Source organism: Pelmatolapia mariae, linkage group LG10_11 (assembly GCF_036321145.2).
Source record: "Pelmatolapia mariae isolate MD_Pm_ZW linkage group LG10_11, Pm_UMD_F_2, whole genome shotgun sequence".
Classification (NCBI taxonomy): Eukaryota; Metazoa; Chordata; class Actinopteri; order Cichliformes; family Cichlidae; genus Pelmatolapia; species Pelmatolapia mariae.
The window spans coordinates 25238254-25310105 of NC_086236.1; the positions used below are offsets into that span (position 1 = coordinate 25238254).

Here is a 71852-nt window from a genome sequence, read left to right on the forward strand (position 1 = left end):
TGGGTCAATATCTATTTGCGCTGTCCAATCAGTTTTGCAACATTTGGCTCGTTGTGAGTAGAGAGTATATAGCCCTGTTCATCCTGCTAGGTCTATCAACAGTCTGTGGTCCTCTTTCCTGTTTCAGAGTGAGAGATAATGACTATTGTGTGATATCATGGTACTTCTGTGTCCTTGGCTTGAGGAAGTAATCTGCTTAAATGCACATTGAGTCACCTGTTAATGAATTAATGTATAAACCACAAGATTTTACATGTTCAGGGTTTTTATTCAGCTGTGTTTCTTATGATTTTTAGGACTCATTTCAGCTGTGCTATTGAGGAGTTGAGGAGTGGAAGTGCACAATATTCTCTTTTTGAAAATATTGTCCTCTTTTTTCATTTGAGTGCACAGCAGAGGAGAGTCTGTTCAACTGCTGACTGCAATGTTATAGCATTTTTTTCTATATAAAGCTTCTTTGATTTCATGTTATGAGAGCGACAAATGCATTAAAAACATTTTTTTGGGTTGCTCCTTTGTTTCTCAAAAAAGTGGACTGCTGTCTGTTGCGGTAGATGGTTCTGTATATTTGAACTTTTAAACCAGATGCAATTCCTGACACAATGCTCCCCAGAGGCTAGGATTGTGTTTCAGCCCAGTCACATACCCCAGAGATAGAAGCATTACAACAGCTGAATACATGTTATAGTAGTTTTTTTTTTCTAAATAAGTCTTTTGCTAATTTCACGTTCTCATGAACACAAATGAATAAAAAAGACGTTCAGCTGAAGGGAGCAGTCGAATGGGGGTGTATAACACGGTGTCCGGTGTCTGAAATCTACACCTACTGCTTTAACTTCAGTTAACTGTGTTAAACTGTTTGGAGTGAGCTGTGAAAACAAGCAGTTTAAGAAGAGTGGTAAGCACTACGTTGGTAAAAGCTTGACTGCAGTGCCAAGATCGATTTTAGTCAGTTCATTCAGCTAATCAGCGTTTTGTTTGTTTGCTTGCTTTTTGGTATTGGAGATTAATTTTTTTTTAAAGTATAGCCAAAGGTCTGAAGGCCATCGACACTGTAATTCATAGAATTCAGTGTGTAGAGCAAATACAGATTAAAAGACATGAACCTATTATTTCTTTCATCCGTTCAATTTTGTGTTTTTAACATGCTCGACACTGAGCTTTTGTGAAATGTTCCATAGAAATAAAATCAGTTTGATTCAGATGAAGTTCCCTTGCATAGTTTTGCTTTCGTTTTTGAGTATGTGTGGTTTTTGTTTTTTAAATCTTGTAAGAGCATCGTAGGCAAATGATGTGTGATACTGGGATATATAAAAACTAGCTGCTTCCACTGACTTGACAGATTGCTTGTCTGGTTGGTGCAATTTGCTAATAATTACCAAACTCATTATATATAGTCCCTCAGCTGTTGTTATGTACTCACTTTTCCGCTTTAAAAAAACAGTACCTATTTGAATCTTTTAAAGCAACACACCCTCCCTTTGCTTGTTTTTCTTTTATTAGCTAACCTGTTCAAACCCCTGGCTTCCATCCAGCTTCTCCTTTTCAAATCTTCCAACGACAGGAGGAAATGGCCTGTTGTTTAGGCTCGACCAACTAACAATTTGAGATGGAGTTGTGGGGGAGGGGAGCTTGTCAGGTGATGGCTTTAATCATGTAGCCCCCCCCCCCCGATAACGTAGTTCACAGTCACAGAACGTGGGGCACGTGGCTACGTTTAAAACGGGTTAACTAAAATTTAATGGATAAATTGAAAGTTTAATATACCTGTCCAACAACAGATAAGAGATCTACCGGCAATCCTCCCGAAACCTTCGATGAAAAGACACGCCCTGTGAAGCAAAATAAAAACATTTTAGTTGTTCCGTTTGCTGCCATCCGTGTCGAATGAGTCATGTGACTGACCAAAACTCTAGAGACAAGTCAAAAATATTTATCGTTTACTTTCTGTATGATGACTCACAGTGGTGACATCAGATTTAAAGTGAAAAGTCTCGGTTTCATAGTAGAACACCTCTGCTCTACAATTTACTTTTTTGTTAAGATGTTACACACCGGCGCAAAAGTAGGACTAAGAAGTCCACGTGCCTAGGCTTATCAGATTTACTTGTATGTGGAAACTGCCTTTGAATGTACAATTTTATGCTTTCCACCAACTCTAGCAGATCCTTAACAAAACCTGCTTGACTGCTGATTGAGTTGGCGCCCACTGTAAGCACACTGTTGGCAAACAGAAAAAAGTCAAAAGAGAAAGAAAGCCCTATTTTTTATTCTTTCTATGTGTAATCAAAATTCAGATTTCTCAGTAAGGTACATATTTAAATAATATGAAAATCCAGTTATTGAAAAAAAAAGAAGATGACACAAATGAAAGTACTGGATGTCTATAGACTTTCTGACTTAAAACTCACATTAAAATCTCCAGCATTTCCTCATCTACACTCATGTTGTTGTTGTGAGTTGGTAAAGGCACACGGTCGGTGTTACTCACCCTCAGGGTGGGTGTTACTCAGGGTGAGTAACACTCTCAGTCTAAGCTTCCTGAATTACTCCCAGATCTTCACTTTTTTTCAGTCTATAATTCCAGCAGTAAGACATGTGCTTGTTAAAGGAATCTAGGAAAATACTTACGTGACAGAGATGGTGGCAATGGTTTTGGCAATATTCATATGTAGTGAATATAAATACACAAAGACAGAATGTACAAAATTAAATAATTATTTACAGGAAAAACTGAAAATGAATGTTTACAGGTAATAAACAGTAAGAAGTAAGATGATGTAAGATGTTCCAAATGATCTATTGATCAGGGGGGAATCTGATCATACTTACATGCTAATGCAATGTTTTGTCATAAAACTATCCATCAGTGCACATCACTCATATAGCTGCTGTTGTAGTCTAATCACATGGGCACACATTTAACCACTACTAGATTTCTCTGCTGACTTACAATAAATAAGCCACATGTAATGTATAATAAGCAATTTCACATTTGCTGTAATTCGAGCATATTATGCCCAACTAAGCAGTCACACATACTGGATATAAAGATTTAAAACCCTTTAACAACCCAAACAGTAATATAAAGTATATTGCTATAACAAGGTCTGACTATTGTATAGACTCACAGGTTGGCATTTGCATTAAATATGTGAATATTGAGACTAAATATAACATTCCAAGGTACAAGTATGATTTTTTTTAGACTCACGCTAAATATTATAGTACTGAGGTAAGTTCATAGTCTTGAAGGTAAATTTTAACATGGCTTGTGATCATACTGTTTTACCCATGTGTCTAAAAAAAAAAAAAACCAAACAAAAACACTCACACACAAAACTTATAAACTTTTTATTATTGTTACTGTGGTATTTGTATGAAACTTCATTTCCCACATTACTTCCAGGTATGTTACTGTCACTTTCCACTTTGGAAATTTATTTTGGCTAATAAAAAAAAAGAAAGTTTGTATTCTTATAATATTATTTATACAGCAAAGAGTAATATGAATGCTTAACAGAATGGCCCCGTTATAGAAGGCCGAAGCTGCAGACTCTTTCTCGTCAGAAAAATCTGTCTTCAACAGATGCTGTCTGTACAGCTCAGTGGATAGCAATATTTTAATACTGGTTCACAAATGTACAACTGAAAGTGCTGCAAAATGTTGTGGTTGTTACTGTTGATTGGTTTCATGTGCTCAGCGTCTTTCTGTGGTAAGAATTGCGGCACTGTGTTGTTTATCACATTCTCACCATGTCAAGGTTTCTTAAAAATATCTTAATATATATATATATATAGATGAACATAAAATTATGTTTTTATTATTATTTTTATTATTTGTTAATTTATGATTGTTAATTTATTATAAATAATACAAAACTATTTATCCAGAATCTTCATTTTGACTGTCGAAACAGTTCAATTTAAAAGACCTCACTATTTTACAGCAGTAAAAAAATTCCCTGTCTGTCTTTCTTTATTTCTTATCATTGTGTCACAAGCAGGACAGGAAGTTGTAATATACATATATGTAATGTGTACAGTTTGTTATAAACTATTTATGGGCATATGCGTGGCATCGCAGTGGTCTGGTTCAGGAAACACTTACATCATGAAACTTCAGGTGTCCGCTGCTACGGCAGACGAAACTACGTGCGCGTCCCCGCCCACCTGTGAAACCGCCTAAAAAAGCTCGCTCCCGCTATTCCCTCTCCATTCAAGGTGCGGCAGCCAAGCAGGTGCGCGAGGAATCGTCGAGAAATCATATAGCTGTTGTTTGCTAACTTTATTTTTTAAAGCTAAGGAAAACGTTCCTAGATAGCAAAAGAGGAGCCAGGTTTTTTTCCTCGCAAGGAAGCAGACTTGTTTTTTTTAAAAGAAGAGAGAAGTCTGTGTCTTGAGGAGTACCTGAACAGGTGAACAGCGTCCTTTGTTTTTTCAAAGTCAAGTCGGAGAAGAAGAAGTAGTAGAAATGGCTAACTCGGGTCTTCAGATTCTGGGATTCGCCCTGGCTCTTCTGGGCGTGATTGGACTCATAGTTGGTACAATTATGCCCCAGTGGAAGATGTCTGCCTACGTCGGGGACAACATCATCACTGCGATCTCCATGTACGAAGGACTGTGGATGTCCTGTGCGTTCCAGAGCACAGGTCAAATGCAGTGTAAAGTGTACGACTCCATCCTGCAGCTCAACAGTAAGTAACACAGTTGATGGCTTTTAAATAAGTACGAGCGTCCACATAATTTCTCTCTGTAATGGGCCAAATAGTTGAAAAGTTTAACGGCAGGCTCCGGCTTACTGTGAATACTACGGTAACTTGTTGTACTGTCATTGTTCTTAAGATTGAAGAGGAAATTTTAATGTCTGGTAGGAAGTGACTTGCAGATTGTGCCTACTTTAAATCTTTCTGTTAACTTTTTGGCGCAGTCTGTAGCTTGGTTCTTGGTTTCCTAGAACTGGTCTAACCGGTTTAATCACTCGTTCTTTAATTTTCCTGTTTAAACCACCGAGGAAGGCTACACCTGCGCAGAGCAGCTCAGGTTCATAAAGGCTTTTAACGGGCCAAATGTTTAAACTCATCTTCTATTTTACACACGGGAATGTCTGTGCACACCTTGGCAATGATTACCTATGAACCATTGTATGATAGATTACCCCCACCCACCCACATGTGGAGCTCACCTTTCCGTGTGGGAGTTTATTTGACACCATTTACTCATCTATGTCTGAAGGCCATATGCAAAACCATTCTCTATAGAGCAGAGCAACAAATGTTTCTAACAAACACCCAATGGCAGCTCCTTTTCGACTATATTCCAGGGGAAAACAAAAAAAATGTAGTTGCATCATGGAGCTGTAAAGTCTAGGTCATTCTTGTTGACCAAAGTGTTCTTCCTGTTGTATTCCAATCATCTTTATGACTCTTATCTCTTATAAATCAGTGGCAAAAGTAGGTTAATAGTAGCACGGCAGCTTTATTTTATTTTCAGCTTCATATTCAGCTGATCGAAGCTGTGCCCTGGGGTCAAACTGCCTGAAAGTCACTGTGGGACAGATCACATAACTTGTAGTTGTGAATAGCTAATTCACTTGATGGTTCATAGACCGTTTCTTTCAATGAACAAACACAAACCCATCTGTATCAGTTTATTTTTTTTGTGTTATTTGTCAAAACATTTGATTAAAATATCTGCAGCAGTGCCGTATCACCTCTTCAAACATGAACCCAATCCAACTCTGATAAACACTGTGTGATTAAACCTGGTGGTTAGATATGGAGCAAGTGAGTAAATAATGGCCTGTCGTTCAGAAATGGATGCTTAAAATTTCTTTACCAACAATGGATACCAAAACTGGGGAAGGAAAAACACGAATTCAGAAGTGCGAACAAATCGTTTCTGAGCTTGTCTGATTTTTAGTGACACCCAGATTCTGTCAGATGGGGTTTTTTTTTTTTTTGTTTTGTTTTTTTTTGTTTTTATTTTTAAAACAAAGTGTGCACCTGCTTAAAAAGCGATCTGTTAGTGCCTGAGGTTGGGAGCGTCTTCCGGAGAATGAAACCTGAAACCTGGTTAGACCTGTTTCAGACTTTCACGCATGTACTGCCAGGCTCCCAACCCCCCAACCCCCAACCCCTCCCCCTCGAGCTTTGTTAGACTTCCGGGTAGAGCCAGTTTCTGTGTGTCGTTGTTATAGGGAGTGGCAGTGAGACACAAGAGACAGGTCTCTCTGTTGTGTGTTTGTGTCTGTGTTTCCACAACCTTCTTCCACATAGAAAATCTAAACACATAAGTCTGCAAATATAAGTGACAGCTTATTATAGTTACCAATAAATTGCTGCAGGAAAATGCTGCTGTTTTGCTTACTGTTTTCTTTTTACCTCCTTTTAGATTCACGGTAGTAAATCCTACAGCCTGTCACCACACCCTTGTATTCCATGTAACATATTACAGAGTGCTTCATGTTTGTCACATTAACTGATGGTTTGACCCTGGCCCTGTTTGTTTGTTTTTTTTTTTTTAAACCAGGTGCCCTTCAGGCAACCCGCGCCCTCATGATTGTGAGCATTATTGTAACGCTGGCTGGTCTGGGTGTCGCTTGCATGGGAATGAAGTGTACCAACTGTGGCGGAGATGACAAAGTGCGCAAGTCCCGCACTGCAATGGGTGGTGGAATTATTATCTTGATTGGAGGTAAAGAGCGATCTGACTTGGTTGTCTTTAATTTTTTTTTTAAAAGGTTAACAGTTTGAATAATGTTGTTGTTTATTCTGCCACAGCTTTGTGTGCCATTGTTGCCTGCTCTTGGTATGCGAATGACATCATCCGGGCCTTCTACAACCCCTTCACCCCTGTCAACACTAAGTATGTACATTACGATCTCAAACTGACCTTTGTGTACTCTGAATATCGAGTCATCTTGGCATAGTTCATCTGTTTGACTGACTAACTTTTTTTTCTAGGTATGAGTTCGGTTCTGCCATATTCATTGCCTGGGCCGGTGCGTTCCTGACCGTTGTGGGAGGCTGCATTCTGGCAGCAAGCTGTCCAAAAAGCAAAGGGCGTCAAAGTGGACCAAAGTATCCCATCTCCAACCCCAGATCCAGTGGTAGCAACAAGGATTACGTATGAACAGGAACGTTCCTGGTTTGAGGCTGAAGGAACACTTTAACATTTACACTTGTCCAACTCAGAGATTGAAGCATTGCAAAGATGTATCGCAGGAGGTGGAGACCTCACTTTTTATTTTGTATTTTAGTTTCACCAGTACTAACCTGTGATGTTACTCTATTTTATTAAATCCAGTAAAATATTTTAAATGATGGCTGTTTACTCCTGAGACGAAGATTATTGGCTTTGTTTTGTCTGGATCTGTACCTCATGCTTGCGTGCTTACATAATGTACACCACACCACCACCCACGTTGTCAGTCCTCCCTCATTCTGCCAAAATGCAGTACTGTGACATTGGCAGTAGACCCTTTAGATCAGTTACGGGTTTGGTTCAGTGAACCTCTGCAATGTGCTTTGGTGTCTGAAGAGCTTTGGGGCGCGCCAGTTGTAAGCAAATCTTTTTTCTTTTTCTTTTTTTCCCCCCTCCAAACTAAATTCTTCTCATTGGCATGTGGCAGCTGTGTTATCTTGCTGCTGCCATCAGAGAGTGCCATAACACATGAGGGAGCATAGTGGGTCAAGTTGCCAACAATTGGACAACAAATCCCCCCCCCCCCCCCCCCCTCCTGTTTTTTCAACAAAAAAAAAAAACCATTTGTAAGGACTGAATGCATAATATTTAATCTGCCATCCAAGATGAGAAGCTCTGCTACCAATATTACACATTTTGTTTCCCCTGTGAAATCATACAACCACAAACTATTATAGTTGTTTTTTTTTTTTTTTGTTTGTTTGTGTTTTGTTTTTTTTGTTGTTTTTGTTTTTTTTTTTAAATCATTTGCAGGAGTGAATTTGGAACTACAAATACAAATCTTTCTAAATTTCTAGTGTTTTGCTGAGAAATGTTGTGACCTTGTTTTTGACTTTTTCTGTCTTGATTACTGTTTGTTTTGTCACAATATCTGTTGCATACAATAAATTTTCAGTTTTTAAAAAAGACTTTTTTTTAATTGTAAATTTGTGTTGTACATTAAAAATTGAAAGAATTTCTGGCTTTTAGATTTGTGCCATCTCAAAATGAAGACAATGAAAATACATGGGGGGAGAGAAAAGAGCTGTGTTAGTGTGGAAAGGTTTATATTTGATTAGAATGCACATGCGTTGTACTTCATGTAATGGTGCGCAGAAGCCAGCTTGTGCTGTAAGATATCTGAACCCCTTTGCATTACACATGCATGGTTCTAGCATTTAGCAGTATTGCAGTGCAGACATATCAGACTCCAGTTGCAGATAAATTTCCTATTGAGGAGGCTGAAATTATGAAGGCCACACAGTTCTCCCTCTAAAGGGAAGCCATCTTCCTTCAGCTGGATGAGTTTTGCTGGCTGCTTTGCTTTGCCTTTAATGCCACCTAGTGGTGTGTGTGTGTGTATGTGTGTATGTATATATATATATATATATATATATATACATATATATATAAAGCTGCCTGTAGTTGGAAAGAAGCTGCACATATTGGTGTGTAGGCTATAGATGAATACAGCATTCTGTCAATTTAAATACCTAAAGTTTGTGTGTGCCTGACTGCTTAATGATAGATTTTAAACTGTAACACTATGTCCCCCACCCCGATACCCTTATAACTACAGCAGAGAATTCCCTGTTTCTTGTACTTTTACTCTCCCCATCCCTCGCTTTGTCATTATGCCTTCAGAGGTTGAGATCCTCGCCGTTTATGAGGCTGTAATGTCTTGCTCTAGATCTACTTTTCTCATTCTGCCTGCCATTTTGTAATCATTACTCTTTCCTCCCTCCAGGCCAGATCATAAACCTACTTATGATACTGGTTTTGCTTAGAAGGGTCAAACCTTCTAACGCCTCTGCCAGTGTCCCACAACCTCAAAAAAAGAAACATCTGTTGTATTGTCCCATAAGATGTTTCAATTGCTTTTGTTTTATTGTTATATATAATAGTGGCGTTCATGTGGAATCCATTTTGTTTTTAAAGTTGGAAAACATTTGTCTAAATTCTGAACACAATACATCCCCTACTCTAGTCAGCCAGATAGCACTGATAATCAGAAACGTACCTTGCCGAATTGAAGGAACTTTTACTATACACGTAAAAGAAAGCCACATTGATACATACTTATTAAATAAACAGGGTCTCTTGCACAAGGCTTCTTGTCTTATAGGAACAGTTCACCTCACAGAGCTATTTATCCACCTGCATTGTTTAGGCATAGCGATGTGTACCTTTTCTTTAATACATCGGGATCAACCTTGTGGGACTCAAAATGTAAAAAAAATAAAACCCCCATAAACCTTGTTATAAAGTTTTATATATTAACCATACTTCTACTGAACTACATCCACACACCAGAAGAGAGGGAAGCCATCAGTGTTAAAGCATGACCACGAGCCCATTGTCACACTTCCCTCTGCAGTGTGAGTTGGCAGGTGTGGTTCAGCAGAGGTACTTACTGCATGAAACTGCATTTTTTTTTCCTCTAAAAACACACATCCTGTACCAATTATTTCCATTATAATCAAAGGAAGGCAGATGCTTAACATCTCCCATAAGAGGCAGCTCATACGAAGAATCTAGATAACCAGTAAAATATGTAAACTTAATGTGGGGGTAAATGTTCCCTTTCAAGCTGCACAATCATTCACATGGTAAGCCATTTGCAGGTTGCTGCAGCACGTCTGAATATTTGAGTAAAATGTGCTGACACCGGAGGGGTTCTTTATAGTGGCTTGATAAAACAAAATCAGAAAGATCTTGCTTAGAAACGTGGCCACTGTACACTAAAGTGGCCTTGGCATTTAACAGCATTACAAAGAACTTTATAGCCCATCTGCATTTCTGTAAAATGGTTCCTTTGTCAGATGACAAAACGCCTATAAAAAGTTATTTGTTCAAAGGTCACATGCAGTCTCATCCCTTCTGTCCATAAAACACCAAGAGGAATGTTGTATTAACTCAGAAAATGTGTTAGCACAACCTAATTTTAAATAAAGAATAATAACAGAAAGATACACATTTATTATTTTATTTTATCAATTGAGGGACAGTCTGTTGAAAAGTTGTAAAAACTTGACAGCATGGAATGGTCTTGTGTTTTAACAGGCCTCATGCACCGAGAACAGAATAACCACAGTTGGTCAAACTGCAACTTCTTCAAACTTGATACCAGTAGAAACTTCTATGAAACATTACACAACTCATTTGCAAATTAACTCAGGCATACAGTTACTGAGCATGTAACCTTTGGCCTCCTGGCTGTCAGTAGGCATGGCAACACAGAGCAAACAGTTTCACAGAGCTGAAATGTGTTGTTACGCCACTTCTAGGTTCATTGCCCACCCCGATTGGCTGAATCGTTTTCCCCTTGGACGGTAAAAATACATCTCCAACACGTTTTGAAAGGAGAGAAATCGCTGTCACAGGATTATGATGCAACAAATCTAAAATTATAATAAACAAACGACAATGTTCTAGAAAGAGTGACAAGTGTTCCTGTTCTTAATTATACTAAACCAAACAAACTTCACTGAGTATTGTCAGTATTAGATCCCTGTTGAAAATGGATTAAGTAAAGTTGAGCTTGCATTCATTTTTAATTGTGTATTTTAACTGTTTCTTAATAAGAGCATATCAAACTTACCAAAGTGGGGAGAGAAAAAAAAAAATAAGATAATGAAATAACATGACATCCTCCACTATCTGGTGCCAAGAAGCACAAGTTTATAACAATGCAAAGATTTATTTAAAAACCAAAAAAAATTAAAAAAAAAAACCCACAAAAACAAGAGAAAAAACCAAACAAAAATAAAAAAATCCTAAGCCCTGTGCTCTTACAAAAGGGTGATGGAGGTGGACCATGCACCAGCACTGCACAGCCACCGCCCATCACTACCTCTCCAATCTCTTTATCCAGGAGGGCAAATTGAAGTGGACTATACGTAAAGAGCGATTTAAGGACAAGTGTGAGGCACTCAGTTTGGCTTCAGAGGGTTTAAGAGATGCTATGGGCATAAACAAGTTATAAAAAAATAGATAAAACTGCAACGTCTGTTATTCCTTCAATGCCTGCCTCCACTTCCACAGCTCTGCAATGACCTGAGGAGAAAAAAATAAAATAAACAGCTGACTTAAATTGTTGTCAAAAACAGCAGGTTCATGCAACATGGTCTCTCATTTACTGCAACAACTTCCTCCTTACTTATGATTGGAATATTTGGACTTTGATGCCCCCTAGTGGCATGACAAATAAATGTCAGTACACTGCCTCCATTTAAATCAAATTTACGGCCAGTAGCTACATTTCCACAATAATCTAAGAAAGTAAGAATGTTATAATAGTAGGCAATAGAAATTTGTTGTATACCTTGGGATCTGTGACCTTGTGACCATGCTTCACAAAGTTCTCAAACTTGGGCTGGGCTTTAGGCAATGTTACTCCCTATAAGGAAAAAATATAAACAAATGTAATCAATTTGCAACTTTAATCATGCCAAACAGAATAATGGCAATAAACCAGATTCAAAGGACATCCAAGAACAAACCTTTTTCACTGCCTCCATCATCTTGGCTTTGATCTCCGGCACACTTAAAGGTCCTTTGGGAGTTGGTGGGGTTTTGGGAGACTTGTCACCTTTTCCTTTAGGTGTCTTTTCCTACATTGGGCAAAAAAGAAATAAAGTCTGGACATTAGAAGTGTTGAATTTAATTTTTAAATATTATATTTGCCTTTGCTCGACATTCTGTTCAGTCAGCATTAAGAAATCTTGCTCATGTAAACCATTGTTACCTGGTTTTTGGCTGGAGTGTTCGGTTTTGAACTCTTGCCATTCTGTGCAGGTGCTTTGGATGGCGTCTGTTTGGATGGTGCAGGTTTGGCTGGAGTTGCCTTGGCCTGTAACAAATGGGCAGCTGTCAGCTGCAGAGTGAGCATGTGTAAATTAAGCTTCAATTTAAAACTCCGCGATAAAGATATCTGCTTGCCTTAATGGGCGATTCTTCTTCCATACTCTCCTCATCGTCCTCGTCGTCATCAGCCTCATCATCATCCCTGAAGATATAAGATTAAAGCAACAGTAGTTTAACTTTTTTTTTCTCCTTTAAATTGACCTCATGCCTGCAGCAAGGTCAAAGCTTGATTAAAAGCAACAGTGCTCCAAACTGTTGTCCTCACCATTCCAGTGGAGAAATGCAACTTAAAGAATCACACAAGTCATAAGGCACTGTTGCCATTTACTGGAGGGAGGAGTGAGGGAGTAGGGCTGTTCGATATAACGATATATAGCGGATGATGATATGAAAACGTCTATCGTTTCATATTACGCAATCGTGTGTTTGTTTAATTTCTTAAAGTTCTTTCTGTTATATTTAAAATAACCACACTATGGACGGACAAGCAACTGCTTTTATGCGTTGTCGTTAGCAACAATGACAGTAAACCCATCGCTCCACCGTCCGCTTGTTTATTTTCCCACATAAACCTTTCACAATAAAGGTGAAGATCCTGTTGAGATTTTTCAAAATAAACAGAATCCCGTGAAATAGTATGCAGAGTGTTTACGGACGAGAAGCTAAAAAGAGCCGTCAGGTGCTAAAAACACAAACCTTAGAACAGGTTTTTCCCCGTAGCACGATGTGTAAGAAATACTCAAGGAAAATTTCAACTGATGTAACACTCAACTCCAAGTATACGACACCCAGCTGAAAACATTTCTTGCAAGTCAAGTTGCCCGAGAATCACAGAATTTACAGAAAATGTAGAATTTTTGTGATATCGTTGTCAGGACGATCAGTGTCTTATATCAGGATATGAGATTTTGGTCATATCACACAGCCTTACGAAGGGCTGCCTCTGTAGCATGGACATGGTTTGGTTATGAAAAGTCTGACATGGACCAGAAACCTTTTTCCCTAGTTTCAAAATAACAGTAACTATTAACTGTACACTGTCATGGCTACAAATATAACCAGTTTTTAGATTGTTTCCGACAAGTTCTTTTATCATGTTATGAAGCAAGCTCCATTAAGTATCATTTCCACGCTATTAGCAAGTAACAAATGAGCTCTTATAAAACATGACAGAACAGGTGTTCAAAAGCCATCTGACCTTTGCTATGAATTTCATTTTCACAATTTGAGTTGGTGGGGAAAAAAAAGGGGCCATTTTCAACAAAAGCCTGCTACACATGCTGGCGGCAAGATGAACAGAGGTACGTTCTTTTCCCAGCCATGCAGTGACCCAAATATGAAATAACGCTTTGCCCAGAGCTGGCCATCTTTAACAACTGATCTCCCTACAGTCATCGGCTCTCCAAAAGGCAGGAGGAGGAACGATGCAAAGCTACCATCTGTTCGCATGAGGACGGCAACTTAAGGACTTCACAGCATTTGTGTGGTCAGACACTCACTCATCCTCTTCTTCATCGTCCTCGTCTTCATCATCATCGTCATCTTCATCATCATCATCATCATCATCATCCTCCTCCTCCACTTTCATCTTTTTCTGTGTAGGAGATTAAAAGTCAGTCATGCGATTTACAGCGACAAGTATACACTTTATACTGAAACCGATTTAAAAAACCAAACAAACCTGAGGCTTTGCAGCAGGGGAAGTCGCAGGCCTTTTCTTTGATGTTTTGACATCTTCCTCCTCCTCTTCATCGTCATCCTCATCGTCTTCATCAAAAGACTGATCTGCATCCATCACTGAAGGGGAAATTTAAAAGGAATTTATAATCAAAAAACTACTCAGTCTGCTGTGCTATGAGGAGTCTTGATTGTGTGAGGGTTATCGCCACATTCTCGGAATTATGAATACTCACTGACAAGGTGCTGTCCACTGATATGGATGGGACCAGAACCTGCCTTCAGGCGAAAAACTGCTGGGGGTGTGATCGCGTAGCCGCCAAGACATGCCTGCAACAAAACACACAAATAAGCCAGCTGCTGCAAAACTATACAGAGCAGTTTTTCCTGAGGCAGTACAGAAGACCCTACATGTGAGGCTAAGGAAGACTAAAGCATAAAATAATTTGGTGGCCAAGGTGTGTTTTCAAGCAGAAAGTTTACTTACACTTGGCAAGGTAGAGGGCTTAAGTGAAACCAGAACTGCCTTGACCTTTTGACCCTCTGCGTCCTGCCCTTCTACCTCCACCATATGAAGTTCATCTTTTGTGGTGGGGTCCACACACGCCTAAAGACAACAGAAAATTTGATATTTTGGTGGTGGGAAATTTCAAACTGAAAATGTTAACCAACGATTTGGTATTCACAGTACCACTTGGCAGAATCATTCTCCTCACACAACCACAAGCAATGTGCTCCGTGTGTGGGACACAATGACATTTTATGCAAGTTTTGCACTACATTTTCTACACTCTGTGTGCCCGATGGTAAGAACAAACTGCATGAAAGACACGCACCATCCTCAGATCCAGCTGATGCTCCAAGTCATCGTCGTCAGGATTGAAGACCACTTCCTTTCCAGCTTCCAGCACACACCCTGATGAAGAGATTAAAATAAAAATTTATTATTTTAATGTTGCAAATTCTGAGGTGATTCTTAAAAGAGCAAGAGCTAAACATTTTTTTTTCCCCCCACACACAGAAACCAAGCCAAATCCTTCCAAATCGTCCTAATCTGATAATAGACTGTCTCCAGATTGGTGATGGTTATCCAAAGCTCTGCAATTGGCTTTTAACCCAGGTTAATTGAAATGCCATACCTGTAGAGGATGCATATTGGAATATTAACATGGCACGTGTCTTTGCTAGGTGTTTCAGAACTTTAGCATAAGTTTTGATGAAGTGATTTTCAGTTCTCCCCTTCATTTGAGGGGAATTCCGGCTGTTGCCATGTGGCAATGTTCACCCCTTGTTCTGTAGGGCTCCCTCTTGTGTGCAGCTTAAATGTAGCGCTTTACACTTAAGTGATTGGTTGTACTCATTTTCTACATTTGTATTCTTTTAAAACAGTACACTGTGACCGTATCTGCTGTTTAAACGGTGTCTGAAGTATCCACCTTAAAAGAAGAGGTTAAATTTTAGTGAGTAAGGGGAGCAGAACGACAGATGAAGAATAGAAACACTCTTTAAGATCTCGGGTGGCTTAAAATGCAGTCACAGGAGGAGGAGGGGGGAGGTCAACGCGGTCCGCATGTGTTTGAAGCCACGTTGAGACCAATTTCCCCGGCCAGCACAAAATGTCAGCTCGAAGAAGAGCTTCAACGGGATAGTTAATCTACAAAAAAGCAGGTGCTTCAATAGAACAGCAGCGCTAACTCTTTGTTTAAAGAAACTGATCAGATATCAACTCTGTTAATAAATCACGGGGGCCGCCATGTTGATAATCAAGCACGTGTGTGGCAAAGTGGTCTGAAGCACAGCAGCTCAGCAAGACTCATTCAACCTCCTGTCACGACTGATAACAACCAACACCACAAGACATTTTAAATGTTTTAAATGCAAACAGGTTCACTGTCTTCGTCTGGAAGAAGGCACGTGCAGCTAAGCATGCTACATGTAATGTATCTGTTGCTAACGCCAAAAAACACAGAATATAAAACAACCTCAAGTCACACATAAAACAAAGTCGTGCTCTCACCGTAAAGGAACGTTTGTGGTGCCATTGGTTCATCTAGCCCGTTCATGTCTGAGACGAGGACGCTGACAAACTCCTTATAAGCTGTAGAAGAATAACCAAATGGTACCAGCAGCCACTAACTAACGTGCTACAGCGCTCCCGCTCTTCTTCGTTTCTCAATGAGACACGGAGTGAAAAAATCAGCCCACACTGCCACCTACAGGACCGCTGGACAGAGCGTCTTAAAGCTAGCTCCATGGTTTGTATTGGAAAAGTGCAAACGCGCATTGACTGTTAGGAATTACGGTCATTTTGAGATACGGCCCATCATTATAGTCCTTCATTTCTTTCCCCATGCATACTACAGTCATTTAAGATGTTTTCTTTACATAAACATTTAATTTTACAATCGCATCAAACCTATTATGTTCTTCTGTAGCTGAAAATCTGTCTGTAGGTGTCAGCAATGTGAAAAATTCTTGAGCCCTTCCTTATTTCTTTATAGTTTACTTCCAAGTAGCCAGCCTTTCTTGTATTCTAGCCAGAAGGGATGAGACTGTGCATGTGACCTTTTTCTTGTTATCTTCTTCTGGAGAAGTTTCATTCTGGACATTGACTTGTTTTCAATTTTATTTTTATAATGCCAAATTGCAGCAACAACAAGGTGTTTTATACTATAATGGAAAGACCCTACAATAATAAAGTATTAAAAAGTAATTTTTTATTTGTTAAGCCACTCGACACTGATCTATCAGTCATTCAAGAATGATTGAGTTAGGACGCATAACTCAAAGGATGAATCTTGAACCAATTTAAAAAACCAATTTTAAATTGCCTCTTTAAACACTTTACTAGTAGCCCAATCACATCACTTGTTTCCCTTTTTTGGGTCAATCTATGAGAAATACCAAAGATAACACAGTTTGATAGGCATAAAACAATATTTTTGCATCACAAGGTAATCCCTAAAGAGCTATTAGCCAAAAACTTGGCATATTGTGGTATGGTGTGCAGTGTGTCCTTAAAGACATAAAGTGAAGGACAAAAGAAGTGGCAGGTCTAAAAAAATAATCTCCTGCACATCGACACTATTTGAAAGTAAAAAGTAGAAAAAGAAATCCAACAAAGGCCTGACACAGGACCTGAGCGATGCATCTAACCCTTTAGTTGATCTAACTGCTGTTTGTTGATGCTTCATCACTCTCAGGGAAGTGAAACAGGGATAGCAGTCTCAGGTGTGCCAAGTTACAGAAGAACTGGACTGAAAATCAGTGGCAACAGGTCTTATGGAGTGATTGATACAAACCTGAAATTTCACGTGTGGAGACCCAACAGTGACTCTCTACAGCCATATGTAAAACATGGTGACGGCTTTGCCATGTTTTGGGCTCAATGTTGGGATCTTGTCAAAATTGATGAAATTAGGAATGCAGAAAAGTACTGTAAGAATCTGATCACCATGAAGAAAGATTAAGAATTCAAATTTTGCGCAGAACTGTACTCATAATATAAATGCCAAGAAGTTAGCAGCAAATAGTTGATAGATGGGCAATTTCTTCATCAAAAATCTTTTTTCCGGATTTTTTCCCCCAGTTTGAATAGTTGAGCTAAATGAATATAGATGGGTAAGAAGAGGAAAAAAAAGCTAATTAACTTAACATGACCAAAACAGGTTCAAGTCTGAGGACCTGCAAATGTCATGGCATATGATTCACACAGTTTTGATACTCATTAAATTTTTCAGTGACTCCTTAGAGCCTGCCCTGTGTTTTTGTGTTCTTCACTCATCTATTTAGGTTTCTGCTCTAATGATCATTACATTTTTTTAATAGCATACAAAAATATAGGCACACCAGTATAAAGTAGCACACCACTCAAATTTAAGAATGGACACATTTATTCATATGGCTTAGAATGAACCTATTGGTGAGATTTAATAATCTGATTCCAAAATAAGATCTCCAAGACCTGAGGCTGCGATGTCACACGGTCGCACGGTGCAGCAAAAGAGCCTCTCTAATGACTGCAAAAAAGAACAGCAATGAATATTTTAGTGCCTAAACTACGATAGTCTTGCGAGTTTTCTATTATGGTGGCGCATTTAAACATACCACAAGTCACAGGAAACCTTCAGCGGGCTACTGCTGCAGAAAAAACCCTATTTTCTGTGTACCATGTACATCAGTGTGACATCATTGTCCTCTTTTGAATGGAGGACACAGTGCCAAATGTTCATTATTACAAATGGAGCTGTCCTCAGTGTCATATCACATTCCAAAGCTGACATTCAGCGGTTTTCCCTGCAAGATTATCAGAAGCTTTCTCAGTTCTTTGCTGGAATGGACCAGCAGCAAAATCTCGCTTTTTCTGACACAGTGATGTCTTTTGGACAAAACTTCTTCTGTGGCATCGCTGTCTCCATCTGAGAGTCACATCTCGATTACTTGTCATCTGTGCAAATGAACATCTAATAAGCCTCTTCTTCAACATCTTTGATTTGCGGGCATTTCATAATTATGTCTAAAATGTATTCCTGTTCGTTTTTCAATCTTTTTTTAAAAAACATTTTTGACAATACACCAATTTGACCACAAGCAGAAAAGCAGCAGATGAAAAAATGAAAAAAGAATGAATTGGTTTCTTTTTCACTAAAAAAAGAAAAGAAAAGATAAGCACACACACACCACGTAAGACCCAGGAAATGTGCTGCTTTAAAATTATTTGACTTGTACTGTAAGTTTTGGACGGACGAGCATAACACAGACTCAGCACACAAGCGACATCCAGGTCAGCACAAATTTACAAGGGTCACCGCATCAGTGAAACCAACGTACAACGTTTGCAATATCTCATATCTGTCAACCGCAAGATGGATGAGACACAAGTATAGATTTACTTATGGTCAAATCTGTCAGAAATTTGGAAATAAAACAAGCATGCAATCATACTTTGGCAAAAAAAACAACTAAAAAAAAAAGCAAAAAAATAAACAAACCCCAACTGTTTCTTGGCAAAAAAGAAAATAAAACGTTCAGCTTCTTGAGCACATTGCCCTTCGCTGGTCAGGAGCAGCCTCATAATGGATGAGCAGCTTTATCTTTAACAGGCCAATCTTCATGTCTTCATGACAGAACAGAGACGAATGTGGTAAAATCCATGTCTGTCACATCAGTCACTTTGTGTTGTGTGTCGAAACTCGTCAGGAGCGCTAAAAAGCATCCCAGTCCAGTCCCTTCATACAAGTCATTGTGGGGCATTCAGCCTATATCCTGACCACAGCTGGATAAAACAGGAGGAAGAGGAGGAGAGACTGGATGTACTGCACATATGCATCCACACACACGCACTCACATTCAGCCCTCTTATTTTTCCATGTGGTTGTCTCCACCCTCTCCGCTTGTTCTACATCACGTTTTCAAACAGCTGCATGGATCTCATCATAGTTTCATCCTGTTGAGAAATAAGACAAATGGTGTATGGAATTATTTTGAATACCTGTGTCTGTGAAATGAAATCATCTGATGGATTGTGGTTTTTCTTATGCTTGACTTTTGACATAAAAAAAATCAAGTAATGGTGAAATTATGTAGGCCTATTTACACTTTACACTATTTACACTATTAACACTGTATGTATTCAGGCTAATATACACCACTGAGTCCTTTTCTAAAAATGGGCCAGATTTAACAATGTCTGTGAATCTGGATTAAAAAAAAAGTGTTAAAAGTTTTTATAACATGTATAGTGCCATCTTGCACCAGTACATAACATGATGTCACTGCGTTAGTTGGTTGCTGCTGATAGCTAATATAATTTAATGTAAGTCTAACTACTCAAAGAACCAATAACTCAATGAAACAAAGAAACAAAATCTAAAAAGCAATCTAAAAGAGTCACTTTAGTTTTATGTTTAAATAACAGAGGATATAGTGTTCACATTCACTCTCTGTCTTTCAAACAGTAAGTGGCTTTTAATTGTTAGCTAGCTGCACTGAAATGGGAAAATCCACCTGTTAGCCATAATGTTAGGGTTCGTAGACCACTTTATGAATGAGGACTGTGTGGAGGAGAGGCTGTTTGAGTCAGGTGTAGTGGTGGTTTCACGACTAGAATAACAAGCTTAAGTAAGAAACTAGTTGCTTTTTTTTATGCATATTATATTTTAATTCTTTAAAATATAATTCATTTGACAAAAACACATGAAGAAGAAGAATACTGACCTCTTGGCAGGCTACAATGAACTCCTCCAAAGTCACCACACCATCTTTGTTCTTATCCATTTTCTGTAGAGAAACAGTTATTTTTATTTTGTTGATTCTGTTCTGGTGGCATTGCCTTGCATCCTAACCCGAATGAAACAACCTAATAATGACTACAAAGCTGCTATAAACTAACAAAGGTTTCTTGGGAAGTTATGGGGTTATGACAAGAGACATTAAAAGTCTGCTTTCCTTTCATAATGTGTAAACACTAGGGTTTATAAACCTGTAAAGTGTAGAAGTAAATTAAAATCTAATTTGATATACAAAGAGGTGTTTACAAGGGTTATAGAGCAAGTTATGTAGCTATTTGGTGGTTACGTGTTTTGATATTTACATGTTTACACATTTGAATGTTTACACATGCATGTTCAAAGCAGTAATAAGTATGTGTTATATCTACCTAGTTGTTTTCCCTGTTTTGATCTGAGTATAAGATTTCCTGGCTTCTGAGAGGCCAGTGAAGTATTCATGAGGGCGGCACACAGGAAGTGTTGGTTGTTGTTGCTGTGTGCTGAGAGTAAAGAGGCTGCTAAAAAGGTTATCCATCTCCATCTTGCTGTTCCTAATTATTCAGAGAGATTCCAAACCATCTAGTGAACCCTCACGTTACAAACCTTCCGAGACTGAAAAATGTAGTTAAGTTGAAAGTGTTAAAAAAACTCCATATTAACTCCAATTTAAACAAATAGTATGGCTTGTTGTGTGGTAAAGCCTGCCCAAGATGTCTGTAATCTAGTTTTGATGAGTCTACACTGCTCAAAAAAAAAAAAAAAAAAAAAAAAGAGAAAGAAAAGAAAAACTGAAAAAGAAAGAAAAAGAAAAGAAAAAATGAAAATACATCAGATCTCTTGGAATCTTGTACATCCTCTTGAGACTTTGATGAGACAGCAAACCTTCTGGAAATGGCATGTATTGATGTGCTATCATGAAGTAGTTTGACTACCTGTGCAACTTCTGTCAGATCTGTCCATGTACTGGACAGATCCATGTATTGTACCTGTACAGTACATGGATGCACCTTTCTGACCATGCTTGCTCATAAACTTTTCACGTATGCTGACTTCTGGATTTAAACAAGTGATGGTGCCAGTAACTATAGATCTAAAATCGAGGCTGTAAAATGTTCCACGAGTGATGTCACGGTGCTAGTATCGCACTGTATTTGAAATGAAAGTGCTTAAGAACTTCTACTCCTGCACCAACGAGAGCGTCCTGACAGGAAATATCTGCACCTGGTTTGGGAACAGCACCAAACAGGACAGATAAGATCTGCAAAGAGTGGTGTGCTCGACTGAATGCATCATTCGATCAGAGCTTCCTGACCTGCTGTCCATCTACACCAAGCAGTGCAAGACTAAAGGAAGATTATGATGGAACTCTCCCATCCCAACAATGGACTCTTCTGACTGTTGAGGTCTAGGAAGCGCTTCCGCTCCCTTAAGACCAAATGAGAGACAATGAGGAGGAGCTTCTTCCCCCAGGCTATTCTGGCCTTGAACCAGGTGTAGGACTGGACTCTCTCACACACATCGCATCACCGCACACACTCTGTTTATTTGTACACTTCTTATAATTTATAATTTCTTTTTATTCATAATTTCTTTCCTAAATTATTATTTACATATTCTTTTACTGTAAATTTCTAAGTTAAAATCTGTAAATTTTGTGGTAATCTGTAAATCTGTAAATCTTACTGTCAATTCTTACTGTCATTTTATGGTTGGGCATTGCACAGCAATAAGCATTTCACCACACGTCATACTGTGTATGGTTGTGTGTGTGACAAATAAAATTTGAATTTGAATTTGAAATGAACCTGAAAAAAGGCATCCACATGCTGCTGTGGAACGTCTCCCTTCAGTGCAGGGTAGGTGTACTTGCCCATCATGTCATATATGGCCCTCACAATCTCAGTCATTTCCTGCAAGAACAGGAAATTCGTGTCATGCTTAGACAAAGATTTGAGATAACAAATAAAATCCAGTTAAAACTGTAACAACACAGTCTCACCTCTCGGTTTATGTATCCATCTCTGTTGATGTCATACAGGTGAAACGTCCACTCCAGCTTTTCCCTTAGTGTTCCCCTCAGCAGAATAGATAGTCCCATTACAAAATCCTGTCCAAAATAGATCAGGGAAGAGGGAAAGCATAAATTAAAAAAAAAAAAAAAGAGCAGAAAATTAAAGAAATAACTAACATTTTGTCCATTTTTTGTACCTTAAACTTTATGGAACCATTGTTTGCAGTGTCGAAGGCGTTGAACAGATAATGCGCATACATGCTTGCATCTGTAACACACACAGAAGAAAAGTGTAAAAAAAGAAAAGCTTCATAGTGCAATAAAAAAGACTAAAAAACTGTGTACTTTACCTCCATGAGGAAAGAACTGTGCATAAATGTGTTTAAATGTCTCCTCATTCACAACTCCACTTGGACATTCCTGTGGGAGAAATGACTCTACAGTTATTCTACTCAATGAAAATTTGCTTGTCTGATTCTGTGATGCACACATATACTATATTGCCAAAAGTATTCACTTGTCTGCCTCCACATGCATATGAACATAATTGACATCTCATTTTTAATCCATGGCATTTAATATTATGTAGCAATAGCAACTTAAACTCTTCTAGAAGGGTTTTCAAAAAGACTTAAGAGTGTGTTTATGGGAAGGTTTGACAATTCTTTCCAGAAGTGCATTTGTGAGGTCAGACACTGATGTTGGATGAGGAGGCCTGGCTTGAATTCTTTGCTCTAATTCAGGGGTGCCCAATCCCAGTCCTCGAGAGCTACTGTCCTGCAGCTTTTAGATGGATCCTTGTTCCGACACACCTGAATCAAATGAATGGCTTGTTATCAGGCATTTGCCAAACTTGATGGCATGCTGAAGAGGCAATCAAACCATTTGATTCAGCTGTGTTGGAGTAGGGATGCATCTAAAAGCTGCAGGACAGTAGCTCTCGAGGACTGGGATTGGGCACCCCTGCTCTAATTCATCCCAAAGGTGTTCTGGCAGGTTGAGATTAGGTTGAGATACAGACCAGTCAAGTTCTTCTACAACAAACTTGCTCAGTCTTGTCTTTATGGACTTTGCTTTGTGCACTGGTGCGCGTCATGTTGAAACAGAAAAGGTCATCCCCAAACTGTTCCCACAAGACTGAGTTTTTTTCACTGAAACAAAAAGGATGAGCCCCATTCCTGAACCCCCCCGCGCAAACTTTACACCTGGCACAATGCAGTCAGACAAGTACTGCTCTCCTGGCAACTGCCAAACCCAGTATTATCCATTGGATTGGAGAAGCATGATTTCTCAGTCCAAAGAACATGAGGCGCTTTGTGCGCTATTCTTGAGCAAAGGCCACATGAAGCACATGGGCAGTTAAATCCACAGAAAGTTGGCGACCTCTGCTCAATATGCACCTCAGCCTCGCTGACCCCACTCTCTAATTTTATGCAGCTTACCACTTAATGAGTTGCTGTCATTCCCAATCTCTTCCATTTTGTCATAGTACCACTAGCAGTTAACTGTGGAATATTTAGTAGTGAGGAAATTTCACAACTGGACTTTTTGCACAGTACCAGAGCTCCTGAGAGCAACCCATTCTTTCACAAGTATTTTTAGAAGCCATCTGCATGCCTATGTGCTTGATGCTATACACCTGTGGCCATGGAAGTGATTGGAACACTTCAATGCCTCAGTGATTTAGAGAGGTGTAAGAATACTTAGAATAGAATAGAACAGAGTTTTGGCAATATAGTGTATTTTAGTATGACTGCATTTTTTAAAATAACAATATCTGGTGTGTGCTTACATTTTTAAAACCACGATAGAGGATCTGCAGTTCCTGTTTGGTGAAGTTTGTTTGGGCTTCAAGTTGCTCAAGTCCTTCTGGTCTGTGGCACACCATCGTCATCTCAAGCTCATCATCTGTTTTATCTACAGGGAAGGGTAAGAGAGAGGCAGTTTAAAAAAACAGTTTACACACTGTCTGTTTAACAGTATGTCCCACTCAGGACTTAGAAATATGATGGCTATTAAATACAGGAAAGAGATGACTCAGCGAAGCTTGAAAATGTTAAGTCGGCAACGAATGTTGTGGGATCAAAGAGAATAAAAAAGTGCTTCTGGGAGTGAAGCAGAAGAAAAATAAGGGAGGATGAGGGAAAAAGAGAGAACAAAGGAAGGATTTGAGGAGAACTTCATCTACTTGACAAATTAGTTTTCCCCTTAGGAGCTGAAGCATTTTATTAATGGCAACATGGTGCTCAGTGCCCAGTCCTGTGGAGATGGATGGTGGTTAATGATCTGAAGAGATGCTGCTGTGGGCAAGTGTTTGTCACAGTGACTATCTCACACTACAGGGCAATGTTGACATCCCAACATCCGGCAGCGGCTTTACAGACATGGACAAATATCCAGAAGAAAACACCCAGTGGCTGTTGTGGGCCCCGGTGAAGAAATTAAATCTGAAGTCCGACGCTTTGTGTGAGGTATAGAGATGGCCTGTTTACAAAGGGTGGTCTGTGGCTTGAAATGCATTGTTGAGACTGCAGGTATTATTAGATGATATGTCCTTGAATGAATTGTTTTGACACAAAAGTGTGGACAAAGCACACTATCAATTCCCAGAATTTCTCAATCACCTATGTTATTAACTTGAAAAACACACATGTGAGAACAAATAAGCTTCCTAATGGATTCAGACTCAGTTCAGATGATTAGACACGAAGAAAAGGAGATTAACATGACTACATTGTTCTTCTTCTCTTTTTTTGGATGGTAGTGATGACTCATTCATTTCAGCCCATTCATGAGTGGTGTCAGGATTAATCCTCAACAATGAAACTGTATCAAGTAGCATACATCATTATGCCAGAGGCCATTGTGATTTAAATTTTATACAGGAAACAGGAGAAGAGGCACAGCTATAGAACTGCCTGCAGCCACATTCTCTAACAGTAAGTCGTAACAGGTGCAATCTTCATTTAAGTCCCACCTACACCAGGGGGGAAAGCAATTACCGGCTCTTCATTGACTTTTGAGTGGGAGAGACGATCCTTGTCAATTCTGTTTGCTAGTGAAAAATAGAAAACTTACTTAAACGTTCTGTGTGAAATGGACTACAGACTGATTACAGAACCCAGAATAGGTTTTTATGAATTTCTAAACTGAAAAACTGCGACTTTCAAGAGAAATAAACTCCTAGGAAACTCCTGTGACTAGGAAATGTAGTGAAACTGTGGGATCCTAACAGTCATATACTGAATGCTTATGTCCATACCATAAGCTAAGCAGGGTCAGGCCTGGTTAGTAGTTGGATATGCAATGTGTTAGTTAGTGCTGTTGCCTCATAGGAAAAAGATTCTGGTTCAAATCCACCAGGGCCCTTCTGTGTGCTGATTGCATTTTATCTCTTTGTTTGTGTGGGTTCTCTCTGGGTACTCTCTGGCTTCTCCCACAATCCAAAGACATCCAGTTAGTGGGGTCAGGTTAATTGGTGCTTCTAAATTTCCCATAGGTATTAGTGAGAATTATTGTCTTTCTGTCTGTGTTAGTTCGGTGACAGACTGAGAACCTGACCATGGTGCACCCTGCCTTTTGCCCTTGGACGGCTAGGATAGGCTCCAAGCTCCCTCACGACCCTGAATTAAATAAATGAAAAGATGGATGGATGTCAGTTTTAGTCCACTACATTTCTGCAAAATGAGGTAACAAACTTTCAGAAAGCTGTAACATTACTATGCATGTAAGTTCTTTAGCTAACAACAGTAGCTTGCTACTGTTGTTAGCTAAAAGTTTTTTATTTAGTTTTTATCTTTTTTATTCTCTAGTGTCAGAAAGGAGAATTATTCATGGTATGTTCATTGGTAGAGGAAGATTGAAAAGCTGTTGGCCAATCAGTGTGCACTTTCACAGTGAGACCCATCCCTTGCTTGTCACTTCCAGTTTCAAACAACAAGATGGTGAGACCAAAAATGCTCATCTCAAGGCTTAAAAATGGATGTCCCCGAAGGTACACCCATCTGTTACGCTGTTTAGTATTTCTAATAGATAGCTAACATTAATTTTCTAATAGCTATGTAGATACAAGGTGCTAAAAAAGTCCTTTGTTAAAGCTAAATCTAACATTTTAGCCAGCTAGTTGCACTTGTATAAGCATGCCAGCTTTCTTTTTAATATTGTGATGCTAACTTTATTCTCCTGTATTTTCTCCTGTGTTTCATTTAGTAAAACCATGCACTAAAGGTTTAAATACTGTTTACATCTGGACAGGATGGTTGACACAGCTATAAAAACTGTAAGGGAGTAGTCATTTCAATGAGATTTTCCACATGCTTGGGAAACTATAGCAATAAACTGTTCACTAGAGACACACATGTTGCCTCTTACCCCAATCTGTCACTTTTACATGGCCTATTTGTCAGTGGTGAGATAGCATGGTGTCCATTACCATGCAAACATATAATGCGTTACTTTCTCTCAATCTCCCTTCCATCTTCCTCTGAGCTCCAGTTCCAAACCACTGACTCATGTTGTCATGGAGATAGATAGCCATAATAAATGTGAGCAGTGGTGGGTATACTGGATGAACTGATTTTTTTTAAAGGTGTCAAACACAATTTGTACATATATTTTCCCTGTGACTAAAAGTCTCTCGGTTACATGAAAACAGAAAGACAAAGGTGCTGTTAAGACTCCACCTATGTGGACTAATCTTTCCTGTGGGCCGATTTCTCTTTCCTGTTAATGTGACAGTGTGATTAGAAACAGATGAAATGGAATGAGGGTGATGAAAAGGCAGAGGTGTTGATTAGAGAAAGCTGAGACAATGAGGACTGGGAGGAGAGGAAGGAAGAGGTGGCAGAGCGTGAAGAAAAACAAGAGACAAGAAGGAGAACAGCAAAGGGCAAAATGGGAAAGCACAGAATAACATCGAGAAGAAACGAGAGCTGAACTGGGCTCAGAAGCACAGTCAGCAAAAGAATATGTTGCCTGAGGGTTTCAAAAACCTGTTGAATATATCATATCATATAACAGAATGATTTGATTGCTAGAGTAAGACTCAGGCAAAGAAATGCTGCAGACTTTTGCAGTGAGTCTTGTTATAAATGGTGCAACAACTGCTCTGCATGTGATCACTCATTAGCATATAATGGAAGTAGGTGTGAGACGCTGAACTGGTGCTGATAATTGAAAGTGCATGTACGAGCTTTGTTACGCAGTCAGTGGCAAACACTGCAGCACTATTGAAAATGAAGGTCATGTAGAAGTCTATGGGAAAATGGCTCTTGGTTTTCCTGATAACTTTATGGTCTCAATCACTAGTTTCAAGTCATAGTTGAATCTAACATGATCTATCACATCATCTTGTAAAGTATGTCCTATAGGCTGATGTTATATTTTGATTAGGAAGTTACTACCATATGAGTGTGCAGTGTCCCTCATCTGCCTCCTTCTCATCACATCTGGTTTTGGAAACACCAAGATCAAGGCAGCCATTTAATATATACAGTTCTGCATGCTTTGACTTTGGCATGATCTTGCTTTCTTCTTCCCTTTGTTCTTCTTTCGTCCTCTTTAATTCACGCAAGCAGCCGACCGCCCAAACAGGTGGAAACGGCTAGCCTTGTTCCAAATATAATCATCCTACCAGTTTATCTAAAGCCTGCTACTTATGAGATTATATCTGGTTTCTTTAATCCAGCAGCCTTCTGGTGTCTGTAGCCATGAGGACAAAAGTTGAAGAAGTCACTGTGCCAGGTCAAAATCATAGTCCCCTACGTGATTCCTCACAAAACCCACAGCAGGCTGTTTGGTTTTGCTTTGTACAAAAGCTGAGTGGGCTTTGGAAGTGCTGAATGCTGCAGGAAGAGTGAGGAGAACTGTTTCCCCTACCGTGTTGTGTGGACAAGCCCCCCCAATTCTAAGAACACATTTTGACCTGAAGGTTTTTCTTGATTTGCAACAGCAATTTCTCTGCGTGTTTCAAAGTTTTGTTGAAAGTTTATACAGGACCTTTTTCAAGACAAACCAGGTATAGCACAGATTGGCTATACTGGTCAAATATATACGAGTTATATTAGGGCATTAGAGAGATAAAAACAACAAGCCCTCTTCCTCTTAAAAGAAGTTATATGATTTTGTATATATATAGCATTTACGCATACTCAGTGATGAGCAGTATTGCTAGATAAAGCTATATTTTGTATCCTACTTGTAGCTTACCTCTGAGTCTCATTTCTTGTGTGGCTGTGGTACCTGTTTATCCCCTACAGGATCAGACTTTATCTGTTCTATTTTACATACCTCCTCACAGCTGGCACCACAACGCGTTTTTTAACAGACCACTTACTTCGAGCTAAAAACAATCCCTAGATGACCTGCTTTGCTGAAAGGTTATTTAAAGGCTCTTATCAAAACACAGACAAACGGTTTCATCTTATCTGCATTTAAAGCATTACCCTCGTACCGTGGGGCATTTCATCAATGTCTTTTTAAAAAGTCATTATTTTGCTGCCGTTTCATGTTTCTAATCTCGATCTCGCGCTGCCATAAATTCATCATTCACCCTGGTGGAGTATGCGCTCACACTCTCCCTTTATGCCCCTACAACCCAGTCTCCATGACAACAGGCTTTTCAAGCATAAGGCCAGGGAGAGGTATGATATGTGAGCTGCGTGTTAATTCAAATGCCCAAAACCCCGCTCCCTCTGTGTTTCTGTTTTGCTCACTCACTGGCGCGTTCGATGGGCATGCACCAAACACACACAGGCATAATTACAGAGACAGAGCAGTGATTTTGCTCTGTTATTTTCAAGGACATCTTACTGCCATCCTGTTGTCTCTAAATCATTATCTCCGCACAAGTGCTGTACCTCGTCACTGAACGTGAGTGAGAGATGCTTCACCCTCCACAATACTGCTGCCACTTCTAGAAGTAAACATTGTAGATTTCTGTTTGAGAAAACAGAATCAGCACTACTGGCTTTTCATTAAACCTATGTAACATTTCCATGATTCATTATCCACTTATTTTTTTCCCTTTAACTTCATAGTTCAATTAATTGAATCACTTGGCAAAAACAGGGTGAAAGCATAAAGTCTCTTTGCATTGGATAAGCAAAGAAAATAACTAAAACAAACACATATCATGATTGGCAGCTGGTGTACAAACACTACGATCTTAGTGTTACTGTCAGTTTGGTCTAGCTTTCTGTTGCTCTTTTTGTCTCGTCTCCATCTCTTCTCTTTGTGACTAACATTGACGTACCTCTAGATGGTCTCCTCTGTTTGGTTTGCATGGTCAAAGTGCCCACCACTGCACCCATGTTGTCACCGTGGAAACCAGGCTGGCCAAAACAACCCAGAGAGTAATAGTCCCTCTATTTACTTCACGATTTTGTCAACCTGTCGTCCCGTCGCTGCCTCCCTCCACGGCTCTGTACCTTACAGGATTTATTTTTTTTTTGCCCCTGTCAAGTCCTTTCACTGGGTCCAGATCTGGCACCGGGGGGACGCTTCTCCTCTTTGAGCTGACTCTCTTGAATTTCTGATCCCTGTCTCCAAACACACACACTCACACGCACAAGCTGCTCCTGCCTCTTTGCGCCACTCCCTCTGTTCTGTGCCTCACTCTACTCATCTGTCAGCCTTTACCCCCCCACTCTTTCGAGCTCCCTGCCTCCTCATGCCCTTGTGGTATTGTAGAGTGGTGTAGTCACTAATAACGCTTACTGACATGTGAACGGGGGGCAGGTGAAGAACATTCATTTAAAGCAGACACGTGTATTTTCTCAACCCAGTGGTTACTACTCCAAATGAGCAATTTGCTCCCTGAAGTGTGTACCATAATGAGGATGTAGCTATATGTAAGACTGCACACTTGGGATGGCATTTGTGCATGCCTATGTTAACTCACCACAGGATAAAGGAGCACATCTTTTTCTCTATCTAGAAAGAATTAAAGTTAATTGTGAGATTTTGAAGAAATATTTTTAGAAAAAAAAAACAAATCAAATGTGCTACAAACAAGAACATTTGTATTAAATGGTGCCAACGAATTTTCGTAGAGTGGACTGTGTGTAACGTGGGATGGAAAGCTGTGGGGGTGAGTGATGCTTGTTTTCCTCCAAACTCAGAAAATAAGGCAGGGTTGCTGGATTGCAGCACAAACAACACAAGCAACAAAAAATAGCTAATGCCTAAAACATAAAATTTAGATTTCACTGTGGATTTCTGCAGGAGAATTCAAATGGTCTAAGTTTATGGAAGCTACTTGAAGGGCAGTTAGCTCCGTCTTTGTAAGCTGCTTGTAAAAACATTGAGAAGAACACAGAAAGAATGTGAATGGTATCCCATCCAATCAAATATTCTACTGGCGGCCGACCAAAAAATTTATTGCCTCTGTCTCGCTCCTTCTTTGTGTGTGTGTGTGTGTGTGTATGTGTGTGTGTGTGTGTGTGTGTGTGTGTGTGTGTGTGTGTTTGTGCATGCGAGGTTCAGAAAACCCTCTCACACTTTAAAAAATTCATGGAGAGCCATTTTTTTTAAGCGCTGTTTCGGCTTTCTTGTTTCTTGAAAGTTGACATCTATATGTTCTGTGCTGAGTAGTAAAAACAAGATCCATGAGCAAAAATGATAATAATAATGACGATGATGAACAAGTCCACACTGTATGAGAGTACAGATTATTATTTACAACCTAAACACCAAAACTCTGGAGCCTGACACTAGATCAGCTGTGCAGTTCACATTCTGTGTGTGTCAGAGCATGTATGGCCTATGCTGACCTGTGATTCCCTGGGTAGTGCTGAGAAAAAGAACTTAACATGGACTAAATAATTAAACATGAAGTCATGCATAATTCTAAAATAATTTAAACTTCTCTCAACTTAGATATTATCTGAAGTTTGATGGATGTAGCCTCTGGATCTGAAAAGTGAAGCAAATTTAAGGCACATTTTTCTTAAGGTTAGAAAGGGGCAGCTATTTTGGTCAAAGAGAAAATGACCCTACTGCTTACTTTACAACCCCAGTAACCAGATTAGTAACCCCAGCTTTTAGAGAATACACAGTGATGTGTGTTTTGTAAACTGTGATCTAATTTTGAGTAAAATAGATGATCATCACTATATAGTCAATAAGATAAGCAACTGTATAGTGAATGGGGCTGGGGGTTAACAAGATCTACTGCTTACTTGATGTCTGAAATCAAGAAAGCCAAGATGGTGAGAGCTGAACAAGAGGGATTCTGCAAAACATTAAGTACCATCATGGTGGATAATGCCATGTTTTATATGAGGTGTCTGTTCTACATTTTTCTTGCATTCCAGTTTCATCCATTCAAATATAGTCACTCTGTATAGTGACTTTCATGTAATGATTTCTCTGCCTTCTTCAATGCAGTAGTCGTTATTTTTTCTTCTTGGATAAATCAGGAAGCATAAAGAATTCGTAAACTGTGTCACAGATGTTTCTAACTCGTTTATAATCTTCACCAAAAATAACCTGCCTGACATACAGACAGTCACACTCACACACTTGCGATGGGAAATGAAGTATTCCGATTACTAAGTAACCCAGTGTAATCCCTGTGACAGATGTTTGCCATCTGGAACAGTCTTAGTGCACCATATCACCCTGCACTATGACAGACATTCAAGGACACTGCATTGCAGTCTGGCTTCATAATCTCTTCAGGATCTTTTCTCTAATTCACATACAACCCCTTCTACAAACAGTGGGAAGGACACACTTGGACCTTGTACACTAATCAGCCATTATTTATGATTTTATCAGTAATTTTGTTTTCCATTTCTACTTTGGTTAGTGTTTTTTTAATAAAAATGTGAGATGAGAAAGGTGTTATCTTTGGTTCTGAAACACAGCTGACACAACAGTTTGCTCTTTCTTTCATATGCCAGTATGCCCTGAGCAAAGCACGAGGCACATTTGTGCACTGCCTATACTGTGTGTTTAGATTTAGTTGCTCCTGGTCCCCTTTATGCTTTTGGAAAATTACACGGTTCCCTTATGAAAAACCCAACATACAGGCAGCAAAACCAAGAGATAAGTATACACACCCCTGCATCTGGTCTCTAAGATGGGAATAGAGTCCAGCCTGACATCCAGAACTAACCTGGGCATTGAGTTGCATCCCACTATATCTAGCCAGTACCTTTCAACTGCAAGAGTTCAAGCTCCTTACCCTACAGTGAGGTGATGTTCCATGCCCCAACAACCACTTTCAACAGCTGGGGTTTGACCTGCCAGGGGCTCTGCCCTTGACTGCCACACAGCATACACACATTGCAGCCCAACATGGGCCAGACCTCTTGAGGATTCATCAACTATCAGACATGCTGTAGGGATTTGGTGCATTGTGTGCTGGGTGGCTAGTTAAAATAACACATTCACAAAAAATCCTGTAATTTGAATGCAAATAATGATAGTGCACATGAAAGACTGGTCTTTTCACTGCCATGTGTCCTTTTATTTCCCAAAGTGTTTCATTGCTCCCTCTGCTTTTGGTATTCTGTATGAATGCATGCTCATGCACGCATTAAAGGCAGCTCATCATTATCATTAAACTCCTCTTACTACATCCTCTAACAGTTATTTCAACCTTAAAAAGTCCTGCAATTGCCATGTAAATCAAGTGAACCAAATGATGATTGGATGGGAATCACTTTCCCTCCAGTGGGCTGAGACAGCAGTTTCAGACCTCATATGGCTTTCTAGTCTGACTATGCAAGAACTTGCATCTTTAAATTATTTTGTCTCAGCTTCTTTCTTTAACCTGACATTCAGTTGTGTCCTTTTTAGAGCTACTACTGAGATGGGAATTATTACACAACAGCTTTTGAAACTAGTAGCAGCTTTCCGGAAAAAAGGGGGACATTCCTGGAGTTTGTGGTGCTTTTCACTGTCCCTAAATGTCCAAGTAAATTTGTGTATATTAATTACTTTTGTTTCTTATGAAATACAAAACCAAATAAACTAAACATAAATGGGTAATATATATTTTACTGTTAATACAACTACATACTACTTATTATTAATGCCATTATTAATATAATAAGCTGAATTACAATGATTCTTTAGGATTCCATAAGGAACGTTTTAATAGAATAATCTCAGGAAGCCATCTCATACGATGTCAAAGTAAGTATGTTTATTTATTTATTTTTTTATAGAATAATACAAATGTTTAAAAGGAGATACTTTTAAAATTAAATCCTATCTTCAAAATATAAGTCTCTTATAAAAATTAAGATTTAGAAATGCATTTGTTGTAAAGTAAAATTAAATGGATGGATGGACCTGTACACCTGCAGTACCTTCATGGCCCACCAGATGCCATCAGCTTACACCTTGGGAATCACTGGTTTAATGCATCATATAAAGATTAATTGGATGGTATCATTTTCAAGGTTTGACTGATGATTAAAGCTTGTTTTTATTGTAATAACTATTTAGTAATATAAGAATACAAATTTAAGCTTTAACTTTTAAAGTTTTAAGAAAAACCAAGCCTGAAGACCATGTCTTATTAGAAAGCTGTGGCTCAACCTCACTGCTAAAGGACACTTTGTGTGTATCTCTGACAAAATGATGCTAATTGTAATCCAAACACTGAGACTGGAGTCACTTATCTGTAATGAATGCTATATAACAAATCTCAGTAACATTTGAAAATTGTTAACAAATTCACAGTATAGTGAATAAAATGTTAAGCATGCCAGTGTCATCTAGATGTAATTGTTATTGTTTGTTTTCAGATGTGATAACAAAGATCAGATTGTAACTAAAAAAAACTAAAATACATGATACAATTATTATTGATGAAGACTATTTATCATATGTACTAAATTTGAATGCATTTTTATTAATTGTGGTTATTATTATGCATTCACCATTAATGAAGCTGCTTTGGCTTCCATCACATCTTTTTGATTTACCTGTATTTGTTGGCTTTTGAATCTTTAGGCAAGCAATTGAGAATGATGAAACAAAGTACCCACAGCTCCCCTTTTTGCCACTTTGAAATGTGTATTAAGTTATCTGTGAGTGCAAAATGATGCTTTATTTCAAGAGACTAGATAATAATAATAAAAAAAACCGAAAATTCATCAAGCATCTTAAAAACAGACAGTCACAAATTTAGTGTGAATGTTCTTACAAAGTCTTTTTAACCCTGCAAGACAAAACCCCCCAAAAATAGCTAGAAAATTCTGATTTTTGGGAACTAACATGTTTAATAACCCCATAACAAAATCCACAAAAATCATATTGCTATATCATGTTGTGTGAAATTATTATATATTTATTATAAATTATAGCACATTTGATACATTGGAGATTTTTGGCAACTTTTTGTTAACAACAATGTTAATTTTAGACAAAAAAAGAATTTTTGTCCATAACGTTTTGAATTTATGGCAAGTATTGATCATGTTGATGAGATAGAGGTCTCAGAAACTCATGTATGAGATATGATACAAAGTGCATTAGAGGGTTAAGTTTTCTCAGCAGAGAACTCTAACACGTGAGCTCAAGTTTCTAATGCTGTGGTGTTACTTGTTAAACGACAGATGGCAGCAGAGCGTAACAGTTCCTGATGCAAGCAGCAGCTCATGTCGCCATTCAAAACAAGTTTTGCTCCTGATTTAATGCACCATATGCAAAAATCCTCAGGGAACTACTAAATATGAACATGAAACATGAATTCCACAGAAGTGTGACTGAGCAAACATAACCTACTGTTCGCTGGATCGAATAGCCATCTAACCATAGGAGATTCTGTATATAAATACCAAGTAGTAAAACAATGTGGCTGGACAGGAGTAATGGTGGGGCGAAACACGTACAAACCCACAGAGGAGGAAAGAGCAAGAGATAAAAATAAATCTAGAAGAAGACGGTTACATAAAAGTATGTAGTGAGGTGATGTAAAAAATTAAAAGCAGAGACACACACTGTCAGCTCCAATCCACTGATTCTACAGCCACAAAAAAGGGAAAGAATCAGAGGAGAAAGATTTTTTTTTAAGGAAAACGGTTATAAAACTGGAGCTTAATGCCAGATAACTCTTATGCGGGTTTTGAACAAAATAGATGCTACGTTAGAAGAGCTTGAGCTATAGATTTGAATGCAGTGTGTGGTGACAGAAACACTGCTGCAAGGTTATGCTCTTAGAGGACATATGTGACTTGTAATAGTGAGAGACAGGTGCAGCATGAGGTCGGGTAGGAAAGGTTTCTGTCTTTACCTGCACTCTTCCTGTTTTCAGGACCTGGGTCTACACAAAAGACAGTATAAATCTATTGTGTTTGTTGAACCATGCATTTTTTATGTGCTTCCCCAGTTGTGTCTCGTTTCCCATATCTAAACAAAGATGATTGTCAATTTGCATGATTGCATGATGTGAACTAAATTTTAAAAGTAGATGCTGAAGTTGTGATAAAGATAATCTTTACTGCATGAGTTTGAATACAATGGCAAATTTAATTTTATGGGTATAGTTTGCTAGGTCCATAGTAAGCTGTGGCTATAGTAAACTATAAACTCTGTAGTTTATTGTGTGAGTGTTGGCAAACAATTACAACAACAGACCTCATTGAAAACATGCTTACAGGGAAGAAGCTGGTTGCAAATGATCCATCCATCCTTCCATCTATCCATCCATGTCAGCTCCTACCTAGGGCTGTGGAATGGGTGGAGTCTATTCCATCTTAAAAAAAAGACAAGCAACCACAAACCCACCTACAGCCTATATCTACACACTAACTGAATTTCAGGAAACGTGATAGAGAAGGATCATGAGCAAAGGATGGAAGTTTTAATTCTTCCAAGCAATCTAAAGGAGATTGTTTCGTAGGTACAAAACTTTGCTTGTTTCCAAAAACAGCAGGGACATTTCAGACACCTGCTTTAAGCAACTTTGCCACAATTTTGTATCTTGAAATAGAGGATATATATTTTCATGCAGATTGATAGGGTAGTGTTGAATCTATTTTTTTTACCATTCAGATTTGGGAGTGGTCTTGTGGTATTTTAGAAATGATATTGTTTTAATTCTGAAATTCTTTTAAATACATTCAACGTTAAAAACACAGACATTTTTTCCTAAAGTCTGTTGTGGTTAAACAACACATCACAAAAAGTTTGAAATAGTATTTGTTAAAAGTTGTCCTTAATAAAATTAAATCTGTGTGCTGTTCCAGTTTCCTTGTCAGTCATTCTGTCAAAGTCACGTCAGTTTAAAAAGAGGTTTTACTTTACTTTGTCAGGTAATGCACAGCATCAGATTTCTCATTAGGTTTGACATTCAGATTCCCTGGATGTTGCACTACAACATCAGTACGTCGTAGCAAAATATATATAACTCACTCAAAATATACCTCACAAGTCCCTGCCTTTGTCTGAGGCTTTTTAGCTGGTTTCGCACATGCTGTAAAATTCAAAAAAGTTGCCTCTAGCTGAATGTTTGAGGCTGCACTCTGCCATCTTGCTTTTAAAATGTGCTGTGAGAGGTCACTGTCTCTTTTTATAACAACAGGGAGGACAGCCATTTCTAAATGTGCACTAACGTGAATGCAAGGTCAGAGCAACTGTCAAAACACTGAAGCTTGCTGTAATAAGGTATAGCGCTACTCCTTTGTATCTTTACATGGAAACTATATATTTTTTTTTACAAGGAAAGTACTATGTAAAGAGCATAAAGTACAATGTAATGTTAGAAACGGGAATAACAGCAAGTCAGCTACAGCCCCGAGGCATATCATAACTACTGTATCCTCACTCGGTTTGCAATGTTTAAAGGTCTGAGGATGAATATGCATGCTGCTGAACTCAATAAGACTTAAGGCATAAGACTAAAGATAAGACAGTTCATTTCTGTCTATAGTGTATGCAAGGAAAAATGCAAAAAACAACATAGCATATAGCTGTTAAGAAAAGTCTAAATAGCTTGCTTGTGTGTGAATGTTTATGAGAACATATGTGCATGTTTTCATGTCTTCATCCATGCATACTTTAGCATGCGGTCTTCCTCTGCCGCAATCTGGAAGCAAGTGCTGTTGTGAAATCTGATTATAATTAAACTGTGCAGAGGAAGGGCTCAAAGCTAAACAAGACATTGTCACTTCATGCTGTAACCGCACATTGCAAGATCAACCCTCTCCATGTAAGCACCAAAATCAAATTAATATAAATGATGTTTAAAACTTTGAATAACATTTTGTTATCATTCCTCCTGTGACCCTGAATTGGATAAGTGGAAGAAAAATTATGTTTGCCTGTGTTTTTGCATGGATGGATAGTTGTGCCTGTTCATTTTGAGCTATGGCAATGAGAAACTAACATTGTATAAATGTAAAAATTCCAAAGGTTTAAAAACCCCACTGTGGCATAAAAATCATAGATTTATTAAATCCCAGTTTAGACCACTTGAATGTCTTTTGACCAGTGGCTCTTAATTAACTCTGTGACATTTAATTATGAAGTCAGATGAAGACTCGGCCCTTATGCTGCCCAATGCACACGCATCTTAACTTTAAGTCAGTAAAGGTCAGCGAAGCACAATAGAACATTTTGGACAGAAGCAACAAATGTCCAGATGCACAGTATCAAGCAAGTGGATGCTCAACATAATTTACATTACATTTGATCAATTATGCATCCTTTAAGAATGCAAAGAAAAGTATAACTAACGTCTACAAATAATGAGAGAACCAGATATCATCTTGATAACCATTTCCCCATTTAGTCTGCTATAAACTGTAATCCTTCATTCCTTTGGTAAAGGATTAGCTCCTAACCATAAAAAAGTAGGTTTGGGATTGTTTCAGTCAAATAGCTACCGTATGCGATTGTGTTGCATGACCTAGATAGTCAGCCTACTCACTGCCATGACTAGGTTGGATTATTTCTAGAATAGCTCAGCGGCTGACTAAAACACCATTTTATATCACATAGGTTCATGCTACAAAGGATTCACATACTATTTTTTCTTCTTTTTTTTTAACATTACAGATGAAAAAACACTGGACAAACACTGCACATGTAACAGAGTAAGTACTTTGTAAGATTTTGGTTAGTTCATTATTATAAACCTAAGCCTGGCTGGATTCCTGCTTAATTCAATGCAAAACATTGAGCTTGTTGCTCCTGTAAATGCATATTTACATTTGTAACACAAGCTGTGGGAAATGTGTCAACAGATTCATCCTTCATTATGCATGATAGTAGCTGTTTATGTGTAAAAACGTACAGTTCAGGCATCATGCTGTCATTGTCAGTTTGTTGACAGTATCTGATGTGTTTCTCAGTTTGCAAGTTTCTTTCTTTGCCCTGTGAAAAATCAATTTCTCAGAGTGCTTATGGCTGCAAATAATTTAGAGGTACATAGTAAGAGTATCCAAATGCTTGTAGATGGAAAAGTCAAGAAGGGGTTTTGGAATTTGTGGCCCACAGCGAGTGTTAAAATGAAGCGCTGCCTGCACCTGCACAAATATTTTATGCTCCATACATGTGCGTAGGTTGAATTTTAAATTTATATCAGACCACAGGTTCTTCTGAAAGTGAGAGCAGTACTGTGTGTGTGTGTTTTTTTTAGTCGTGACAGACTCGCAGCTGCACTCTGACTTCGTGACTCAGCGTTTGATTTTTGCAGCTTAGGTGAAAAGTAACTTTTTAACTATGCGATGAGAGAGGGGCAGAAAAAGCAAACAAGCACTAAAGCATGATGAATAGAAGAAGTTTAGAGTACACCACAGCCTCTGCCTGTGAGCTATGTGCAGATGAGAGTTAAATGACCACATCATTGAACTCAAAGCCACTCAAAGCATGCATGTCATACAAGAAGGAGATTTTCCTGGCGTTTTTTTTACTTGTGTTTTTCTGTGAGTCTCTATAGCGAAGCTTACTAGATGTAGATGAAAATTAAAAGTATACAGATATGTCCAAATGAAATATTTACAGTTTTCCACAGTTGAAAGTGTGAAATTGTACAATTCGTATTAACACGATTCCATCAATGGTGAAATTGAATCATTATCTTGGATTGGTATATGTTAATTAACCTCTCCTGTGGTGGTTTATAATGGTCTTAATTTTCCTCCACTTGTACACAGTCGGCTTTTACAGCTTTTATGCTTAGGTCATATTAACACAGAAATTTAAACAAAAAAAAGTACAAGGGATTCGTAAACTGTTTCCTGCAACTGTAGCAAAGCAAAAGCTCTGTAATTTTTAAAGACACAGTGACAGAACATGTGCCTCTTGCTAAATAGACCACACAATGGCTCAATGGTGGAATTCAAATTAAATCTATGTCACAAAAACAATCCTATTACAGTCTTAATATGAACTTTCAGTGGAATGAATGATGGGATCATAATTTGACAGATTTCTGCTGCTAGGCGTGGACTAACAAGCACCCCTTTCTTTTCCTGTTTTTCACTCGGTGTGCATTTATGCCATCATTGCATTTCAATTCTGTGTTTTCTCTCTACCACATTTTCTCTTAGTACCTTTCTGCAAGTATCTCTGGCATCTTGGCTGTAAGTTTTGGATCTGCAGCTACTGGCCTCACCAACCTGCCCAGTATTGATTGCTTGTTGTTTCTCACTGCTCTTCTTTTCTCCTATAGGCCTTCTTATTCCAACACTTGAGCCTACAACCACTTTCACATACGCACTGCAGGCCTGAACCTCGTTAGGACTATGGCAGCACATTTGGGTAGGTATTTAGCTATGCAGTGTGAAAGATTTGGGAAACCTGTGGTTGTATGCAACAAAACAAACAAAAAAAAAACCCCACCAGGCTTAGCCAAATGGCTCAAACATGGCTTTGTGTTGGTCTTAGGGTTTTGCAGATTCTACGGGAAAGAATTGCAGACTGTCAGCTACATGCTGTAGCTGTTTTCTGTCACCAGGGGACAGTGTCACAAACAACTGATCTGTGGGCTACACACAGCGTCGTCCGAGTTGTGCTGTCTCCTGAGCAGTCTATTTGGGCGGCTTCTTCACAACCCACATGAAGTATTTCCAGTAGTACGAATGAGTCTGAAGCAAGCTATTTCCTGGGTTCTGTTTCGTAGGTATGCTATAACCATAATCCTTTCTGAAACCCTGCACCATAACCTACAGCGTAACCTACTCTGTAAGCTGATGTGCCCCTCCTCAGGAATGTCGCTACATATTGCATCGACTATACCTGCAATGTGATCTGTACTGTCACTTTGTCCCGCTCATTTCTGGATAATTCTTCTTCTGCCACCATTTCTGAAATTGACTGGAGAGAATGGATCAACACCATCGCCAGCTGATGTTTTGGTGGTGAAATTGCAGTGCAAATGGGGCCCACCGCGGCAACAGTATCTGTCGCCTTTATAAGCTATGTTAAAGGCTCTACGTTAAGTTTAACACAGAAGTATAAATTATGCTTGAGAAAGGTAGAGGCAGCGGCAGATGGGTAGGCTTTCTTCAATATATCTCAAGGAATCTTTGAGCTTCTTTAATTAAAGTAAAACTGAGTGCTATTAGAACGCAGCTGAAATCTGTCACTGATATAAAGTACAACAAACAGGATATCAGAAAATAGGGACACTTACTAGCAAATTATTTTAGATCAACTGCAGGAAGACAACATTAAGCTGATCAAAGCATTGCTTTGTAGGGGGCGAGAGAGAGTGGCGGTGGAAAATGTCCAACATCCATCCACTTTTTGCCAAGTGCTTGGTGACAGGGAATAATTATTTTTCTATATCAAGTAAAGTTTGGCCTAACTGTTCAAAGACAATAGTAAATCTTGTGATGTGCTGCCACATAAAGAAAAAGGAACTGAACTGAATTCACATGCATACACAGGAGTACCCATAAGACCTCACTGTATCTAAGTTAGCTAACACTCAAGAGGCTCAGAATATGTGAGTGCATCAGTACAAAGTACCTTTTGTGAGGGTTCCTGAGACCAATCTCTGCAGGGACTGGATTAATTTGAGCACCCCCTGTCTGCAGCGGCTGGTACAGCCAGCCATCCCGAGGTAGATGCAGTGGCAGATGGGTAGACTTTCTTCAATATATCTCAAGGAATGTTTGAACTTCTTTAATGTTGCCCGTGATTCTTATCACAAAAACGAATCTGCTTCATGTGACATCATGAGGTCCTTCAAGCGGCTCCTTGTGAAGAAAAGGGATACGATTAAGCCTTTGCCCCACAGCTTATGTGCAAGACATTGAATTTTACTTACAATATGCTTCCAAGCTGTCACACATTAGTACCTAAAGCACTCAGGCGTGTTCCACTCTCTCATTCAGAAAGGCATGCAGAAACACTCAAAAGAAAAACACACAAATATACACAAGCAGTAGCCAAACAACTAGAAAATGTTCAACATTTCCTGTTCTCTGGCTTCAGACCTTTACGTTAAACTTTTTAAAAAGCAAAGTTGCTTTTCACAGACCAAAATAAGTGAGAAGATAAATAATTAAAAGGACTCTAAAAGTAGAACACGAAGTGCTTCGCTCCCCTGGAAGTTCTGTCGGTCCAAGAAAGAGCAGAAAACCTCGTGCAGTGCTTCTTACCTCCTCTGTCAGTTTGTCTCATCACTTCTTTTCTTGTCCTCCACTTTCCTTTACCTTCTGTCCTGTTAGTTGTTCTGACTGTTGTCCTGTTGTATAATATTTCGGAGTAAGGTTTCCCTCTAAACTGCAGTGGGAACCCTGCGGCTGTGATCTGTGGAGGAGCTCTGCTCTGGTACTCTCAGCAGATCTGTACTGCAGAGAGCGCCAGCAGCCACCACTATACCCACCCTGCCTCCTCGATGCTCCCTCCTCCCGTCTCACATTCTCCTCTTAGTCTGGTTGATGTGCTTTATCTTACCTTTTTCTTGATCCTATATATTTGCACGATACAAAAAATGGGCTGAATCAATCAAAAGAAACAAATGAAGGTTAAGCACGGTGGATTATAACTGGAGCACTAATTCAATGTATAAAAGGTTCCATAAGGATTTTCCAGATCCTCTCCATGTTGCAATAACAGAGTGCTTTATATTAAAGTTGTCTCTCTTGGTCCTCTGCAGTTACACTCAGTGTATTAAAATGTAACCTTTTCCTAATAAAACATCAGGAATGTGTTTTAAAGCACATGTGTGCTTCATGAAGCCAAGACTTAAGCCTGAAATTTTGATTGTATGTGAAGTACTATTATTTTGACCTTGCAAACAACTGATTTATTTAATTCAGTTATCTGCATTGAGCTTTTTGAATTATTAAAAAAGTGATGTTTTTTATTTAGCATAATAAAGTGTTTAAATATTATAATCATAAACCTTGTCATACCCATTAAACATTGTTTTTTGGTGTAAACAGGTAGGAAGATGAGAAGATGATATTGTGCATTCATGTATTATAAGGTTTCCCAGAATGTATTAAATCAAATACCATACAACCACATGAAACAAATGACTCAAGAAGTGACATTCAAAGTAAAAAAGATGGATGGAATAAAACTAAATTAGGAAATGACATTAAAATGTATAATGAAACAGCAGCTATACCAGAACACTATTACTTGATCACCTTCATCATGTTTATCATTAACCAATATGAAGAGTAACATGCACAGACTACATGCACGTTTTTGTCACTTTCTTAATCAAACTTCTATCAGAACTGAGAATAAATCATTGCTGAGACAGAACCACGCTCTGTGCCAAATTCACTTTCAAGCAAGCAACACACAGTAGTCTACCCTATCTCCAAATGACTCCAAAACAGGTTATGTAAGCCTGGGAGTTTGCTTTTGGAGACAGAGCTTTATGTTTCTCACTCCAGTGACCTGGGGAAATGCTCAGGGAGAGGATGACGCAGTACTTCCTCTGTCTATGTTTCTCCCCCCCATCCTGTCTCGTCTTTATTTAATGTTTATAGATTCTATTTATCTTCCAAGGTCAGTGGAATATTGTTGTGAGTCTCTGTCTGATACTATCTTCATCCTAAATGTCATCATCAATAGATTACAATAAAGAAAATAAATAAATAAATAAAATAAAGGAAGCTTAAGTAGGAAGACCATAGCTTTCGTGACTTGAGGTGGTTGTTCGCACAATTCTGTTTTGGTCCCATGGGCGGTGCACTTTACTCAAAGAGTGGCATGGTAAAAATAGAAGCACAGAGCTGGCCACATTGCCAAAAAGAATATGTGGCGGATATCGGCAATCAAAATTCAATTAGAAAATATGAAAAGGCACTTTTTGCAGTATCATAATGTGTTATTATAACAAGAACACACATAACAGGACAGGGTTGTTTACATTTCTGCCAATAGAATAATTTAATTTTAATAAAGGGCTAACAAGGGTAAAAAAAAAGAGTTGTGTGTTGTGACTGGCCAAACAACACTCGAGGGGCTGACAACACTCAATACAGAAATTGACTACACAGCAAAATCTCCAGTGTTAAATTAACACTAGAGAGTGTCTATATGTGTCCACTCCTCTGAGTGTTAAATATAACACTGTTGAGTGTTAAATGAACACTTTTGACAGTGTTGTATTTTTAAAAGTAACCTAGTCAGTTTTCAAGATTTACAATGACTAACACAGAGCAGTGCTGATTTTCTAACACTGGAATATTTCTAACATTTTGAGTTATTTTCCAGTGTTCAGAAAATCAGCACTGCTCTGTGTTAGTCATTGTAAATCTTGAAAACTGACTAGGTTACTTTTAAAAATACAACACTGTCAAAAGTGTTCATTTAACACTCAACAGTGTTATATTTAACACTCAGAGGAGTGGACACATATAGACACTCTGTAGTGTTAATTTAACACTGGAGATTTTGCTGTGTACAGACCACTACAAGACAGGCAGTATAATATTGCAACAAATTAGAACAGAACAGAAACTTTAAACCTGTGTTTACCTACTATTTTCATGTCAAAATGGCTGCAAATGAAAAAGGCTCTTAATATTTGTCAGCTGAAAGGGCACTTTCTCTCATCTGAGTGGCATATGATCCATTAAATTCTGTAAAATGCAAAAAGCATAAAAAATTATTTTGCTTTAAATGCTTTATATTCTTCAATTAACAGTTATTCATCCTATTCTATAAATTCATACATTCATGGTTTAGCAATGAATAGCAATAAAATTGTATAAATAATTTAATATAGACATAATATAAATGTAAATTAAAAAATCACAACAAAAATAAATGACTTGAGAACTGTATGACAGGGATTACTGTCATATAATAGAAATCAATGTGGTTAAAGTCATTTTAACTGGGTAAACGTATCAGAACCATGCAATTAAGTGAAAAACAGCATTGTATTTGATGGCCACCAGATGACACTAGCTGTGGTTGCAAAAAGACTCAGTCCTATAGAAGTCTGTGGGATAAGAAATTCATTCATTTTGCGTAACATTGATTAAGGTGACCCAAAATGTCACATTTATTAAAAAATGTCAGATTTATTAATTCTTGGTTATACTATCTTTCACAATGGAGGATTATCCATGGCCATTGGCTAGCAACTTGAAGTTGACATGTCTTCAGGAATGAGAAAAAGTTTCACAGTTCCATACACACTGCTGGTCCAAGATGGCAGTGGTGAAAATGCTAATCCAGCATCTAAGATTTGATGTGTCCTCCCCATTATTTCTGTGTAGGCTTTTCTTGCTTTAGTGCTAAAGGAGTTATTAAAAGCTGCTTCATGGTACACTTCAGCTCTTCTTCAGTGTCTTCAGATTTATGATTAGCAAGAGACAACTCATCAGTTAAATCACAGGGTGACTTGCAACTTTCCTTTCTATCATGTTTTGTGCAGTCTGGAGATTGTAACTGTTTCAGAAACCTGCTTCTTTCCCTTCAGTCATTCAGACTGCAGCCTTATCTGTCTGTGCAAACAACAACTGCTCCTCCACAAGTTCTAGCCTTTGTTGCATGGACACTTCTGTGAAAATTACAGAAAGGATATGGAGTATTTAATGGATGGCACTCAAGCTAGCTGTCAGACACAGTAGCCACAAAATTGCAGTAATTTACAAGCTGAAAAGAGAAGTCAGCGTAAAAGTGCTTTAAACCTGCTGTTCTTTTTAATGGGTAGACAGGGACAACTCAGCTGGTTGCAGAAACACTTCTGATCGTATGGGAGTCTATAGGGAAACAACCCTCATCTTCATTAATCATCAGAGTTCAGTCAACACAGTGGGTTATGTCATGGTGGCTGTTTCCATGTCTTATATATAGTCTATGAAGCCAGCAAGAAATAAAAGATATGTTAGGTTCACGGATTTCTGTTATCAGATGGAGACAGGACAGGGAGTGATTTCCCCTTTAATATATATTTCATTTATTGATTTTCCGTATTTAGAAAATCAATTAAAAAGCAAAATTGGTTCCTTAAAGTCCTGCGCTGACAACTGTTCCATTTGACAAAAGACCTCAAACATCAACAAACATTAAGATCATCACTGGAGGATACAGTTTCAGCTCTTTTCAGCCAAGAATTCCACATTTTGCAAGGTCAAAGACAACGCGTCAGGTGAGAAGTGAAACCATGAGCACTGTCATTGTTTCATTCTAAAAGAATCCATTTCATTCTTCAGGATAATAATGTATTTAATGTAAAGTGTTATAATGAAAAGAAAGTATAGATACTGAATAATATTGTGCCATATATCCTTCTGAAAAGTAAGATAAAATCAACACAAACTAAAAGTTGACCATTAAATAAATCTTAAAATATGAAAGTGGAAAGTAAAATGCAAGCATTTCTTTGCAGGTTGCTTTATCATTAGATGTGCTTTCCAACAAAGCTGCAAAGCACCTTGCAAATCCAGAAAGTCACCCATTGGCATTCTCATCTGCTGCTTCATCCACATACTCATTGTAATCATGTCTGCCCCGCAGAGACCATTAGTAGCCATGGCAATGTCAACACACATAGAACTTGGATAATTCACTGGTCTAATTTCTGCACCACTTCTAGAGAGTGTGCTCTGTGGCATAGTTATTAGTGTAGTCCTTCATCAACGTCATAACCCAAACCAATTATTTGATCTATCATTGTGTACCAGGCAAAAGTGACATTAGTCATAAAAAAATGTTCGCAGCAATATTCTACAAAGATCACTAAAAAGAAGCCAAAGGTAGTTGAAGAGAGAAGAACTGGTTTGTTCATAGTATCCATGGTGATGTATGAATCTGAATAAATGAACTGATGAAATACTTTGTCACACGTTGGCAGAAAATATTGTTGCCATAGTGAAGCACATTCCTCAAGCACAAAGAAGGCTTTTTCAAATACTATGTGGATATTTTGAATCAAATTGCTTGAAAGTCAAACCCCCGGTGCTCTTTCCTGCACTCATTCTGATGATCCTGGTGAGGGAAGCTGCAGATTTTTGCCATTTCCTCGGGGTTATCTGTTCAGTGCTGTCAGTATGAAAACAACTGCTGTTGGGTGCAGGCATCCGCACAGCTGACCCCTGCAGCAGCAGTGTGCTGCCTCCCACACTCAGATGTTAAGTCTTCCAAGCCCCCGCACTGAGCATGCTCAGACAAACCAGCTCCTGGATCTCTACAGGAGTTTAGCTTAGCAGTCATCTGCGCATGGAAAGATGTGAAGTGACAAGAACAGTGGGAAGCCATGGAGCTGAGATAAGAAGCAGAGCCAAAAGCTAGACCGGCATACAAAAATACACACAGGCCCACGATGACAAATGGAGTATACATAGAAAAATTTATTTATTTATTTATTTTTTGCTCTGTCAACGCACAAGTCAGTCAGAAACCAGACAGAAACATAAAGAAAGACGATCTTGTGTAAGCTACTACAGTAAGAAAAGAATGTTGATATAGCGTAAGAAAACACAACTTTATTAATAACATGCCTTTATCCCGTTTTCAGTACTTCTAAACCTAAAAGCAAAACCTGTAAAGTTGTACAGTTATTCCGGCTCTTCCACAGAGCTGCAAATCTGTGCACTTCCTCTGCTGCAGCTGACACTTATGTAGGTACAACAGAAGTGCTGACTCCACAAAGAAAGCCTGTACTGCATCAGAGAGGAAGACACAGCACAAACACGTGTTACAACCTTTTCAGTGCAAACGCAAAAATATCTCCAGATTAGGCTCCAGACGCAGAGTGCGGTTGTTATCGGAAGCGTATAGCGTAGAGTAGTTCTTTCACTTTTATGTGTTAATTCTAAAACAATTGTAAAACCTCCGTCAACTCCCAGTGCAGCCTGCGGAAGAAATTTGTTTAATTATCCATGGCAGCTGCTGTCCTGTTTGGGTCTACTGGGGACAATTAGGACGTGCCACTTAACAAACACCAGCCAACAGCCTCCAATCACATGCAAAGGCAGTATTAGCAAGCGTATGCAGACTTTCATGATGGCACTGAAACCAGAAAAGGAATCTTATTTTAAGTTTTTTTTTTCTTCACCTCACCACCCACCTTCTCCTCCTACTCCGTTGCATAATGCATGAGGATATTTAAATGCTCTTATCACATTCCCAAGACAATAAACAGATAGATACCAAATAAATGAACAAATGGCAGCGACTGGGCACAGACTATGTGAAAATTAGAGAACGCTTTTGAATTTTTAGACTCACATAAAAAACAAAACAAAACAAAAAACTGTAATTATGAGCTGATATCATTTCTATTAGTTCTCTTTTCTTATCTTTGACCTAAGGAGAGTCAGTGTGGACTGAGACATAACCTTCAGTTCGGATCTTAATTAAATAATAATAATCATAATAATAAAAAACTCACTTTGTCTCTTTCTAATCCCAAAGCTGCACATTGGGTACATTCCAGAAGGGTTCTGATCTTAATGACTCGAGTGGTCTCTAATGAATCCTAAAGACCTGCTAAACTCTGCTGTTCATCGTCCAATGCATTATGCTGTCAGAGTGCTCTTTTTGATATGTTGATATTAGTTATTGCAGAGATATAACCACAATCAGCAGACTGTCCCTTGATTTACTGTTATTTTAATAATCCATAATTGTTGATTTCTGCTTGTTTGCTTTGTTTTATTTTTGTTTTAAACAATACATGCCACATGGAGAAAGACTAAGGCCTTGAAAAGCACATACACTTCAGATGTTAAACAAGTCATCAGAGAGAAAGCTGGCTAACACTGCCACCTGCTGGAAGTACATGGTTTGTTCACTGATATTTTCACTGATCCACTTTCATCCAGAAAAAACACAAACAAACAAACAAACAAAAAAAACAGTTGATCTTGGTGAATCATCTCTGAAAACTATTCCCATGCCTGCTCAGCCACTCAGGGTGAAGCTATGAAATATACTCCTATGAAAAGAATTAATCCACTATAGGATTATTTTGGCCCAACTAATCCTATAGTGGATTAATTAGAGACTGATCCTTTGGCAATGTAATGTAATATCAGGTCATTCAGAAGCTTGTGTTGTGTCATTTTTGACACATGGTTCCACTTCTGTAAATGATGGGTTCAAAAAACTACATCTTGCTTAATGGCAGCAATTTGGCTAAATTCAAGTTTATTTGTGTAGCTCCAAATCACAATAGCAGTCACCTCAAGGCGCTTTATTCTGTAAGGTAAATGCCCTACAGTATTACAGAGAATAAATTCCCAACAATAAGATCATCCCCTGTGAGCAAGCAGTAGGGAAAAACTCACTTTCAACAGGAAGAAATCTAAAACTAAAACTAACAGTTTACTCAAGATTCCACTTCAAGCCAGAATCACAGCATACTAAATTGTTTACTTTAGTTATAGACTTTTGTTTTGAAAGATCATTACCAAAAAATAACTGCAATTAACAACAACTCAATCTTATTAAAGAATTTCATAGTTTCGTATGATGGTTTTTGCATAGTTTCAGACAAATGAGATTTAACATTTTGTGCCAAAGTGAAATTGACATGACACACATTTTTTTTTTTTTTTTTTTTTTTTAACTGTATGCCCTTAACCCAGCGGTTCATCTTAAACACTGGTAAAAGAGAATTTTATTTACAAAGATATCTGATGCTGAAATGGCAATCCTCAACAGCAGACCTGCTGTTAAGCGTATGTGATGTGACATGTATGTGCGGTGTTACATAAACATGGACAAATAACCGTTCGCACAGAGACACACTCCAAAGCTACAATAATCCAGCTATTGACAGTTAGATAAAAGTGCTGCTCTTTGGACAGCTGATTTAATTTTATTTATCCTCGGGCCCTAGAGGTGTAATGCTGGAACTGACGATGCACAGGTAAACAGAGATAACCAGAGTGAAAATAAAGGACTGCACATCTGAGACTATAAAATGTTTCAAATGTATCAGGCCTTAAATAAATAGTGAGGCAAGTAAAATTTTGGATTAGTGCACTTCTGAGCCAACGATGCGTTTTCATAAAGGGCATGATGACGCATCGGCTTTTTCATCAGCTTAATCACAATGAAAAATTACAATTTGGTCCCATCATGTATGCCGATGGCTACAGACAGCACTCTTGTATCTTGATTGTCTTTCTGACCTTTATATTCAGTCTAGTTTAGTTAGTCTGCAGCACAGACAATCAAGACTAAGGTTTGTATATCCTGTTAAAGAATGGAACCTGTTGTTTTGCATAAGTTATTTGTACTTAATTATAATATGTATTTTTTAAGCAATGCAATATACAGTATACATACAGATACATATCAGAGCTTAAAAAATAAGGATCAGTTCATTCTTTTTTCTGATGAATGATGTTTTCAGCTATCTTTTTTTTTTAAACAAAAAAAAATTAAACAAACAAAGCAAACAAATATTGATTATAATCAACATTCACAAGAGCATATCTCTCACTTACAGGACAAGGGTTAAGCTCAGGGAACTTGCTTCAAGTTGTCAGATTTTGAAAAGACAAAGAGAAAGCTGCATATTCTGCAGTTGCAGTAATAAATAAACAGTTTAATATAATGCACAGAAACAGATGTAATGTCCAGGAAAGAAAGTTCATTTATTAAATGTTCATGAGTCTGTTTATGTTTCTCCTGCTGGAAGAACATTTGTCCTACTGAAATGCCAATGAAACCTCCCACAACACCTGCGTGCAGGAAGCTGTACATGCAACACTCACTCTGAGCTGTGTTTGGAGCAGTAAGGTCCAGCTTGCCTTGTTAATGAGTTTTGTTGAATTAAGTTCCCACTGACAATCTTCTTCATACATTCAAAGACACAAATAAAACCAGAGGTATGTTAGAGCATTATTCAGTATATAGCACACTGTCTGTAAAATATTCACAACATCCATGCCACAGTTTACTTTTGAGTAATATTTGATTTGGTAGAGTTAGGAGGTAATTAATAAAAGTACTTTTATGGAATAAAAATAACAAATATAACATGAAATAAGAATGTTTCATAAATACACTGAATGCATTAATCTCTTGCTGTGCTAATTTCCTTATAAATTAAAAATGTAAGCAGAAATCATACATTTTGCTTAGATTTACGTAGATTTGATTTTTACAGTAGTCTATATCACCACTGTGCACAAGTTTCACATCTGTCTATAATGGCTAAGTGATCTCATCTGTTGATGTATTTACAATACATAAAGGCAGCATAGCTATAATGATGTAGCTCATGTCCATTAGGATAAAAGAAAAGAGCTGGTCGTTATCATAGCTTAACTCATAATTTTTAAAAAAGGATATCTTGTTCTACTGCAGTTAATCTGTAAAAGTGTCCAGGAAGTCCTTCTGTTTGTCCTATTTGGGTTCATACACATTTTGTACATATCAAATGAACTTGCTGGTGACTTATTTACTTTGAATAGCAGGGCTGGAGGGTTTTAAAATAAACAATTTGCAAACTTTTAACTACACATGTCTCCATGCAGTTTTCTGGGAAGCTTACTGAGTCATCTATTTATTCGACTCAGATTAACTTCGCTACACTGAAGACTACTGTTAAAAACATGCAGTTCAAACTTCTGTCTTAGTCCAACACTATTATAACCAAAGAAAAATGTGCAACTTAAAATAAACATGTAAAGATTTATGTTATTTTCCAATAACAGTGTTATTAATCATTAATAAAACTTTTATGTAACATTTATTGTACTGTGCCTGGAATTGCATAAACTTTGGCACTATCTACAAATGAGTGACAGTGTAAATCACTGGGTAATCTTTTACTTTGAGTGAGTAATAGTAAGCAATATTTTGCTGGAACTCTAGATTCTATTGGTAAGACAACATCCATAGCATTTCATCTTGGCTCATCAGGAATACTATTTCCGATTTGTAGCGTGAGGGTCTTCTCCTCTGTGTCTTTTTTTTGTATGTCTATCTGTCCCTCACACTGTTGAGAAAGTCTTTGTCCATTAGTAAAGGTCAATCGCTTATTTACCGATACACCGTTAAGGTGCAGTTTTCTCCGATATAGTCTTTTGCAGTGAAGCAGCTCTCCGTAGGCTCTGCGGAAATCCCTGTTAAAGGCTGGATAAAGTATTGGATTAAGGGTAGAGTTAAAATAACCCAACCACAGGACTACGGAGTGAAGTGTATTAGGCGGGTTTGTCTTTTCCTTCATTCCAATCCAGGTGAAGTAGGTGAAGTAAGGGAACCAACAGATGACAAAAGCCCCAAGTACTGCAGCCAGGGTCACTGTAGCTTTGTGCTCTCGGGCTATCACTGCAGTTGCTGTACGTGCAAATGATGGCAGGGTAGCACGAATTCGCCTAGCCTGAAAAGATTGGTTAAGAGAAGGACAGAGAGCCAGAGGACAAAGATAATGAGATCTTGGGACTTAACCAAGTCACTGATTTGATAGTCAAGGATTTACAATTACAAGACAATATGAATGTAAATAAATCCCATTTAATTGTCCACTGAAAAAAGTATCTTTATTCCTATATGTATTTCTACAGCAGTTGGCCAGACATCTTCAAAAAGAAATGTAAGCCTTGAAGTTATGACCTTTGACAAAATCATAATAAACACTGACCTGTTCTCGTGCCATCCTGAATATGCAAAGATACATTCCACACATAACCATCAGAGGCAGGTAAAATGAGCCAAAGGCATAAAGAAGAACATAGTTGTTATTCCATCCAAACTGACAGTAGTAGCCCTCTTTTTCATCATCCCCCATGCCCCAGTCTAAGTTTTGAACTCTGTAGTCTGCTGTGTTCCACCCCAAGTGGATAGGCAGAACGGACACAGCTAGTGACATAGCCCAGATGGTGATGATAGCCAATGTCACCCTTAGAGGTGTAACTCTCCGGGAGTGGCTAAGGGGTGCTGAAATAGCAAGGTATCGGTCCACACTGATTGCCAGGAGGGTCAGGATGGAGGCCGTGCACAGCATGACATCTAATGAAATGTAGATGTTGCACAAGGCTCCTCCAAATGGCCATTCCCCACTGCGCAGCTCCACAGTGGCGGACAAGGGAAGCACCAGTAGGCCAAGGAGGAGATCTGTCACCGCCAGCGAAACCACGAAGCAGTTAGCAATTCTCCATAGTCGACGGCTCATTCCTACAGCCAAACACACTAGCACGTTACCACCAATGGTTAGAATGATAAAAAACACCAGGATGAGCCAGCGCAGTGCTGTGGCGATCATGATGCACTCCTTTTCTGGCACTGGAACAGTGCTACTGCCGGTACTTCAGTAGTAAATATTGAAAATGCCTCATCCGCTTATCTCCAAAGTTTCTCAGCTGTTGTCAGTTCCCTCAGACTGTCTTTTCCATGGTATCTATGTGCATAGAAGCAGTCTGGTTTAAAAGTTTATGTCTGTATGGAAAGCCCTTCATAGTCTTCTCTTGTTTCACATTGCCACAGCCTCTGAAGTAAACATGACCCTGGTGAAAAACAAAAACAATGGGGTTACTTAAAAAGCTATAAAAAGGAAACATGTTTATCCATCTGTCATTTAATGAAAAAGTCCAAGTCCAACGCTGTTAAAGGTCAAAATACCACAGATGGTCACTGAGAAAATGACAAATAAGCAAACTATGCACAGGGCTGTATACAAATCCTGACAGTATGTGTGTATATGTAGATATAAAATAGTGTCACTTCAATTTTTCTTTTTTAAGTAATAAGGTTTCATAAAAATATAAATAATTCAATATAAGACAGTGGACTACAATACTGACTGAAACTGAAAATAGTTAAACAGGCGATCATATGCTACACACTGAATGCAGCATGAGCTCTGGACCTTTTCTGCATGTCTTTCTCTGCGTGCTCTCCCTACTTTCTTGTCTCATCTTCATTCCTCCACTATCCAATAAAAAAATCTTCATAAAAGATTTGGTTTTTGATTTTTCATGCTACTAATGCAGTTCTAAGACCAAATGTTCTCAGTTGAAATCATAAATGAGAAAACTGTGTTTTGATCAGTGAAATTTGCCAAAAATGTAGGTAAGTGCTCATTTTTAGATGTCCACTCTCTTTGAACTAGTCATTTAGTTTTAATGAAATTGGCCTTGTATACAATGGAACTGTATGTAACACAACTGTCAAAAGTAAAATCTTGGGATATTGTTGGTGTTTGACCTTTTGATCTCTACTCTGACTTTGGATTTGACCTCCCAGGGAATCTGTAACACTGCTAAGTAAAGTTACATATTTTTTTTTCAACACATATTAAAGCATTCCACAATAACATTTTACATTTTCTTTCACAATATCATGTTGAAAGTACCGTGACTCATAGAACTTAGACCAGAGAAATGTATACAACCCTTGCATTGTGCCTTATATTGTTAAATAAACAAATACATCCAGTTGAGGAGTCCTCTATAGACAGAAATGCACCCAAGTAATGACACCCACACTGACATTTTCCCATGTTACACTATCCATAACTGCCAGATCTGCTGTAAAATATACAACAAATAGAAATAAAAAGAGCTGTTCCTAGATGCAAACTTTTACTACCTAGAGAAAGTGTGGCTGCCCTATATTATGCACTACCATCAGTGTAATGCATAACAAGATATTAAAAACAGTCATAAAAGACTATAGTATAGGTCTAAGGGTATAAGAAGACATAGAAACATTGAAGCCCTTTAAGCATGGGAGGACTTTTAAAAGAAAAAAAAATCCTGACTTACATCAAATTTTACAGTATGAAAATATAAAAACCCTGAATGAACAGACTCGTGCTGTTTTTCTTTGGCTTGGTTGACAGCTGCCCTGCCTTGAGCCAGTGCTGATGGATGCAACTCATAGTTTAATAATAAGAAACAAACCAATTTCCTGTAATTTAATTTGATCACATCTGTATAATGTATGTTGTCATGCTTCATGTGTTGTCGATGCATCATTTTTTAAAATTTATTCAAAATAGAAATTAGACACATGAAAATAGCTACAATTATAGACTGTTTCATCGCTAGTGTTTTTTTTTTTGTTTGGTTTTTTTTTTTGCCTTAGACAAACATCAGAGACACATGCAATATTTAGTGAGCATGGTTTAAACAGAACATAAGATACCAGAGCCTCGACTTTATGACATGTTTACCAAGACAAACTATTCATTCATGTTTAGATTACAGTTGTGGTAATTTTGTTTTGTGGCACCAATCCAGAGCCTCTTCAGGGGTTTCACAACAGAATGTAATTCATGCTGCGACAGCAAACATGCAAAAATGATGAGAACAGATATCGCGTTATTGTGTTTATATTGGGGTGGAGGAAATTATGGCTGTGTTCCAATAATAATAGAATGATAAGTAATGATAACAGAATAATTATTGTTCTTTTGACAACCGTGTTCAAAGATCCTATTTTTGGAAGAGAGGAGATGTGATTAATTTAGCCACGAGGTTTTGTCTCAGGAACATGCTAGGTACACAGACTAATCAGGTGTAAATGTAGGTAGAGCTAATTAAGTTTTTCAATTAATTTTTTTTATTATATTCTCAGAAAGAAAGTTATTATTTCTAGATACAGCCATAGTCTATTATAGCCTATAGTGAATGGCATCTCTAAAACATTGTAGATCAAAATTTTGACAGTCGGCATTCTTCAGAAAGGTTCATTATGGTACACACTTCTAAATGAAACCAAATTGCTCAAATTAAATTAAATTAGCCAAATAGAATTTTTCACAGTAAACCTCAAAGTTTGGTGTAAAATAAATCAGTTTTTAAAAAATTAATTAGATTCTAATTTAACAATTTTTAACATTTTTGAATCATTATAACGTATGTATAGTTGACTGTTTTTTTGTCATTTCACTTTAATTTTCTGCAATTATCTAAAAAGCATCATCCCTATTGAATAAAATAAATTAATATAATTTAATTAATTAAAGAAAGTCAGATCCATATTTCTGGCTTCACAGGCAACAGTTGTGAACAATACTCTTCAAAACGCTGAAGCCCCCCTTTTTTTTTTTTCTTCTCTTTTTTTTAAATCTCTACACATACTGTTCTGCTAACAGTGTTCTTTCTAAAAAAGCACAGAAAATGCCAACACCACTCACCTAAATGTTCCTCCATATGATGATGTGCATGATGGATGTTCCATGATTTGATTGTCTTTTAAATTTACCAGTGTAAATGTGATAAGTCTCAACATTTGCAGACTTTGCTCCATCATTATGAGATCTCCAAAGTCTAAATTAAATTTTTTTCTTCCACAAATACTGTTCAAGCATAACATAACATAATAAGAGTGTACAGGAAATGAGTGTCTCCTTTCCTTTTACAGTAAATACCTGAAAGTTAGGTAAGGTGCAGTTTACCAAAAATGACAGTTTTCTTAAGATGTCAGATGGTTTATTCTTCACACAATTACAAAGAAATTAGGCAGTACTTAAAAATATTTATGCAGTACTTAAAATTACTTACGGTATAATTTGTATCTCCTTTCCTCCAAAATTTGGGCGCTATTATTTAATCACGAATCAAATTGACTTACAGTGTAATTATTTCTTCTTTCCTGTAAAATATATGAAGTTAAGAACTACTTATAATAATATAATAATATAATTGTATCATAATCAACTCATAACTAGGCCATTATTTCAAATGATGACATTACCGTTTGTCTTCTTATGCTTCAAGTTAATGAAATTAAAGCAGCCTTTGTTTCAGCTGTACTTGGCCATTCAGAGGATTGAACCTTTTAATGTTTTTGATAATCTCAATGGATTTTCCTCAGGGATAAAAACGTGCTGTTTCCATGGGGACTTTGTTTGTTCAGCACAGACAGAGTTTTAGTCATCTGGCTACCGTCATTTACAGCCATAATAACCAGGCTTTACTGAGTATAGGCTATAAAAAGTCAGGGAGGATTTAATGGGAAAAAAATTCAAATAAAAATCACTGATGTTTGTCTCCATTTTTTTGCACTTTTGCTGACTTACAAACGCACAGAGAGAACCGGTGAAATGCAACATTTTATTTGCAAACAAATAAAATAAAAATAAATAAATAAAATTTTCAAACAATTTTTGATTTGTTAAACTGTCACTTAGCAAGAGGTTAATAAAAGGAAGAAAAGCCTAAAGATTAAAAAAATAAGCTTGCCAAGTAATACTTACAATAGTCCCCTGCAATGTGAATAGTTGGATATAATCTGTGGTCACCATGTTTCAGTAGGACACGTGCGTGTGTTTATAACAAACGGATGTGCGGATTGATATCAGGCTAACACTCTGTGCATGACTACAAACTACATGCCACAATTACTAAGTAATGCTACCTCTTTTAGCTCATCATACTACATTGCTTACTAACAGTTACCACATGAAAATTCTTTCTTCAATTCTGCACTCCAGACTCATCTCATGAAAATAATGAAATGGTAATATGTTTCTGTTCAGCAGCAATCGTGCACACAGTGGTCAGAGAACCTGAATTATCCTGTTGATCATGGAACTAATGAAGGTACCAAAAATCAACAATGAGAGGGAGTAAGATCTTGGCTGGAATGGCAGAAGAATGTAGTGATGGATATGGGGGAGGGACCATTATAGTTCAATAATTTAACAACTGAAAAAAGAAACCACGAAGAGCAGTCTGGTAAATCATTTGGGAATTTGCCAAAGTGAAATCCTAGAAGAGGTTATATAATTTTTGTCCAGTGGCACTGGGTTCTTGCCTTGTCTTCTGAAACTCTGCTTTTTTACTACTTGTTTACAACTTGTTTAAAGCAAACTGATTTCATTAGGGACACGGCTCATGTCTTTTCAAAGACACAGACTTAATTTCATGTGGCTCATTCGGAACAACGCCTACATGTTTACTGCAATATCAGCAAGCCCTACTGTCATTTACCCAAATCTGAATCTGAAGTATGAAGTCAGCAAAATCAGAAAATAGAACCCATTAACTTGATAATCCACATTTAAAACTCACATGTGACATGCAAAAGCATGCCTGGCCACAGCTTGTCTCTGTGTTGCCCTATACATATACTGCCAGCTGCCTACATGCCAGCTAACATCCTCTGAATAGGAATAAAAATCAAATAAATCAAATCCCCACATCCGTTTGGTATAAACACACACACACGTCCTACAGAAACATCAAATTTCTCTTTTTGCGAGAGCCTTCACCTCAGCACCGTCTCAATTCAGATAAGATCACAACAACAACCACAAAAGAGAAATGTTTATTGCCTCACCTCACGTGGTTTGTCGTAAACACCTGTCAGATCCAACACTTCTTCCTTGACCATGGACGTTCTGATTCCTCAGGCCTGGCTGTGTAAACTTATCCGTCTGTCTCCCTCTTGCTCTCGCTCTCTCTCGCGCTCTGTCTCTCTCTCTCTCTCTTTCTCCCTACTGCCTGCTCTGTTTTTGTAGATGTTATCAGCACATGCACTTCTTGCAGTTCTGTGACATTGTTTCATTTGCTCCCTTTAAAGTTTATTTCAGCCCACATCTTCAGAAGAGTTGAATGCTTATCCCACAACTGTATCATTCTTTCTTATACAAGATAGAGTTAGTAGGTAATATAATTAGTGGGAAAAAGTGAGCCGCTATTTATTTAATTATAAACAATATGTCTTTAATTATATAACTGTATGTTTGTTATCATTTACAATGTTGCAGTGCAGACCACTAGTAGTCATTATATGACACTCAGTCGATCATATAGCAGTAAGTGCATCACCTGCTTAGAAAGTCTATTCTTTTCTCAGCATTTAGAAAGGATCCTTTGAGCAGCATATAATTTAAACAAAAAACCTGCAGCACAGGAAATAAACATTGTTTTTTTTAGTGACCTACACAGCTCAGGAATGATTATCAAGATCCGCACCCTGCACATGTGCTTTTCATAAATATCAGCATTATACATTCATGTTGGTAAACTGATATGGCAACTTGCTGATGTTTGGCACATGATCCTTGCTATCTGTCACATTTTGGCTTGTTTGCATATTGATTTAATAATGCAGAGCAAAATTTAAAGTGCAGTTTGCTAACAGGATTTTTTTTAATTCTAGGGAATTAAACACGCAATTAAACAAGCTGACTGCACTCGTGGAGTACAGTCAGCTTCTTCAGCCAGTAGGCGTGAACCATGTCGGGGCCTGGTGCCAACTCTTCATACTGGAGACCCTTTCTTGGATGTCTGCCACTGTGATGGTTACTGGACCCTGTTCAGGGAGGTTGCTGTGGTCTCCCCTATGCTCTTCCAGTATTGCTCCGTCTCCAGCCTTGGTGGTGCTGTTTTCATATTGTTCCCCTGCCACTGAGAGTACACCTTGGCTGGTTCTGTGGAGAACAGCTGGTTTATTCTCCTGCCTTCAATCTCTCTAGTGTACCTCTTTAAGTGGCTGGCCAAGGCTGCCTCAGGTATGGACAGCTTGCTGTACTTCTTAGGCACCTTCTTTGTCGCACCTTTCTGCAACTCCGATAGTTGGCTAACCTCCCTCCGTGCTACCTTGATCTTAGCCTCTAGTCTCCTTCTCCATGGTTCAACTTATAGCCCAGCATCTCACTGATCACTGCTGCCGTGGTGTAGATCAGCTTGTTAGAGTTGGTAATGGTGGCTGTAGGTATCGTCCGCAGTGCTGCATTAACATCATCTAGCAGACCTTCTGAGGGTACTTCACATAGTCTTGGTAACCAGCTACGGGTGATCCAGGTTTTAAGCTTGGCCATGATCCTATCTTTCAGTTCCTCTTGCACTCAATGACGGGGGGTGATGATATCTCTCCCCTGACCTGGCGTCCTGGCTCCCCCTTGCCGTAGCATTTGTGTTGTACCTCGTCAATAGCTGTGAGAGCAGTCCCTTCTTTCGGATGTTGGAACACTGAGCTGCTAGTTGTTTCGCCGTCATTGTGGATGTTGGGTGTCGAAGATTCCATAGGTCCCTCATCCTATTCATGTAACCCCTTCCGCCAGGGTTACATGCGTAGTAGCATTCCAACAACGCCCTATTTTCATCTCTTGCCCACCGATGCCTTCTTGTTCCAGTAGCCCACTTCTCGTTAGGGTGCTCTGGTTCCTCAACACCTGACGCGGACCTTGTTGGTCCGGGCGATGGCGCCCGCATGCCTTCATATTTATCTGTCTCGGTCATGTCTGCGGTAGGCTCGCTTAGCATGGGGAGTCTAGCCCTGGGAACCTTACTGGATACAGACCCTCCGCTCCAAAGGCATGTAGTCTTACAACTACGCTATCCAGCTCTATCTATCTATCTATACACACATATATATGTATATAAAACAAGGAAGTTCAATTTCACTCTCAGTCATTGTCACTTAACAGGCATTTTATTTATGGTCTATGAGCTTCTTATATATTCAATAACAATGTCTCTTCTCAGCAGCAAGTCCCGACTTAAAAAAAAATTCTCAGACTGTTTGTTGGTATTTTAGCTTCAAACCTTCTAGTGTGACATGCACTGTCTCTCTTGAATCCCTAAACTAATATTCAGGCTCTATAATGACCAGTGATCCATTATAAAACTGTACCTCCATTGCAATAAGACTCTAAAAATAAATGGTCATTTAACAAAATAAGTTAATGGTTTCTTTCAAACAAGGTTCCTGAGTTCACAGTACGTGCTCAAATCACCATACTTGCCCCCGAAGGAAAACAAGTTAACAATTAAAGCAAGTCTGAATAATCCTGCAGGCTCAAGTGATTAAACAATAACACATGTAACTTAAGAGTTATGATACCTAACTGTACTGCAAACTCTAGATGATATAGGAGGCTTCATTTTTTCAAAGATGTCTGTCCTGGGATCCCTGTCACATGTATAGTAGTGCACATATTTGGATGTGTACACATGCAAGATAATCTCGCATGTGTACACATCCAAAATAAAATCAGAAATCCTGCTAAAAATGTAAATATAATTCAGTTCAGTTCACTCTAAGATAGATATATATATACACTACAAAAACAAAACAAAAAAACATTTCCTTTGCAGTAAAATCTGAGTACATACAGTGGCTTGCAAAACTATTCGGCCCCCTTGAACTTTTCTACATTTTATCATTTTATCAATAATTACGCACACCCCACTTTGCAGTTATTTACTTGTAAAAAATGTTTGGAATCATGTATGATTTTCGTTCCACTTCTCACGTGTACACCACTTTGTATTGGTCTTTCACGTGGAATTCTAATAAAATTGATTCATGTTTGTGGCTGTAATGTGACAAAATGTGGAAAAGTTCAAGGGGGCCGAATAATTTTGCAAGCCACTGTATCTTCAAATCCTCTAGTCAGTTTAGTAACTCTTTTCTCCCACCTGCTGGGCATGAGTGGGTACTGTAGAAGGGGCTTCAACTCCTGAACTATCAGAAATGGATAGAGACAGAAAGCAATTTCCTAATAAAATTGTGCATAATGTCCAGAACTGTACTTTATGGATCTATGTAAACATGTAGTTATTCTGTTATAATTATTATGTTTGTCCTATTCTATAGATATAGATTTGCTTTACTGTATACAGTATGTTCTTAGTTGATGATATTTAGTTTGCTGTCATAGAGAACAGTGAATTTTCACATTTGGAAACACAGCGAAGAACCTTTTAAAATATGATCTTAATTGCTACTCAGATGTTTTAAAGTTTTAGATAAATCAATAAATTATATTATGGATATATCGATATATGCAGCTAACTCTGTTTCAGCTTCTACCTATTGTAACTATATTCTGAAGGAATATAAAATGTACATAAAAAACATGTAATTGTTTGAAACAAATGCAATAGAATAAACTAGGAGCAGTGTAAATCATTAATAATCTGACTTATTATGTAGCTGTTGCACTCAGAGTAGCTTTGCTGAGTCTTTTATTGCAGCGGTTTACAGTGCATTAGCATTTAATGGTGATGTCGCATTCAACATAAATGTATGCATGAACCCAGTTTGCATATGGTTTTCTTTGCCTTCCACAATAAAATTTGCACAGCGCTGTACTTTATAATGTGTTCATGTAAAAATGTTTGCATTTTTGGAGGGAAATCTGCCAAGCTGTTATTATTGCTTATATGCATATTTTCTTGACTGAACGCAGGAATGATAAAGGGCTTTCAGCTATGTTTTAGTCATTCATCATTATTCAAACAGGTGTGCTAACAAGATGTAAGCCTGGAGTGCTGTGCCTGACTAACAAGCTTTCTGTCACTCTCTCCGAGGTGTTGAGTATGTCCTGCTTGGTGTTGATGCGTCCCCAAACCTTAGCTTTCATCTATGACAGCTGTTCTATAAAGTTGAAAAAACCCCTAACTCTAATTTCTTTAACAAGCAGGTTTTCTACACATAAACAGATTCACTAGCTAAGTTCTCTTCAGTTGTGGCTTCTTCTTAATTTGCTGATATGTAACATAAGCATTTGAACTAAATATGGATTTAACAAACGAGCAACCAGGTAATTATCTTTGAAATTTGAAAAACTAAAGTACAAAACTTCCAATATCCACACTGCATGCGAAAGAGTATGTCAGATGACTCAGGTGTTTATGTTTGGGATAGTCTGTCAACCTGTCTCGGATGTACTAGGCCTCTGTCCATATGAAGCTAGGCTACGCTCCAGCTCCCCCCAACCCTAAACTGAATAAGTGGAAGAAAATGTATGAATGAGTAGATGTCATGCATAGAGGGAGCACAGAGGTGCTGGAGGCATTGTTACTTCAAAAGAGAAAATTGTGGTTTGAACATCTCATAGTCTAAAGTTATATGTATGTTATATGTAATTCCATAGGTGTGAATGTGAGCATGAATGATCCTGTGACAGACTGGTGACCTGAAGTGAACCCTGCCTTTGTAATTCTGTAATTATTAAGCAATTAAAAAAAACAGATGTCATCATCTGATGTCCAAAAAATGCACAAAAAGTCTTAATTCAATTCAATTCCATTTTATTTATATAGCGCCAGACCACAACAAAAGTCACCTCAAGGTGATTCACATTGAAAGGTAAATACCCTACAACAATAAAAAGACACCCCAACAATCAAATGCCCCCCTTTGAGCGAGTACTTGGCAACAGTGGGAAGGAAAAATTCCCTTTTAACAGGAAGAAACCTCTATCAGAAATGGCTCAGGCAGGGGCAGCTATCTTCTGCAACCAGTTGGGGATGAGGGGAGGAAGACAAGGCAAACGACATACTGTGGAAGAGAGCCAAAGATGAATAATTACCAATGATTAAATGCAAAGTCATCAGTGAGTGAAAAAGGTGAGTAAAGAAGAAATACTTAAAGCATTATGGGAAGCCCCCAGTTCCAAGCTTGTTGCAACATAACTAAGGGAGGATTCAGGACCACCTGATCCAACCCTAACTATAAGCTTTAGCAAAAAGGAAAGTATTATGCCCAGCCTTAGAATTACAGAGGGGGTCTGTCTCTCAAATCCACTCTGGAAGCTGGTTCCACATAATGGGAAAGTGTGTGAATTAATTTAGTTAATATTTTACTAAATATGTAAAAGCTTTTAGATGCTGGTGACATAAAAGCCAGGGTATTGGTTCTTTTTTTTTTTTTTTTAAAGATTCAGATTATGTATTTTGTATTGTTCAATCACAGACTAAGGAATGGTGTAAAACATACAGTCCAAAAACCATCAGTCTGACCTAAGTAAACTCAAGTAAAATTAAGGACAAAGATATTCTAACTGCAAACTAAATTACCTTTTTTTAAAAAAAAAAAAGTGTGATGTGTTTTTTAATATTTAATATGCATTTAAAAAAAATTCTTGTGTTACATGTTTATGTATTCTATGTGTGGATACGTGTGGTAGTCTCCTTGTCAGTCAAATAGATTAGGCTCTTGGGGAAATGAGGGACATGTAATGTAACATAGCATGGTTACTGTCAGTCATTTTCTTAAAGAGACATCACTTCTATTAAATAAAGCAAGCATTGCTTCTTAGCTCTCAAGGTTATCTCTGGTGATTATAATTCACACTACAAATACCGCCTTAATGTGGTGCGATGTGGCAAGATCACAGGTTTCACACATCCCTATTCATTGTTTTTTATTAATTTGACCTCACGCAATATTTAACATGATGGTGTAAAGTCATGAAGAAGAAAAGTCAGACTAAAGTGGGAATTGTCATGTTTGTTAAACAAGACTATCAAACCACATTACATCATGTTCAAGACCACAAAATAAACCCCAGTCAATTGACTTGTCTCTTATGGAAATTTAACCATTACGCTCTCCTTTCTCTTCCATGTCATTTTTTCCATTTCTGCTCCGGGGAAAGCCGATATCTTCCATCTCTGCGGATTACTGCTCCTCTAAAACCCCTCTGGAGGACACTCGACCCTGAGAGGAGCAGTGAGCTTAAACCCCAATGTGCCCTTTTCTGCCCTACTCCACTCCTCATTGTCCCCAAGGAACACTGGCAGTGAGTCTCCACGTCAGAATGAGTCATTAGCTTACTCTGTGAATGAAACCGGCAGCAATGTTTCCATATATAGAGGAGAAACACAAGAGCCAGGGATATTTATCTTTGGTAAAACAGCAAATAGGCCACATTCTGATCAAACAATCTGATTTAAACAAATAAATAAGCAAATAAATGAAGACATATGAACTGAAATCAGCTTTACACTCTTATGGCTGATTGGAAACCTGGTGTAGTGATTTTTTTTTTTTTGCTACATTTTGCATATTGTCCACATTTTGTATTTTGTCCACATATAATGAGGTCAAACTTACATTTTCTGAACGTAATCATATTACTGAACAACCCTAATGCTGTCTTAATGCATTTTAAGTGCATTAAGACAGCACTTAAAATTCAGCATGCAGTTTCTTGCGTACAGCCCTACTAATACAGATATTTACTAAATATTTACACTTAACACTTTCAAATATAACAGCGAGGGCAGGAGTACCTCACTGTGTAAAACATCCTCATGATGACACTGTCAGAGTGAACATGTAAAAAAGAAGAAGCTGACATTCATTTTAACATTAATTGTCAGTAGAGATATAGAAAGAGATTGAAAACTATGGCTAAGATGACTCAAAGTCTTCAAATTTAGGCCAGCTCAGTTTGACTAGATTTTGGAAAATACATTCATTATAGCATCCTGCAGGTGTAGAAATCCACCGCTCACTGTGCTGGAAAGAAAAACAACAGGGCAATTTGCACAGAATTTCAGTCTAAAAAATATCTGTCAGGGCACAGCAGGCTGCCCTGGGAGAAAAGCACTGCAGTGGAAATGATTGTCCTCTCTGAAACTGTCTCTCTTGGGACAGAATCCCCGCCTCCTAAAAAAAGAAAAACAAAACACAACATGTTAAAACGCAAAATATTAAAATCTTCACTTTTATTTCAAAAATTGCATGAATGGTAATTTTTTTCTTATGTTCCTAAATTTCCTAAAAAGAAGGACCCTGCCTTCAAGCTATTTAGGAAAATAGCTTCATCTGTTACTCATGCTACTGTGTGCAAGTACTCTTTGTGCAGTACTGTGCTCTTAAAAAATTAGCATATGTTATACTGGATTAAAAGCATTCATGAATCATTGGTGTCACATAACACTCACAGCGCTGTAAAAATACAAGAAAATGTAAATCAGCACCAGCTTACCTCGGTGTGCTTATTTGTGGTACGCTTGCTTCCACTCTCAGGATCATACAGTAAATATTTTGGAGAAATCCATGCAAATCGGGTGACAGATAAACATAGTCACAGATAAAGTCATAGTTCTGTCAAAGAGTAATAAAGAAAAAAACATTGTATGGCTTATGAATGACATACTAAAATAATATACATATATATATATATTGAGCCATAGGATTGTGCAAGCAGTATCCTGTTGAAAGTTATCGGAGTTAAATGATTCCGAGTTTCACTTTCTTTCTTGGAAGTGTGCTTTTATCACAAGATGTGTGTGTAGCACATATTGAGAGCATGAGAACTAAAGCTATGTTGTGTGTTTTGTGGATCTGACTGTCTGAAAATCAGCATATCAAGGCAAGTTGAGGCAAGTTACAAAAAGAAAGGAAACAAACATTAAAAACTAACTAACTAACTAATTACTCTGACACAGCATCCTACACATCACTATGTTAGCTTGGGAATATTACCACGTTGCATTAACATTTATCTCAAGGCACTGGGTATTGCAGTTGATATTTCATTATTTGATATTATAAGTTTAGTTTTGCATTATTTTTTAAATAAAATCATTGATTATGAGAAAACTGGGGCTAAAGAAGGAATATCAGCATTTTCTCTGAAATGGGGCAGCAAATTTTGGGGGGTGGCCACCCCCCACCCCCCCTGGTGGCACCCCTGCTAACTAATCTGGCTTTCACTATGCCTCATAATCAATGAGTTTTTCATATATTAATGAGGCTGTCTGCCTTTTTTCACACAAAAAGGCACCAAAACAGGTAGCTCCGTATGTTTGAGCTGCCAGATTTAACAAAAATATATATCTCAGAAATCCTTCATACAACACATGGATTTATAGGAAGAGATTTACTCCTCCTTGGGTCGAACCAGGAATCTTTTACCTTATACTTGATTGTGTAGACCATTAAGCAATGCATCTCATATAGTAAACATTGCCTGGGTTCAGTGAAAATAATTAGTTTGGCCCCATTTGACACAAGGTGGAAACCTATATTGTTACCAGTTCCCTTTAATCCTATATTAACTTTTTGGACTACAGTATTATTCAGCTACACAATCCAGTCCCTGTTCTTGTCATATAAGTATATTCTATTGCCATAGCTCTTGGGAGGGGAGGGCTTAATATATGATCAACATTATTTACCAGCTGTAAAATAACTTAATCTGCTGTTCAATGCACAGGTACAGTGTACAGTATACACTGTAACTTATCTGAGCCTGTGAGCTGGCTGCTACCCTTAGCTTTTTTCTTTTTTTTTTAATGCTAGGGCTGATGGAAGTCACTGGACCTAATCCAGATGGACCATTGAACCAAAATAATGAAGTGGCTGAGGGATGCATGGACCTGCAGACCAGCTGCAGTGTTGTAATACTTCACCTGGAAGGCAGTAATCTGATTTGGAGGTAATATCATCTATTATTTGATGCAGACTGAAGGTGGCTGACTTTTTTAGTATTGTAACAACTGTAAAAGGTCAATTAGCACTTTATATGTAAACCCGGTTTCTATTATTTGATTATGTGCAGCAAAATGATTTTTATATGCATATGTATACATATGCATGTATACATATACAAAAAAATATGTATACATATGCATATACTGCAACGAATGTAAGCTGTGTGTTATTATATATTTCTGTGGTTTACAAGCTACGTTTTGTAGCTCTGACTATCCTCTTACAAACATGGGAATATTGTTGAAAATCAGCGTATCAAGGCGAGTTACAAAAAAACCCACCAAAAACTTCTATTAAAATTCAAAAGAAGGAAGCATATATTAAAAACTGAAATGACGCTGACAAAGTATAATATGATTGGGGAATCTGGTGAAAATGGCTCACAGAAATGTTTGGAAACTAAACTCCTGACTGTGGGAAAGCAAATGAAGATAAATGCTGTTTTAAATGCATAAAAGCACGGGGGTTTAGATAAACAATCTCCACTTAAATAGAAAATGGCTTCTTAAAGAATTACTTAAAGACTTTATTTGTGCAGTTCCTCAGATATGTATGCTTTAAGTACAGCAGACATTTTAGCATTGATGATTTTTTCCCCCAAATATCTGCCTCCAGCTCTACCCAATTACCTCACTTCAAAAGAAGCAACAGTCATATTTTTTGCAGTGATTGTCTATGAGACACATTAAATTGTTTTTCTTTGCCTCTTTGTGAGTTACACTAGTTGATTTACAAGCACAGTAAAGGTTGGAAATGACACTGTAGAACTACTTGTCGAACCGCTTTAAAATGTAGCACTTGGATTTGCGCATAGATGACACTGGTTTAATTCACAGTGAAAGATAATCTCTGATGTGGATATCAATAAAAATGTAATATGTGGTCTGCCCTGTTTAAATTTATTTTATGGACCCATTCCTCTTGTCTTCTAGGGCGTGGACTTGCTGTGGCTGCAATATTATTCAGCAGTACCACTTTTCAAAATTAGCAGGCCCCAGATAAGTACACAAACTCAGCAGAATGCTCCTGCACAATTTCTATTAGCCAAAGTTTATAAAACGTTTTGTTTGTGTTCTTTTGTGTATAGTAAATTTAAGTAAGACTAGTGCAAATCTCTCTTTGAAATGAATCAAATCACGTATTACATTTGACTTAAGTTTAACTTAATGTTTTGCTGAACTGGCTCATGCAGAAATACAAACATTCAGAAATACAAACTCTCCAAAGTGTCTCATTACATTAAAGCACTGACATAGTACAGACTCACACAGGAGCTTTCTTCATAACTGACATGGCGTAATTGAAGCAATTAAAAAATGAATTCTGAAAAGTTCTCCTCCTGCACAGCTTGTACCTACAATCCAACCTGACAGCCAGCAGCTATGTGAGTTAGAGGACTTCAGCATATAATGCTATCAACATGCAGGGGAAAAAAGGCTAAAGAAAAGGCTACAAAAAAAATCAGTTCAGTCACTTACCGAACACGTTCTCATACCAGATGACAATGTAATCAAGATGTTTAGAGGGAAAGTGTGTTTTTAGGACACTCAAGCCTACCACTAGCTCCAATAATGTTAGCTTATAACCAGCCGTTGTTGTTGTTTAGCTGGCTTATTGTCAGATGTCCCGAGATGAGAGAGGGCCACATGTCTAATTGCTGTGTTAAAGCCCTGAAGATGAAGCTTGAGCTGAGGAGGTAGAAGTGAGGGAAGCAAGAGAGCAGTGGTGGAGGAGCCAGACATAATGAGAAATAAATGATGAAGTATACATGCACAAATATATAGTTTGAAAGAGCTATTTGTAAAAGTAACTTCTTAGGCTGGTCTCTAGCTACATAAAATGTGATTACGTGGAACAGTGATCTTGACCAGTGTATATATTATTCATATAGCGTCAAATCACAACAACAGTTTCCTCAGGGTGCTTTGGACAATCATATATTTTATTTATATATTTAGTATTTTATACCTTTATGCATTTTTAAGTCTGCACCTAAAAGTCAATGCAGAATTTTTGGGACTTTAAGTGAAAATTGCACCTTTGCATGTCGCATTACTTATATTTAAATGTACTGAACAGGGCTACTTGTACGAGGCTTCAAGGCTTTTAGAGGTGCTTTGAGCCCACATTCCTTGTAACAGTGTTACACGACTTTCATTTTCAGTGTGCTTTATTTCTTCTTAGAGGGGTTTTTAATTAAATCCCGAGTATCGCCTGCTAAGAAGGTAATATCACAATCTTTGTTTGACATACTGCTCAAATAAAATTTGCATGCACACTTATTCACAAGCTTTCATCCAAAATTCCCCTCACACTTTATGAACAGTTCTATGAAACTACAAGGGTCTGTTTCACGTTGCTAGTTTGCTTTTTATGTCCATAAGTGTGTGTCCATGAGTGTGCTCATGGGTGTGTGCATGCTTCATTGCAGCCTTTCGTCATTTCATTGTTTTACTCAGAGACCTTTTATGAAGTTCAGATTGTTCGGGGATTTGGAGACCATCAGCACAATTGGCAAAGGCATAATGAATGCTTCTGTATTTTGTGCACCCTTGTGGCCAGTTTGCAGTTGTGAAAAGGTTTAGATGCATTGAACGTACATGTCCTAAGTGGAAAAAAATCTTTATTTCATTCATAAATTACCAAAAACAGTTTAGCAATTAGAATGAATCAAATTAACTAATTTATAGACAAATAAACAGAGGTTATATCAAACTACTGAACGGTAATTAAAAGGTAAAGCGACATTTAAAACAGGGAATATAGAATCAAATGCTTTAATTATAACAGTGCAAACAGAATAGAATCTCATGTACAAAATTAGATATAGAAATCTACATTTTAATGCAAGCATATTGACAAGAAAACATATTTAACTTGAGAAAAAGTGAAAATACATTTCTTATGGATGGTACTACTTGAAGGTCACAAAGATCAGGTTCAAATTTGAGAAAATCCTTCATATAGGCGTTGACAGTGTGCAGAAGAGTGGAACTTTACTTGGGAAGAACATAATTCAAACCAATCTCATTCTACGGGCAGAAAGGGAATAGTAAGAGTTCTCTGCAAAAGGCTTATGCTGGTCACTTGTAACACAGGATAATGGCTATTAAACTGCACACAGGTACTGAAAAGAGGTCTAGACTTTGTGACTATTTCTTGGAAGCCATTTGAACAGAGTCTTGCACAGCTTTTTGCTTTTCAGCTTTGTCTTTGTTAAGTTCTTAATGACGACATTTCGGAGCAGGCTGAAGGTTAAAGGCTGGGATAGGTGCGCAGTTGAACGATTCAGAACCTCCAAGAAGCGTCTTTCCTGCTGCCTGAAGTCATACTCTACACTGGAGAGACACACACACAGCTCCAAATTAGTCATTCTCCCACCTGAAGAAAACACACATTACAAAAAACAAAAAGTGTGTCAAACCTGAAAGCTTTCTCCGAAGATGCAAATGAATGTTTTAGTGTGTCGTATCTGCATTTCCAGCTCATTTTTACATAATGCAAAAGCTTTTCATGCCTCAAAATCACTATAAACTGTGTTGCTACATTTCACTTTGCTTTGTGTGGTCTCCTCATGTGGGAAGCTCTGCACTTGTCAGGTTTCAAAGTGGCTGATTGGTTTGGGCAGGTAGACATTTCCCAGCAGGATATCCTCTTTTTTTGGAGGGTACACAAGTCTGGTTTGAATATTCTTATCTTCCCACTTGGCCTTTTAAGGACCAGATGCCCACACACACACACACACGCGCACACACACTAGTCACCAAATCAACTTATGTAACACTCTTTTTGTCATACAAAAGGGGTTTTGAAAAATAAGGAGATCAACAGGAATGTTTTGAATATTTCACGACGAAGACAATTTAAGGTTTTGCTTTCTCGAGCTTGAGGCGTTTTTGTTTTCCGAAAAGATGATGAGAAGAATTTTAGATTTTCCTCGCCCCACTTAGTAATATTTTTTATTCTCCATTGCTTCCACCTGATGCAACATTTTAGTTATTAGGTGCAAACTATACCAGTGTTGGAATATGAGAACTAACCAATATTCCATGATAAGTCTTACAGGCAAGGGATGCGAAAGCTCTTCTCAGACAGCAGACAAACAATTCCTTTCACTGCTTTCTTTAATAAAGGGGAATTAGGTTCAGTTTGCAAGGCACTGAAATGCAACCGCTCCTGCTGAATTGCTTAAAATGGCTGTCATGAAAACTAAGACAGTAATAGCTCAGTTAGCTATAACTACTTTTGATATATTCTCCTGCTTCCTACGAGTCATCGAATCTGCTAAAACATTTCATTTTAATACAGCATAACATCAATTAGTCTACAATCCAACTGACAATGCAGATTTTGACTTCATAAATCAGTATAAATCAGTTTTGTAGGCTGCTTGGACCTGACTCAGTTCTGTCTGCCTGCTTACATTTCCAAATAGACTGTGCTACATAAAGCAAGTGCTTAAATTTGGCAGTTTTTCCATAAGATTTATCGTCTTCTCTGACAGGAAAATATAATCCTTCTGTTACTTCTGAGCAAGAAACTGCTTGCTAATGACAATAGGTCATTAATTTTTAGAGAAATGAAGTGAACAGGCTGGCAAAGAACTGGCAGTTGCAATGGCAAAGGTGCTGACCCAGGAACTGAACTGTGTGCCTGAAACTGTAAATCTGTTGTCCGACTTTGTCCTTGAATAAACTGATACGTGTTCCTGTTACTGTGCATGCCATGCATGTTGATTTGGTTTAATTGGTTTCTTCATCTCTTTTATCGAATGAACATCAAAAGGGAAACACATAGCAAAATGAAGGTGTATTAATTATACTGTAGAATTGTTATGGTATATTGCAGCAGATTTGATCAGTTATGTGTTCAGACTTTGCATGTAGGCACAACTGGCAATGTCCCTATCATCTCACCTGTATACAACACAAGCAGTTTTCTGACACGTTGAGCAGTTTTTGAAGTCCTGTCCTGTTTTGTGGGCTCGCCGACTGGAATACAGATAAAGCACATTTTATATGACAAATATTGTGAATAACTGCTTAACTCTGTAACCCTTTAGTGCAAGAGAGTATGAGCTATTAAGAATTCTTACATAACTTGAATGGAAAAGGAAGGATGAATTAATGTATGACCCTATCAACTATCAGCAGCTTACATGAATCATTGTGTCTTATTCTTAATGAAAGAAAAATAAACGATGCAACTGATGTAACAACTAAGGTATATGATGTCTTTTTAAGTCATGATAAACCATAAACCCGTACTTTGTGTTAACCAAATCATCCTTTTAGATTTACAGT

General features: G+C 38.0%; 5 protein-coding genes across 7 annotated transcripts in view; 1 reads left to right on the plus strand and 4 right to left on the minus strand.

Annotated features, from left to right (window-relative positions):
- Positions 1–4274: 4274 nt before the first annotated feature.
- On the plus strand, positions 4275–7653 carry LOC134636775 (claudin-7-A-like). Its single transcript, XM_063486943.1, has 4 exons — positions 4275–4697; positions 6532–6696; positions 6783–6867; positions 6966–7653. Exons 1-4 carry the CDS (start codon positions 4475–4477, stop codon positions 7132–7134), a joined length of 642 nt encoding a protein of 213 aa, XP_063343013.1. The 5' UTR covers positions 4275–4474; the 3' UTR covers positions 7135–7653.
- A 2510-nt stretch (positions 7654–10163) lies between these two features.
- Positions 10164–15882, minus strand: npm1a (nucleophosmin 1a). Its single transcript, XM_063486270.1, has 11 exons — positions 15746–15882; positions 14565–14644; positions 14216–14335; positions 13965–14058; positions 13733–13848; positions 13551–13645; positions 12127–12193; positions 11933–12037; positions 11688–11798; positions 11510–11584; positions 10164–11241 (listed from the first exon to the last, which is right to left on the minus strand). Exons 1-11 carry the CDS (start codon positions 15789–15791, stop codon positions 11197–11199), a joined length of 954 nt encoding a protein of 317 aa, XP_063342340.1. The 5' UTR covers positions 15792–15882; the 3' UTR covers positions 10164–11196.
- Positions 15883–17603: 1721 nt separating this feature from the next.
- Positions 17604–41975, minus strand: kcnip1b (Kv channel interacting protein 1 b). Of its 2 annotated transcripts, XM_063487643.1 has the most exons (9): positions 41580–41975; positions 40945–41174; positions 23801–23925; positions 22359–22428; positions 22206–22276; positions 21997–22104; positions 21803–21907; positions 19945–20007; positions 17604–19174 (listed from the first exon to the last, which is right to left on the minus strand). In XM_063487643.1, the coding sequence occupies exons 2-9, from the start codon at positions 41030–41032 to the stop codon at positions 19127–19129; spliced, it is 678 nt and encodes a 225-aa protein (XP_063343713.1). In that variant the 5' UTR covers positions 41033–41174; positions 41580–41975; the 3' UTR covers positions 17604–19126. The 2 variants fall into 2 exon arrangements, with proteins under 2 accessions (XP_063343713.1, XP_063343714.1); XM_063487644.1 differs by lacking the exons at positions 40945–41174; positions 41580–41975 and adding an exon at positions 29261–29617.
- A 9287-nt stretch (positions 41976–51262) lies between these two features.
- hrh2b (histamine receptor H2b) lies at positions 51263–52621 on the minus strand. The gene is made up of 2 exons (XM_063484739.1): positions 52001–52621; positions 51263–51739 (listed from the first exon to the last, which is right to left on the minus strand). The coding sequence occupies exons 1-2, from the start codon at positions 52619–52621 to the stop codon at positions 51263–51265; spliced, it is 1098 nt and encodes a 365-aa protein (XP_063340809.1).
- Positions 52622–69229: 16608 nt separating this feature from the next.
- Positions 69230–71852, minus strand: part of LOC134637715 (mucin-6) — an 8584-nt gene continuing 5961 nt past the window's right edge. For both annotated transcript variants that reach the window (XM_063488218.1, XM_063488216.1), the window contains exons 3-4: positions 71466–71540; positions 69230–69887 (exon numbers count right to left, since the gene is read on the minus strand). In XM_063488218.1, the coding sequence (XP_063344288.1) occupies positions 69689–69887; positions 71466–71540 (274 nt within the window). In that variant the 3' untranslated portion in view covers positions 69230–69688. The remainder of the gene's footprint in view (positions 69888–71465; positions 71541–71852) is intronic.

Coding starts and splice junctions, on each gene's coding strand:
- kcnip1b (XM_063487643.1), bottom strand. CDS start 41,032: ATGGCTGGCTGTACCAGCCGCTGCAGACAGGGGGTGCTCAAATTAATC. Junction 21,908..21,996: donor ATGGATACATAAACCGAGAG/GTGAGACTGTGT, acceptor CTGTTCTTGCAG/GAAATGACTGAGATTGTGAG. Junction 20,008..21,802: donor ATGTGGATGCCTTTTTTCAG/GTTCATTTCAAA, acceptor GTTTCTCTACAG/AAAATGGATAAGAACAAAGA.
- hrh2b (XM_063484739.1), bottom strand. CDS start 52,621: ATGATCGCCACAGCACTGCGCTGGCTCATCCTGGTGTTTTTTATCATT. Junction 51,740..52,000: donor TCAGGATGGCACGAGAACAG/GTCAGTGTTTAT, acceptor CAATCTTTTCAG/GCTAGGCGAATTCGTGCTAC.
- LOC134636775 (XM_063486943.1), top strand. CDS start 4,475: ATGGCTAACTCGGGTCTTCAGATTCTGGGATTCGCCCTGGCTCTTCTG. Junction 4,698..6,531: donor CTCCATCCTGCAGCTCAACA/GTAAGTAACACA, acceptor TTTTTAAACCAG/GTGCCCTTCAGGCAACCCGC. Junction 6,697..6,782: donor AATTATTATCTTGATTGGAG/GTAAAGAGCGAT, acceptor ATTCTGCCACAG/CTTTGTGTGCCATTGTTGCC.
- npm1a (XM_063486270.1), bottom strand. CDS start 15,791: ATGAACGGGCTAGATGAACCAATGGCACCACAAACGTTCCTTTACG. Junction 14,336..14,564: donor ATCAGCTGGATCTGAGGATG/GTGCGTGTCTTT, acceptor TGTTGTCTTTAG/GCGTGTGTGGACCCCACCAC. Junction 12,038..12,126: donor AAGAAGAATCGCCCATTAAG/GCAAGCAGATAT, acceptor CATTTGTTACAG/GCCAAGGCAACTCCAGCCAA.